The 71849-nt window shown below is 35.3% G+C and overlaps 5 protein-coding genes across 5 annotated transcripts in view; all 5 read right to left on the bottom strand.

The window, feature by feature from the left end:
* LOC134857260 (myotubularin-related protein 6-like) overlaps nucleotides 1-5157 on the bottom strand; it is a 19494-nt gene extending 14337 nt beyond the window's left edge. The window contains exons 1-7 of the mRNA XM_063873642.1: nucleotides 5070-5157; nucleotides 4945-4996; nucleotides 2916-3037; nucleotides 2416-2578; nucleotides 1955-2208; nucleotides 990-1115; nucleotides 695-844 (exon numbers count right to left, since the gene is read on the bottom strand). Of these exons, the coding sequence (XP_063729712.1) occupies nucleotides 695-844; nucleotides 990-1115; nucleotides 1955-2208; nucleotides 2416-2578; nucleotides 2916-3037; nucleotides 4945-4996; nucleotides 5070-5093 (891 nt within the window). The 5' untranslated portion in view covers nucleotides 5094-5157. The remainder of the gene's footprint in view (nucleotides 1-694; nucleotides 845-989; nucleotides 1116-1954; nucleotides 2209-2415; nucleotides 2579-2915; nucleotides 3038-4944; nucleotides 4997-5069) is intronic.
* A 26373-nt stretch (nucleotides 5158-31530) lies between these two features.
* On the bottom strand, nucleotides 31531-44925 carry LOC134857258 (dihydropyrimidinase-like). The gene is made up of 10 exons (XM_063873640.1): nucleotides 44806-44925; nucleotides 43919-44087; nucleotides 43212-43487; nucleotides 42025-42236; nucleotides 38711-38828; nucleotides 36865-37021; nucleotides 36029-36341; nucleotides 35564-35743; nucleotides 32564-32759; nucleotides 31531-32249 (listed from the first exon to the last, which is right to left on the bottom strand). The coding sequence occupies exons 1-10, from the start codon at nucleotides 44818-44820 to the stop codon at nucleotides 32161-32163; spliced, it is 1725 nt and encodes a 574-aa protein (XP_063729710.1). The 5' UTR covers nucleotides 44821-44925; the 3' UTR covers nucleotides 31531-32160.
* Nucleotides 44926-45049: 124 nt separating this feature from the next.
* Nucleotides 45050-46041, bottom strand: LOC134857259 (trafficking protein particle complex subunit 6b-like). Its single transcript, XM_063873641.1, has 2 exons — nucleotides 45742-46041; nucleotides 45050-45457 (listed from the first exon to the last, which is right to left on the bottom strand). Exons 1-2 carry the CDS (start codon nucleotides 46037-46039, stop codon nucleotides 45246-45248), a joined length of 510 nt encoding a protein of 169 aa, XP_063729711.1. The 5' UTR covers nucleotides 46040-46041; the 3' UTR covers nucleotides 45050-45245.
* Nucleotides 46042-47611: 1570 nt separating this feature from the next.
* On the bottom strand, nucleotides 47612-53351 carry LOC134857256 (venom allergen 5-like). The gene is made up of 4 exons (XM_063873639.1): nucleotides 50662-53351; nucleotides 50169-50317; nucleotides 49528-49657; nucleotides 47612-47936 (listed from the first exon to the last, which is right to left on the bottom strand). The coding sequence occupies exons 1-4, from the start codon at nucleotides 50948-50950 to the stop codon at nucleotides 47749-47751; spliced, it is 756 nt and encodes a 251-aa protein (XP_063729709.1). The 5' UTR covers nucleotides 50951-53351; the 3' UTR covers nucleotides 47612-47748.
* A 1141-nt stretch (nucleotides 53352-54492) lies between these two features.
* Nucleotides 54493-60110, bottom strand: LOC134857255 (uncharacterized). The gene is made up of 3 exons (XM_063873638.1): nucleotides 59526-60110; nucleotides 55413-55688; nucleotides 54493-55266 (listed from the first exon to the last, which is right to left on the bottom strand). The coding sequence occupies exons 1-3, from the start codon at nucleotides 59776-59778 to the stop codon at nucleotides 54617-54619; spliced, it is 1179 nt and encodes a 392-aa protein (XP_063729708.1). The 5' UTR covers nucleotides 59779-60110; the 3' UTR covers nucleotides 54493-54616.
* Between the last annotated feature and the right edge of the window lie 11739 nt (nucleotides 60111-71849).

The following is a 71849-nucleotide window of genomic DNA, read 5'->3' as shown; positions in this document are numbered from 1 at the left end:
TTTGGTTTGAACGATTTTGTTGTGCGGGATAATTCGCCACACATAAATAATTCGCCTTATGAATAAACTCTTCAAAGCGCGCATAATTTAATCCAGAAAATGGCCAATTTGGCAATTTTCAAACCCCCCAGAACTTTACAAAAAATGATCGGAGGTAAAATATACATTTTTTACATTTGAATTCACGACGTTGATATCTTCAATGGGGTTTTAAAAATCTTTGTTAAAAACTCTTTCGATCGGCGAAAATTGACTGAATAAAAAAAAACCACATCGAGCATAAATATTCCGTTTTCTTCGAAAGTCGGAACAAAAATTATATTCCAAAAAAGTAAACAAAAACTCGAACTTTTCGAGACCAGGAAACTTTCGGATCTATTTTTTGGGAATGAGTTCGTAGTCTTAGACTGATATAAAATGAAATTTAAGTTTACCATCGCGAAAAAAGATGAAATTAACTTATTTTGCTAAGTTAATTGAATAGCACAAAAATGAAGTAAAACAAGACTTAGAAAAAAGTTAGAACATCCGTCCTTGAACATCCGTGCATCATTTTCTGACTTATTATGGGTCATATTCTTAAATGCATTTTCGTAACTACACTAAGGAACAATTTCCATCTCGTTCGAAATTTACGTTCCACGGAGTTTCGTTATATCTTATGGGCAGAAAAGAGGCGGATTGACATCATTACCTTTGGCCGCGTGTCGAGTATGAACAATTGTTTGTTAGCACCGGGGGATACCTTGGCCACACTGTGACACAAGTCCTCGTCGTCCACACTCCTCGCCCCCGCCAATTTGGCCATGCCCACCAGGGGCTGGGAGGACCTGCAGATTGCAGCCTAACAACATAACACAAATAACGCAAGAAAACAATACCCTAAAAACCAGTGTAACACTTCAAGACCATTTAAAACACCGTCGATTCTACATACGAATAAAAACAATTGTTTCATTTCAAAAATAATAAAATTGAGATCTACAAACCCCATTTCGGTCCAAGTAGGTGAGTACCGGAAGTCGACCTCTACTCCTGAACTTGGCTGAACCTTCGATCGTTGACTTATTGGAATTGTAAGGAAATACTAGCACAGAAGGGTATGTGTCCGCCAACTAAAGCATAGCCAAAAGACAGATGAAAAAGAGTCAACATAGAGGCGAAGCTGCGCTTCGCAAACACTTGTGAGAACACGAACAAAAAGCAGCTCTATCAAGGGAAATAAAAAAGTAGAAATAAGCCTCGAATTAGTTAAAACTCAGCTTCGTGTAGGATTCGAATCTGCACGTATGACATTATACTGATACCGCAGCCTACCGCTTCAAAAGTGCCACCAAAAGTAGCATTTTTATTTGCGAATTAGGTTGGAAAAAGAAGAAGGTTCGTACTAATACACTCGCTTCGGAAGTGTAATTAACGCACGGAAATAAAAGAACTGAAACTTCAACTGTCGAATTTGAAAGAAGCAATAAATGGCCTTAAAGATTTTTTTTGATAAAGTTACCTCAATTTGAGAACTGGATCAAACGGCAAGTCTTTATTCCATTGAGAAATCTGAAAATTTAAATCCACTTTTGAAATTATAAGTCGATCACGTTTTTTGTGACCTTAACAAAAGAAATGAACTGAACTTAAAAAAAATCAAAAATCAAACCACGAAGCGAACAAAATTCTGACTTTTTCCTGATCATCACGTCTATCACGAACCAAAAAAATATCATCACGATCTATAAAAGAGTCTGAATTACGTTCATCGATTCTTAATTGATCATATTTTCCATATTGGGAACGATGAAAAAGAACCCAACTGCCACGCTACGATCCCCCTTTTCAATGTTGACCACTTTCATTGACTTTTATTGAAAAAACATTTTTTTCCACGGAACAAAGACATCAAAAGCCTCTTAGTGTTGCTTTTAAATGAAGAAAACTAATATAAACTTTAATGACCGACCTGATATCGCTTATTCAAGTTCGTCTCTAATTTCCAATTTTGCGATTCATGTACGCCCATTCTCTTGAACTCTGTCTCGATCGAGTAAGCTCCCCAGCTACTCTCATATCCCTCCCCCAAGGCAGAAGCACCAGCCACAATAGAGGGAAACTTGGCAGCCTGGTCCTTGTCGGGGGAAAATAGTCCGTTCCTCACATTCTTACGCAGGAGATCTTCTTGTTTGTAATGGAACGCAAACAAATCAGTCACTTTGGCTGAAACCCAATTTCTTTTTTAATACCTCGGTCAAATATGAAGACAGTATTTGGCTTACACTGCGCCTTGAAAGACTACTTGTTACTAAAAACAGACAATGAATGTAAACGTAACTAAAAATGAACAAAAACGAAGAGGCAAAGCTGATGGCTATTTGATCTGATTACCAGCATTTGAGTTTTTTCCAATAAATGCTACCGACTAACCTGGAGTTGCCAGAGATTGAAGAGAAGTCGCAACATTATAGGCGTCGCTCTCCCGCTGTATTCTAAACTCGTAGACGCGGAAGTGTTTGGTGCTAATGATGACCTTGTAGTCCTTGGGCACCGCTGTCATCCTCTCTACTTTACCAATCAAAGACACCGATATCTAAACAGAAAAGTTATCACTGTGAATATGAGACACAACCAGACTTAAACTTAAGCTACATTTATCATATTCTTGCATCAAGTAAATTGTTTCGCAAACTCGGACGCCATCCTTTCGGTCATTTAACCGCTTTTTAAAACCATTTTTCGTCGAGTTGAATGCGTTCAACTTTTTAAGATACTTCTAGCACTAAATTGCTCAATCGCTGCTTCAGATTGTTAGCGTAGTGACAATGTCTGCATAGTAGAAAAATGTTGGTCGCCATGCCATATAGCAAACAATATCCACCCAGTACAAAAGAAAACCCAAATATCAGCGCAAAAAGATAATACCTAACCATTAACTCCTTGGGAGGTTGAACTGAGCTCTTGTTCACTGAAGTATTTGTGTTGCCCGATGTTTCTGACAACTCGGGAACCTCCATGAAAATAAGGTGAGTTACTGTGATGGACAGAACGCCTAAACAACAAAAAAATATATTTAAATTAATTTAGGGCAATCCTTTTTAACGTTAGCTACCTAAAGGCAGAAAAACTATCACAAATTTTCACAATTTCAACATTCTGAGAAACTTTCTTTCAACTTCAGACATAGCGCTACTTTTTGAAAAGTTATGATCGATCAAATCACAAACAACATTTCAGGGACAAAAAGGAATTATAGAGAGTTGCAAAAAGTTCGGACAGACAGAATTAATTAAAAAGAGCAACTGTCCAGACATTAACGGAAATTAAAACTGAAATAGACATAACGTCGAAAGTTCATAAAGCAGAGTTTCGGGAACTACTTAACAACCACCACTTCAAGAAAGGGAAGATTGTTAATTAGTTTACTTGCAGCGAACTTTCGACCAATCAGAATGCAGCAAAACTCGAATTTACATACAGTGCTCTAGTGGGAATTTATTGTTTTTGTTTACAGGGCTGGAGATTCTTTAGTAGATACAATAGGGGGGAACAAGGGGGGGGGAGATTGTTAAGTAGATCCGAGTTTTGCTCGAAACCTATAACCACGGCGGGCAATTGCATCGGAAGCGTGGAAATAGTTTATAGTAAAATCTGGATGTTCATCGCGATCTTTAAAAATTAGGCTAGCATAATCATCGGAAAATCGACGATCTCGCATTTTGAGTTTGGTCTGACAAAAAACTCAAGGATTTTCGGCTTCAGATTTTGCATGCAAAAACCGTCAAAAAGCACTGATTGCTCATTTTAATTAATTCTGTCTGTCCGAACTTTTTGCAACTAATTATATTCCAGCATTTAAGCATATTAAATTCAACGTGCACTTTTTAACACAGAGGCGAAGCGGAGAAGCGCATCACTAGCGATACAACTCATGCGCAGCATTGCAAGCTAGCGAATACTGAATGGTACGAAAATAACCAGATTATAACAAAATCGAGAAAAAAATGGTACAAATATGAAAATAATTTCAGAAAAAAAACAGTCGAAAATAAAAGTACCAACATTAAATCAGTTATAATTATAAACCGAGCGGCACCTGAGTCGACAACAATTAGGTAGACGCCCATTGAGGCAAAAACAAAAAACGACACAAATTATTGTCACAAAGAACTTTAAGTTTTAAACCTTTGAAATCTTGCAAATGAAACTACCTAAATTTTTCAAAAGAAAATCAATCATTTTATGCCTTTGAAGCCACCTAACACAAAACACTTAACTAAGCCGATAAAAAGCCACAATCATTAAGGCCGAAAAAAAACTTTTAAACGAAAAAAATGAAAACCAAGAAAATATATACAACAAAGGAGTTTTAATTTTACCAATTACAAGAGTAAACCAAAAAAAGTTGTATCTACGATGAAAATAGCTGGCAGCATAAAATTTCTCCGATGTGACAACTAAGCGACAAAAGATAAGCAGCCGAACTATAATCCGACAACTCAATTTTTCCCGGAACATTTTTTGAGTTTAATACTGAAAAAAAACAAGGTCCGGTCGGGACTAGAACCCGAAAAATTAGAGTACAAAGTCATCCGCGTTACCTCTGATTCGAGTATTACAATGTCTCGGAATCGGCAGGGTACACAAATAAAGAAATTTCACAATTTCTTACAGATCTGTAAGAAAAGTTGTTGACGGGAAAAAGTCTAGTTCCCGATTGCTCTCGCAATTTTAAATAGTTTTCTTAAATAGCTACTCCACTCATTTATATTCTTATCTTTTAGAGAGTTGAAGGCCGTAAGCCCTGAAGACAGTGAGCACCAAGCCAATTTCATTTTCTTAGATCTTTAAGAACTGAGACAATCTATAGTCTCTCAGAGCCAAACACCTTTTTAAAATCTGACAAGGCAAGTCATTATCATGCAGAAACCGTTTATTGAAATGACATTATGCGATTACCTCGCATTTCCTCTCTCCCAGAAGATCGAGAACACAGAGTGACTCCATCGACCTAAATTTACATATAATAAACCAATAGATAGCAATCCGTGGTAAGATTAATCATCTTTCAAGTTAAGGCTAACCTTGGGCACTTTGATGTTGTCCATTTGGTGTAAAGGCAAGAACACCAAGATAATTCAAATAACTTACACAGATATATCACGTCATCTTTTCTGCGAAAAAAAAGATTCCATAAATTTTTTAGTTTTTCTTCTACATTTTGAAAGAATAAATTTTTAGCTGATAAAGACCAAAACCATTAAGCTTTTAAAGTAGGAAGAAAAATTATTCAATTGTAAATTCAAACGTTATGTCGTCAGGTTAAAAAAATGTTATAAAATGATTTACAGACGTTTAAACATCATAGAAGACAATTAAGTAGTTCTTAACAAAAAAAATAAAATCTTTCGCCTTAGATTGTCCACATTCTGCCACATGCTGTCCCACAGGCGAATCCCTCTTTTGATTCTCTGTTATCCATGTGGTTAGACGTCGGCAAGTTTGCCCGACATAGAAGAAACTACATCCACTACTATTTATTTCATAAACCACATGATTCTTCAGATGGCAATCAAAAGTTGACAAAATCGACAAGCGAGTTTTTATTTTGCGCGCTGTGAAAATGACCAAAACCGGGCTTGGCCTTTGAAGTTTTTGTTTCAATTTCAAAGGTTTCCTCGATATTGTAGAAAAAACATCGTTTTGTCAATTTCTTGTGACGGTTTTCAGTTTTGCTTTCTGTGAAGTTTTTGATGTTTTCCGCTTTTTGGTTTATCGCAAGTTTACAAATAATATTGAAGAAATTTTTGATAAAAGTAAATTTGCAAATTTGCTAAGGCATCTGCAAAAAAAGTAAGGCAAACCCCATGAGACAAGATCGTTGAAAAAACGAGGAAATATCTCAAAGATAATGGATTGCTGGCTGTGCCTTTTGCTAAATAGTTTCAGATAAATTGTTGATATACTGGGACAGCCGTGGTGGTCCCCTGCAATTACTTCAAATTACTTTGACTGGATTAATTTACCGTTGCTACCGCTCGTGGACACTAGTGGGTGGACACAGGTTGGTGGATCACATGATTGTAGTTGGAGCAAGCTCACTCAGAAGAACCTTTGACTACCTACCCTACGATCTAGGGGTAAAGTATCGAAGATTCACTTTTGCAAAATCGGGACTAAGCCTCAACCCAAACAATGTGAGTAAACTCAAGAAACTGCAGTGGTTACTTAGAAACGGTTCCCTAAAATCCAGAGAAATCATTCTCTGGCACGACGTGATAAACAATAGTATCACAAAGCATCCCAAAAACTTTAATACGAAGTGTTCCCCGGAGCAGTTAACTGGAATCAACACGAATTTTCAGCATCAAATAGCTGCGATTATATACATTCGTCGAAACGGTAACCCTCACATTTTTTAAAAGTTACGGAAGACGAAACCTCTCATCATCGACGCGATAAAACGACTTCTTCCTAAACAAAAACAAAACGACATTGATACAGTTGTTGCCCTCTCTAAACTACATCCCCCTCCGTCTCTTGAGCTGAAGTTGCTCAACAAAGTACTTTTGAAACGTCACAACCTCCGTTCACTAGTACTTCAGCAAAGATCAAAATTCAGAGTACGGCCCACCAAATCAAAGAGAGCAGCAGCAAAGAAAAAACAAGCAGCCCAATCCTCATCGCACTAGTTCTGGTGAGTCTGATTTTCTTGAGACTAGTCTCTCCTGAGATTTTTATACCTTGGAGTATCAGTCCAAGGGAATCAAAAAACTCAATAAGTCTTCTCTAGTCTGGTCTTCTCCTGGGGTTTTATACCTTGGAGTGTCAGTTCTGAGAAGATTTTTTGAGCAATATGGGCTCAGAAGAAAGACGCAGAAATGCTAGCGTCTCGCAAGCATCTGAGAAATCTTGTAAAACATGCAAAAAGCCGATCACAAACAAAAGTCAAATCTTTAATTGCATTGCCTGTGGCGATGTTATGCACATGACAAAAACATGCACTGGAATATCTGAAACTGCCATCCTTGGAGTTTCGGAGATCAGTCAGAACGTCCTCCTGTTCTGTAACTGTTGTGTTGGAAACAGTAGGAAAGAGTCGATGATCAATGATTTGATGCAATCCCGTCCATCCATTGCCGAAACAAAACTAAATGAAATCGCCGAACAATTCTCTACATTTAAACAAGAGACAGATTCACTAAAGCAAAAGATAGATGAAACAAACAAAAAACCACAAAACAGAAATGAGCCAAAGCAACATGCCTTAAACAAACCAGAATCAAGCTATAACGGAATCCGGATAAGAGGACTGCTTGAACTGGTCTCAAAAAATTCAAGAGATAGACACGAACACTACTTGGAAGAGGTGAACAAACTGTTTGAGTTCTTAACAGTTGAAGCAAAAATCACAGATTTAAAACGTTTAGGAAAATATGAAGAAGAAAAAAGGCCACGCACAATAGTTGTAAATGTATCAAATGAATGGCAAAAACGACTGATACTAATGTTCTTGGCAAAATTGAAAAACTACGACAAAACTCTTTTTGTGTCAAAAAAGCTCAGCCCAAGTGAATTTCTGATTGAGAACAAACTTCTGATGAAAAGACGAACAATGATAGAAACTGGCGTATCAGCTAAAAACCTAAGGCTAAGGGACCTTGTCCTTTACCAATATGACGAAGAAAGTGGAAATTGGAAAAAAATTGAAGGAAGCAATTGACTACCTACTGCTAAGTATTTAAATTTTTTTTTGCCTAAATGTCAGAAGTATTTTAGACATCAACAGAAGAACAGCTCTATCAAATGCCATTTTACAAACAAACTACGATATACTATGTCTCACAGAGACATTGCTGGTAAAGGAAATACCAGATAAAGCTCTGCATTTGGCTGGTTTTAATATAATTCGCAAAGATAGAAAAAACTCCACTTTAAAAACCAATCACGGAGGTGTACTCATGGCGATAAAAAAATGTGCATTACGAAGAAATTGATGCTCAAATAGAAAATGAAGAATGCATAGTGGCCAAACTAATAGGTGAAACTGGACATCATCAAATTCTCTGCTGTGTTTATAATCCCCCGAAAAACAGTAAATACCAATGGAAACAACAAAAACTCATCAGTTTATTCGAAAACTTAACAAAATTACAAATACAACACAACTGTAACGCAGTGTCGATTACGGGAGATATAAATTTTGAATACCCTTGTTGGAAAATGATGCACTCAAAGGACGAATATGAAAATGCAGTGTTAAAAAAGCTCATTGAACTTGACTTTGAACAATTATTGGACTCCAAAAAAAGCAGCTTGATGTTTTCTTAATAAACAACCCTGGAGTGATACTCAACTGGATCTCGGACCAAACAGCAACAAACGCACACAGCATTGACAAAGTTTCATGCTCAGATCATTATGCTTACTCTGCAACAATTAACATGGAAGCCAGTATCAAAGAAATAAACACAGGTGAAAGTCTGGCATTTAACAGAGCCGATTGGACGACAATGATTCCAGAAATAAAAGACAAACCTTTCATACCGTATTGTTACAGTAATGTAAATGAGCTCCTGCGTCAGTGGTATGCATGGTTATGGGACAAAATAAACAACAATGTACCCAAGGTTACATCACACAGATCAACTCTCCCCCCGTGGGTGATACCAAGTACGTCTCACATGCTAAAAAGAGTACAAACATTAAAACGGCGTATTGATCGGCAAAACAAACCTACTTTAAGCAAACCTGTTTTAAGCTTTATCCTAAAACACAAAAAACTGGAAAAAAATCTTCAAATAGCATTGACTGAAGATCAAGCAATTTACGAAGAAACAGTAACAAGCAGTAGACGATTCAGTGACCTACAAAAATACTTAAACAAAATAAGTAGTTCCAGGCAATATCCCCAAAAAATGTTTTTCAAGGAAAAATCCACTAGAGATGACACCCAAAAAGCTACATTTTTAATGAATTCTTCATCAGTGTATATCAAAAGGAATCAAATCCTAACCCTATCGCACGAAATACAAACTGTTCTCCTACAGAAGAAATCTGTGCACAAATACACATTGAAGAAACCAAAATCGAATTCATTCTCAAAAATTTTTTTACAAATAAAGCATCAGGTTTCGATGGTATAGGTAATATAATCCTATAAAATTTTTCTGAATTTCGGTCAAAATCGCTCTATCTTCTCTTCCGCACATTCATTAACAAGCGGCTCTTTCCGACATACTGGAAAACAAGTCAAATGGCCCCAATTTTTAAAGAAAAGACCAAGGCGTCAGTTGAGTGCTACCGCCCAATTAGCCTTTTATGCTCCGTCTCGAAGGTCTTCGAAAAAATTATCTTTGATAATATTTACCCCAAAGTTCAAGCTTTCTTGGAAAACGCACAATACGGCTTCCGGCAAAAAAAATCAGCAGTACTTCAAATGGTAAAATTTTTGAGCAAGGTATATGAACTCTACGATGACAAAAATGTTCAAACACTATCAGTCCTTTATCTAGAATTTTCTAAAGCCTTTGATAAAGTTCCTCATAGTATCCTAATCGCTAAACTACGGAACATAGGTCTAGGCATTCAGATACAAGACATAATACAAGACTATCTAACAGATAGAATGCATTTTGTGAAAATCAATAAAAGTTCATCAACTTTGAAAGAAATAACTAGCGGTGTACCACAGGGCTCAATTCTTGGCCCTCTACTTTTTATCATATTCATTAACGACTTTCCCAAATGCATTGAGAATTCGGATTGTTTTGGCTATTGTGACGATATGAAGATCTTGTCTACTGAAGAAACTCATCAGCAAAAAGACACGACAAATGTTGAAAAAAGGTGCAAAGAAAATAAAATGCCGCTGAATGAAGATAAACGTAATCTGTTAAAACTCAAAGGGAAATTGGAAGTAACACTATTTAATACAAATGTTGATACCACAAAGACCCAAAAAGAGTTAGCTATTTTAATGTGTGACAACCTTTCGTGGTCAGTAAATGCTGAAAAGCGCATATCAAAAGCAATGGGAGCTTTTTACAAAGTCCAACGGAATATCTCGAAAAAAACATCATTTATGTCAAAATTAAACGTATAATGTGGATACATTGTACCAATCATAAGCTATGCATCGCAAACATGGTATCCAAACAAAGCAGAATTCAGACAACTAGAAAGAGTACAAAAACGAGCGACTTCTTGGATTACAAATAACTTCAAAATGAATTACTGAAAGACTGAAATTTTTAAAGCTCCTTCCACTCTCAATGTACTTTGAATTACACGACATATTGTACTTAGTTTCACTACTAAAAAATAAACATGACATTGATTTGAATACAATTATTCATAAAAACGAATCACGAACGAGATAAGCAACACGTGTTGAGATTTTCTGTTCATGCAACAAGACTGAAAAAGTCAAATGAAAATTATTAAATACGTTCTAATACGCTATACAACTACTTTAGCCAAATTGTGCACATCGAAAATCAAGATTATGGCAGCCTGAAAATATCTATAACAAACACGTATTGGAAATTCTTCAACAGAAATTTTGCAGAAAACAACTTGTGTATGTGGAGAATTCTTTGCTGGTGCGGACACTGCAACCCACCGGGAAAAATTATAAACTTATAAACGAGGGTTCAAAACCCATGGAGAAATACTAAAGCCTACCCTACTACTACTACTCTTACTACTACTACTACTACTACTACTACTACTACTACTACTACTACTACTACTACTATAAGGCGGTTGGTTTTTGCATAATGAGGAAAGAAACCGGTGGTACCTGAGAAACAGCCAATGAATGACAAAAACGGTTTGTGCGGTTTGTGCATTCTAGCGGTAATTCTGACGGAAGTTCTGGCAAACCTATAGCCAAAAGAGTACGAGTTTGCTCTAAGACAAGAAATACCGGTGGGAACTGAGATACAGCCAATAAATGACAAAAACGGTTTTTGCCCATGCTGCCGCAGAAAACTAACATATAGACCAAAGAGGGTTAAATGCGACTGTTGCCGAAACTGGTATCATCTTAAAGGCGAAAAAATATCCGATGATGTGTACGCATCAAAAACCATAATTGAAATATCGATGGAGCCAAGATAGAAACCAATACTGAAGATGCCAGAGAAACAATTGAAAACATTTCTCTAGATCCGGTTGAAACCATAATATCTCTTGGTGTGGAAAGTTTGTGCACTAATGTTTCCCTGAAGGAAGAAATTGAAATTGCCTTACAGAAGCTGCACAACCAGGACTCTCCTCCTGAAATTCAAAGCGCAACCATGAAAAGGCTTTTAAAAATGGCGGTCAGCAAAGTATATTTCAAATGGAATGATTCATGGTATGTGCAGGTTGATGGTCTAGCAATTCTGGCAAACCTATGACTGAAATAGTACGAATTTGCTCTAAGACAAGAAATACCCCTTGGGAGCTGAGATACAGACAATGAATGACAAAAATGGTTTGTGTCCATGCTGCCGCAGGAAAGAAACATATAGATCAAAGGGGGTTGAATGCGAGTGTTGCCGAAACGGGTATCATCTAAAATGCAAAAAAATATCCGATGATGTGTACGCATCAATAACCGAGATAGTTTGATACTGTGAAAGCTGCTGCCCGGCTAAGAACAAGGAGAACGATACTCCACAAATAAAATTGTTCCTCAATTATGTGGATGACAATGTTAGAACAGTCAGAGCTGAGCCGAGTTCTTTCTAGAGGAAACTAATTCAGTGCAATTTGCAGTTCCTGGTTTTGAGCATAAGTGTATCGCAGGATAGAGGTGTAACCTGCAATTGGTATCAAAAACCAACAGATACTGAGACTATACTGAACTATAGAAGCTGCGCCCCAACTCAGAATAAGCGTAGTGTTATCCAAGGCACTGTACACAGTGAGTTTTGAAGCGTTCATCTAACTGGCAGCAATTTAAGGGCTATGGAAATTAATAGGGCACAATGGCTGACAAATCACAACCCTGAAAATTGTTCCGCATTTGTGACGGCAGATGAACTGTGCAAAATCATTGAGGGGTAATGGCAAACCCATGGATAGTGGGAGAAGTTCGTCAACTCAATCACCAAAGGATGTGCAGCCCCCAGTGCTGATGGTGCAATATAGAGGTACCTAAAGCCAATATTTTGCAAGCAGGTTACAAAATTTAAACTACCACTCAAGTGTTTTTTACCACAAGAAAACTAAAATAATTTTTGCCATCACTAAATTTAGCATTTTATAATGACCTCAAATCAATTGTAGTTTATAAACAGTCATGTAGTGGATGCACTTCCAATTATAACGGACAAACTGTTCGACATTTGACCACTAGAAATCAATAACATAAGAAAGCAGACTCACCGGTAGGCCTCCACCTTCAGCAATGCAGTCTTGATGGAAAAACGCATTTCTTAGTTGAGAAATTATAGATAGGTCAAGTCATCAAACAAAACTTTTAACACTAGAGGCAATACATATCAGGAAAGAGAAACCGGACTTCAACACGCGCAATGAGTTTAAGAGCAGGGAGTTAACATTGAAAATTTGGTTCAAAACTATTTTCGTTTTTTCTGTAAAACGTACTGATCAAAATAGTCTAAGACTGATCAAAAGAAGTCTAAACTGATTCAAACAAAATAATGACTCAGAAACTTCCAGACAAATCAATTAAAAACTGTTTGATTATTTTTAGAGGTTAAAATTTTTTAATCTAAATAATAATTTTAGGAGTCAACTGTGATTGGCTAATTTTTTAACATGATGGTTTAGATTCAAAATTTATGTGAATTATTGTAAATAACATTAGTAAATTGATGTTTTATCGTCATTTAGATTATTTTATCTTAAAAATCCTGACGATGCACATACTTGCGAAAACGTTTGAAACTTATTTCTATCAAAAATTGTTCTCCAAGATTCTGGGAACTGATTTTTTCTCCAAAATTCCTCGTTGGGTTTTAACGCTTTGTCGAAATTGTTCCAGTTACTGTTATAGCGAAACAACCTATGAACTGTTCCTTACAAAATGTTCTTCTTGTGCTGAAGGCGTGCGCAGCTATGAAAGCTTAAAATAGTTTCAGTATCAGTTGATTTTCGATACCATTTGCAGGTCATCTCCCTTTGATGATTTACAACAATATTCATGTCCAAGAAGCAAGTTCCCTTTTCTCGTTACCTTTTTCCATAGTAAATTGTAAATTCTTATGCAACAAGTTCACCCTATTAAGTAAAGTGTTCGGGTCCCCTTTAACTGTTCAAATTTAAACTCTTTTCCTTCATTTCTACAAAATGATATGCTGGTAAATTACGACATAATTCACATAAAACCATAGTATATCACCCAAATTTGGTATTCGTCGTTACTGATGTTTTGAAACTTTGCATGGTCGAGAGAAACTCTTCATTAATGATTGGCAATTTGATGTCATCTAACATTTTTATCGCTGTGTCAGTCTTGTATAGAGGTTTCCCCTGAAACTTTGACAATTTTAGCAAGTTAGCATTCATTTTGTTTTTGTTGGTTACAATGATTGTGCTGAGTTTTTGAAGAAAACTGACTACTACCGGTGGCAGCCACTTTTTATGAATTTTTTGGATAAAACAATAACTAATTTCATCAACATTTTTCAGTAGCTGAACCAAATTAGCTTTCGCCTTTCTCAATTCAATGTTCAGTAGTCTTTCTCTGAAAATTTAGCCCAGCTTGTTCAGAGAAAAACATTAGTTTTTGGAACACTGTTCTTGAGAAAATCGGGAATTTTATCCTTATTCCAGCATTTATCAAGAAAAAACTCGACTAATGCCATTCTCACATTTTTCTAAGTTTTCCCTATATTCCAACACAGGTCGCCAATCATCAGTTTTCTTTAATTAAGATTGGATTTTCAATGCGTTGTTTGACTGATCTATTATCTTCTAACTCAACTGTGCTGTGGCCGCCTCCTTCCTACACTGGAGTGTGTGTATGCCTACATGCGTGTCCTTTTTCTTGATTTCTTCAGTCCTTGCGGCTGAGTATCGAACAGTTTGTCCAACATAGGTGTAATTACATCCTCAACAAGACAGTTTGTAGACCATATTGGATTTCAGATCACGAGAGAATGACGACTTAAGGGAGGTAAAAACGGTTTTCAAGTTCCGGGTCGTAAACCCAATTTGTGCGTTAGTGATGCTGCGCAACTTGCCTGCAAACAATTGACTTTGATTTCCTCTATATTGAAGCATGAGAATTGGGGGTTTCTCATCTCGCTTGTCAATTGTTGCCCGAGTTTTAGTCTTGGTTGGTATTAATTCTGCCCTTAAAATTTTGCTTAGTGTTTCCGACTCATTTTCGGATGGCCAATCCTGTGTTTCTTTCCATTGCAGTCCATTGATCGTCAATGCTTCATGGTAAAGTTCCCAAGTAGATGTGCTCCTAAAAACCCTGTGCAACATACCTTCTATTACATCTCTATTGTACTGCAATGGTGCGCAATTTCTGAAGTTAAGAGGCTTGCCAGTAACCGTTGCTCCGTTGTTTTTTGGTACCATCAGCTTTCTTGTTGTTGTCTAAATTTATATTAAAGCCTTAAAAGTCAGCTCGCCGTTCTCATTAGATGTTCCAAGTGTAAACGGTAAGTTAGGTGCAATTTATTAGCAGCTTTCCGTCTTGGTTCTTGGTTGTTCGGGCTGTCTCTAACAGTCCTCAAAGTTTTGTTTACCTCAAAAATTATTCTACGAAGTGGTAACCAAGCCAAAAAACATTAACAGACAATTATTAGGCGACAATTCAATTGAAACGGAGCATTTACTCTTTGAAAAAAAAACCATTCGGTCAGATTTGCCCTCAGAAAGTTTGCCGGCACAGGCAATTTTGTTAACTGAAGACCAGGGATGCCGGAAATAAAAAGCAATATGAAAAATGAGCTGAGTCTAACTTTTCATTTTTTATTTTGACCATTCTGTGAATAAATTTGTTTACGGGAAAAAAGTCCAAACCCCAATTGCAAAACCCTTGATTATTTCTAGGATAAAAAACACAAAAAGATACTATAACTTTCTCTGACCCATCAATTTGCACCAATAAAAAATATATTCTAATTAAAAGGACTTTTCCCAAATAAATTGGTCATCTCTCCCAAACAAATGGATTTCAGAGAAAAATTTTTTCATTTAAATTTAAAGATTAGACGCTTTCAAAATCAAATTCTCTAGTTTTTTTTCTGCATTTTTGAAAGGTTAATTTTGTAGCAGCTAAATCCAAAACTATTAGGCTTTTTAAAGTAGGCTAGCAAGTAACTACCAACTTGCATCAAACAGAAAATTGAACAAGAAAGTTAATTTCGTAATTAATATATGACAAGCAGAGAAAATCAACGCAACTGCAGGACACGGGCAAAACCAAGTTTTGCAATAATTGCGATACAAAACGAAAAAGCCGCTAATTTGGAATAAAAAAGCCAAAAAAAACGCTTAATGTAAAAATCGCCTCGATCTCAAAACACAAACACACACATTAATATTGTTGGTTCGCTAAAACCTACTAAGCTAAAATAAAAACTCAAAATGTGATAATAATTCCCTCTCACCTTCAAAACGCACAGACACGCACTCGCAAATTGTTTTCGCTTGTTGAACGATGCATATAGGGCCATTCAGCCCTTTTAATACAGGCCAAAAACAATTATAAAATGAAAAGAAAAAGCCAAAAAATTATGTCAAGCGTGTAAAAAAAAAGAAATAAACAAATAAACAGAAACTGATCTGATAAAATAGAAGCTGAAATCATCTCGACAGCATAACGTTTTTAAGCAATAAAAACAAAAATCAAAGAAAATATATGAAGTAAAGGCCAGTAAAAGTAGAAACAGTATAAATTTCAAAACTCTACCAGCAACTACCATTTAACTTGCGTACAAAAAAAACTATTCTACGATGTGGCAGCTAAACCGGTCAGATTCGAAACCAGGAAAGTTGGCTTCCCAGGCGTTTTCGTTACCTGCAGACCAGCGGAGCCGGAAACGCAAAGCACATTGTATTTATCACAAACTGAGTTAAAATTTTCATTTTCTGTTTTGATCATTCTTTGAACAAACGTATTTACTGGGGAAAAGTCCAAACTGATCGCAAAACCTTTGGTTTTTGCAAAAATAAGAATATAAAAACATCCTACAGCCTTTTTTCCCCCATCAATTGGAAGAATGAAAAAGAAATTGCAACCGAAGATCCGTTTCCCAAATAAGTTGGTCATATCCCAAAATAAATGAATTTCAAGAGAAAAAAACTTAGAAATCGTTCTTTTTTTCATTTTTTCAAGTACTTTGTTTTGAAGTTTTTTTTCTGAATTTATGAAAGAATTAATTTTTAGCTGATAAGGCCAAAATTATTATGCTTATAAGGGCTAGCGCGTAACTTGCAACTTGTATAAAACAGATTGATGAACTAGAAAAAAGCTTTTATACTAATTATATGACACGCAATGAAATTCAATGCAACCGCAAGACAAGCAAAACTGAGCTTAGCGATATATGCGATAGAAAACAAAAAAACCGCTATTTCGAAATAAAAAACAACACAAGTGTCGAAAAACAATCAATTATCATTAAATCCCCCTCACTCTCAAAACACAAACCCACGCACATTAAAATTTATTGGCTCGTATTACATGGAACAAAAGAAAATTACTGTGCTGACATGAGTTAAGCCAAAAACTATTCGGCCGATTAAGAAAAAAAACCGAAATACGTTCGAAAAAATTTTTAGTTTGCCCTCACCCTCAAAACACACTCGCAGTTAAAAATTTTTTTCAGTCCTCAAAAACGCAACTGAGGGCCATTCAGCCGATTTATTATTAGCCGAAATTTAGCACGCGGAAAAAAAACAAAAAATATCTCAAGCGGGGAAAAAAGAAACGAAAAAAAAATGAAAATCAGAAAATTCTAATATTTTAAATTTTGCGCAATCTAGAGGGGCGTACTGAAAATTAGTTTCCATTGAAACCAATCAAAAGGTGAGCTTACGCTGACAAAATGTAAGCCAGAAAAATTTGGCAGAATAAAGTTTTAAGCGTTAAAAAACCAAAAAAAAAGAAAATGTTTGAAGTAAAGGCCAGTTAATTAAAAAAAGCATAAAAAATAAAATACTTAATGCTTTAACAATTAAATTTGTGTACAACAACAAAACTATTCTACTTCTACAATGTGGCAATAAAACAGACAAAACAAAATCATAAAACATGTCTACTTGCTTACTTTTACATATTTGTTCACTTAGTTACACGAAAAAAGTCCAAAACCCGATTGTATAATGTTTGCTGATCGCATGGGTAAAGAAAAACGTTTTTATCTTACAACCTATTTTAACATCATTTGCACTAATATAAAATATATTCCAATTAAAGGTCCTTTTCCAATTTTTTTGGTTGAGTCTCCAAAACAAATGTGTTTTGAGGAAAAAACATTTTGCTTATTGAAGTTTAAAAATTAGATATCATTCTTTGAGAGAAAAATTTGATTTCTCATTCCTGGAGAAAAATTCTTCTATGTATTTTTTCCATAGGTTGCCATGGTTTATATTTAGGGTAGAGCTTATGAAAAAAAAACTTGACCTTGACTTTGATTGGTTTAGTTCTTAGAGCGTTCGCATACTTTTGAATTTTTGGTAGAACGTTCGAAATAAACCGGATTGGAGATGTTTACAACGAAATGTTACTGCCCAAGTTAATTGTTTTTCTTATCAAGAAAGAAAAAAAAACATTTTTATTAATACATAGATAAAGTAGCCGAAGCTCTGAGTTGCTCAAGAGAAGGATATCCATAAGAAAATTCAGATGATTTTTGCAGAGTTTTTTTGATGGATTGTAATGTTTGTGTGCCGTTCGACCACAAAATACTCTGTTTAATTCAAACGAACAGGACATCGAAACTGATTTTAAACGACGTTATTTGCATTCTGAACCAAAAAAGGAAGGGTAGCAAGAAGTTACGAAACTGTTTTAAAACTTTTCAATAGGACGTGCATGACACGTAACAGCTGATTTTTCGCGACAACTAAAACCGCAAAAATCGGAAGGAAAATTTTCGCCGCCAGAAAGCAGATAGAAATTATAGAAAACGGCAGAAAATTACAGTTGCCGTGAAGTTGAATAAGAAAAAAAATGCACCCGGGCCAAGCAGGAATGCAGGACATAGCAGAGAAATTTTAGGAATTGTGAACGATGTCCTTACACTTTTCCGGCCTCTAAAAATTCTCTGCTATGTCCTGCATTCCTGCTTGGCCCGGGTGCATTTGTTTTCTTATTCAACTTCACGGCAACTGTAATTTTCTGCCGTTTTCTATAATCTCTATCTGCTTTCTGGCGGCGAAAAGAACAAACTGAGCACAAGAATTTGAAAGAAAACTGAAAATCATTATACCAAAAAACATCATTAAGCAACTTCCAAAACTGGATGAACGAAACGAATAGCGCCAAATTGATTTCATGGGACCGATAAGAAAAGAAAAAGGTTGGGGAATTCATATTTTATGCCCGATGGATCGGTATTCTACTATTTTTTAACTGTGAAATATTCAAAAATGTAAACGGTGGAAACGCGGTTCAAAACCTCGAGTTATATAACTGATTACACGGAGTCTTTAGGCCGATAAGAGTTGATCAGGCGACACGCCTCACTGAAGAGGTGGCAAAAACGTTTGAGGGAAATAATAATAAAAAATTATTGGTAACGCCGGTGGACAATCACCGCGCTTCAGGCTTGGTAAAACGGTTCAATTGTACACTCAAAACTCAAAAAGCTATTAGGATGTATGAACTGAGAAAAGAAAGAAAAAATTAAGTTGCATGAAAACTTCCAATTCTTCGTCGACAAAAACAATTAAGGTGCCGAGTAACAAGAAAACAGTGATTAAAAACTCGGTCTTCCAGCATTAAAGGATCTCATTGCAAAAGTTTGCGGCAATTAACGACGACTGCAGGAAAATCAGAAAACAGATGCTGTTGATCAAGGACCGTGGCGCGATATAAAAATTGAAATTAGAAGCACAACGACATAAACGTCATCTTTGGAAAACTTGAATGAGCGATGAAAATTAGAAAAAAGGAGTCAAAGAAGATTCAGTCAAAACTACCACGCCAGAGAAGTTTGCGCCAAATACGAGGGAGTAGTTTGGACAAGGGAAGCGAGGACGGAAATGGAAACGGCCCTCGATTCCAGTAAGAGAGAGAGAGAGAGAGAGAGAGAGAGAGAGAGAGAGATCTTACAACCGGACCGGATACTTTTGAGGTAGAAATCGAGGCTCTTTTACATGCTGAGGATATGCAGGACCATCAGCAAGAGTGGGAACGAGACGACAAAGGGAAAGCTACCACCAAACCATCAAGATAGCAGAAGTGCGAGGTCGGAACTATCAGTGCGTTTGGTGCGTTCGAGCATTAGAGTGAGAAAGGCGAAAATGAAAGAAGAGTTTTAGCAAAAGAAGGAATATAAAAGAAGAAATTTTCAAGGAAGGAACATATCAATGAAACCTAAAAAAATTTCGATCAAGAGAAAATTTGATTGTTTGAAACTTTTTATGAAAACGATTCAAAACATCAGTTTGTTTAAGGGGTATGTGGTGGTGGTGCTATCGTTATGTGTTACTTGGCCAAACTATGTTCGATAACACAATTTTTAGTTTTCGTTACGATCTGATCTAAAACAGCATGTTCTAAAGACTGAATTGAATTTGATAGCATGTATTTTTTATTCACTTTCAGGAATCAATATCTTATTCCAGTAAGTAAGATAATGTATTATAGACAGTTTACGCTTCGTTCAGGTAGAAAAAAAACAGCTTTTCTAATCAAAAAACACTTGGTGCTTTAATGTTATTATGGTTCTTAGACATTTACACGCCGCACAACTAGAATATTCGGTGTCTTGAAACACGCAAAAAACGAACTAAGCATTTCTTAAACATTTTGTTGTTGTTCCGAGCATTGAAAATGGGGATGAACTTTGTATTTGGGTCTGTTTTAACTTTTTTCTTCTTGTTTTACCGGCAAAGTCAGCTACCGCAAATAATCTTTGGACTGGCGTGAGTGATATATCATAATGAACCCCTACAGTCCTGATTGAAACCATGTTAAAAAATTTCAAAAAAACTTCCTAACAAATCGAGAAAAATTGGTTAGAAATCTTCGAGTTGTCGTATTATTTAGAGCGATTATAGCGAGCGAGCAGTCTTGTTTTAATTGCTTTAAAGCTTATAATAGCTTATTTTAAAACATAAAAATTTGGTTTTACTAGGGTAACGTTAGTTTACTACAAGATTTCAGAGCTTTTTAGGAATCAAATTTTTCAAAAACTCAAAATACTTTTTTTAAATCTTTTTGTCGTTTTTCTATTTTTTCTGCAAAAATTGTTTTTTTTTGTTTTGCTTATTATAGTACGGCTGTCATTCAAATCTAAACCCCAGTTTTTTTGGCTCAGCTCTTTTTATCACACCACACCGAAAAAAACGGACAATAGTTTGAAAGTTTTTGTTATATTTTTTAAGACTGTTTGTGCAAAATTAAGACTCTTCTATGCTACTTGCACAGTAACCGGAAACTTTGTTGTTGTTTTGCTTTTCCAATTATTTTTGAAGATGTATGTGGGTTTTTGCACTACTTGTAAAGCAACTAAGTGCTTCTTTGGTTTTTGGTGGCATTGATTTACAGTGCAGCCCTAATTTGCCCAAATTTTTAAGAATTCTTTCTTCGATGTTTATGTCTTGTTTGGTGGTATGCGTAGAAATTTTGGCAGGACGGTTTTCATAAAAAATTTCATAGATGGTTTCTGATTCACCTAAATTAGAATTTAAACATTTTCTTAGTCACATTTTTGTTGTTTGAGGAATTTTTAGAAGACTCGATTCAAAAACCACGTTCTTGAACCTGCATTACTCTGTTAGAAAAAGTGTTATCTTCAAAAACTATCAAATGCGCCTCTGATAAAAGTAGTTGAACATCAATCAGTCCGAAATGGATGTTGTAGAATGGTAACAAGAGGATGGAAACAGGGGTGAGCACACAAAAACTTTCAAGCAGAATTGAGGATGGGGGATATGCAGCCCCAAGACTCATAAACTCTGCAAGATTCTGCTTAGGAAAGCTTACCATTTTCGTCAAAATCTCACATAGATAGGTAAAAACTAGACATGAGACGACTCAGTAGGCTAAATCGAATCGTGAAAAAGCTAACAGGCAGATCCTTATGCAAGATATTTTTTGCAAGGTCATTTTTATGCAAGATCATCAAGCGATGAAATTTTCAAATCTTAAATTAATTCAGAGCGCGAAGCAGATAGAAAAAAAACTAAAAAAATTAATAGCAAGCTAATCAAGCAATGAAACTTTTAAAACGTCAATTTTTTTCAATAACACAAGTTCGTACGCAAAAAACAAGCGATGGAAAAAACTCGCGAGTTTTTAAATTTTTTCCAAGCAAGCTTATCAAGGGATCTTTGAAAAGTAATTTCATTGCAATATTTCGAAAGCTAACAGTTACAGTTACTAACTTCACCGAGCAATAAAAATTCATAGTTTAATTTGGTTTGTAAAACAATAAAAAAAATTAAAAATGTTAAAAATTCCAATCAACCTCATGTAGCGATGAAACTTCAAACTACTTTATTTTAGTTTGTTTCATGATTTGATTTGCAAAAACTGAAATTTTCTTAAGCCGCTTCAATAAGCGATGAAACAATTATTTATTTCAAAATTTTCATAGAATGAATCTGCTTCAAAAAGGTTATACATATTCACCAAGCGATGAAGTTGCAACAAAATTCAGTTTTTCATTGCATGAAACTTATCATAAAAAACTACATGTTTTCTTAAGCGTCCTCAACAAACGACGAAACTTTGAGTATTTTATAGCTTGAATCGATTCTCGAAGCTATTAGTCTTAAGCGCATCGGTCGGCTAAAACTTAAAATGTTCTCAATCCTTTTTTAGAGTCCATTTGCAAATTTTTGGTTTTTGAGCAACTTTATTAAAAACGAATTAATTCGCAAAAAGTTAGTTATTTTTAGAATGAATTGGTTTGGACAACTTAGTTTTTCCAACAATTTTCAATTGATGAAACTTCGCCTTGTTTTGTGGCCTGAAATCATTCATGTAGCTTTCAATGTTTTAAATTAGCTCATGGAATGACTAAACTTAAAATTTTTTCTTTTGAATTTCAAAACAAAATCGCATCGTAAAAACTAAGTTGCTTAAGCAATCTCGTTAGGCAAAAAAATTTCGTTTAGTCACAGTTCATTTCATGGCATGCACTGATTCGCAAAACAGTAGCTAGTTTAAGCAACCTCATTAGCAATGATAATTTTCAAGGTATCTTGCAGCTTGATTGGCTCAGAAAACTCAAATTTTTAGCCATATCATCAAACAATGGAACTTCGATTTAAATCAAACTAGCGTGTAATGGACCTCCGGTGTTTTTAATTTTTGACAACTCCGCATATATTGGAAACCAGACTTACAGACTTTTAGTGTACTCTGACAGCACGCAATTACATGGTTCGTAATTTCATATTTCACAATTTTTTCAAAATTCCTGTTTTCTGTCAAATCTCGAAAATGTCAAATTTCGAAAAATACAAATAGTTGAGAAGTCATATTTGAAGGCAAGATTTACTACTCCACGGAGTAACCTGGCAGCACCCAATTATAGGGTTGGGATATTTACAAATTGCGAATTTTTCTACATCTAAATTAACTGAAAATTTATAAATTATAGTAAAAACCTCATATCTCGAAAACTATAAAGATTTTAGCAATCATCTTTGGAGGCAAGATTTGCAACACTTGTGAGTACCCGGACAGCAACCAACTACACGAAAAAAAAATCACAAAAAATTTCATCTCTAAAACTACAAGAATTCGAGCAGTCATAATTGAAGGCAAGGGTCGCAACCCCCTGAGAGTACTCTGATAGCCTCCAGCTACAGGATTAGGAATTTCAAATTGAAACAATTTTCGAAGTTGATTTTTACTGAAAACTTTTAAAAAGTCACAAAAAACGTCATATGTGAAAAACTACAAGGACTTGAGTAGTCATAATTGGTTGCAAGGTTCACAACTCCTGAGTTTACTCAGATAGCCCCAACTATAAGGTTGGGAATTTCAATTTTTGTTAATTATTTTGTAATTTGAGTTTGTAATTTTGTTGAAAAAAATCAAAAATCGTGGTATCTCGTACACTAAAAAGAGTTGAGCATTCTAAATAGGAGGCCAAATTCGCAACTTCTTTGAAAACCCTGACAGCATCCCACTATTGGGCTGCTATTTTAAACTCGCTGGAATAACCACTGAATTCAAACTGGAAAATCTGAAAAAAAAATCTTAACCATTGCAATATACGATATAGCTTAAACGTGAAAAAATTCTGCCGTTAAACATGCAAAAATATTGCGTTCAAAAAGTTAAAGCGAGGCAAGATAGTAAAGAATCGAAAAAGAAGGATCGCAAATGGTAGAAAAAACTTTCAAAAAAGAAAAAGATCGAAAAAGAAGGATGCAAAAAAAGAGAAATAGAAAAGATTGAATAAGAAGGATCGGAAAAAGAAAGAAAAAAAATTGAAAAAAAAAAATTTAAAAAAATATAGAAAAAAAAGTAAAAAAGACAGATAAAGAAAAACGAAGATTGAAGACAACCGTTTGACTGTAGTACTATTCTGAATTTAATCGTCGAACCCAAATTGAAAGATAGAAAATTAGGAGACGGGTAAAAGATGGGAAAAAATAAAAAACGATGGGAAAAGAAGGATCGAAAAAAGACAAAAAAAAATTAAAAGATAAAAGATCGAAAAGAGATAGAGAAGAAGGATTGAAAAAAAAAGATTAGAAAAAAGAAAGAAAAAAGGAAAAAAAGGAAGATGGAAAAAAAGATAGCAATAGAAAGATAGAAATAGAAAGATAGATATAAAAGATAGAAAAAAAAGATAGGAAAAGAAAAAAGCAAAAGAAAGGTAGAAAAAGAAAAATAGAAAAAGAAAGATAGAAAAAGAAAGATAAAAATAAATTAGAAAAAAAGATGAAAAAAGATACTAATAAAAGATACAAAAAGAAAAGAGAAAAACTCCGGAAATTTTTTTAAGCATTGCAATATATGACATAGCTTAAACAGGAAAAAATTCTTTCGTTAATTATGCAAAATTATTATGCTTAAACATATGAGATAGCTGTCACTCGCATTTAAATATAGTATAGATAGATGATTTCATAGCATGAAACTTTGACTTAAATCACGTTTTTCATAGCATCAACCGTTTTGAAATTTTTAGAATACATTTTTTAAAAAATTATTTTACAGCGTGAATTGGTAAGGAAAGCTTCGAGAAAAATTGAGATGAAATTTAAAATTAATTGCAGCAAAAATCTGTTTGCAAAATTAAAATGTTTTTTAGCAATCTTTTTTGTAAAGCAAGGCATCAAACAAGAAAAATCGAGTCGCAAATAGAATTAAAGTTATTTTAGAGCGTCAATCGGTTTGCGCGCAAGATTTGAAGCAAAAAAAAATCAAAATCAGTTTCAATTTTTTGACGCATTCGAGAAAAACTGCTAAGTTTTCACGCAAAGTTTTGGCTTGCGTTGTTAAAAAATGAAGCTTTGGTTATTTTTGGTTAATTCGTCTTAAAAACATAAATGATCACGAAATGCCGAAGAAAAGAAAAATGGCAGGTACTTTCTATCATTTAATTTCCTTCTTGTTTAAAATTTTCTAGAAGAAGCCAGACTCAATTTTTTAGTTTTCTAGAAGTTTTTTGCTAGGCTGTGCTGAGTGGTTTCTTAAACGCTGAGCTCAATGGCCCCTCAAACATTAGACTTTATGCTGAAATAATGTCACTCATTTAATATATAGGATAAAAATCAAATCATAGGGAATTTTTTCTGGAATCGATTAGTAGCTGTTCACCGCAATGAAATTGTATTTAATAGCTGAAAAGCTATATTAAGAGTGTTTTTGGATCATATGAAGTCACAAAATGCGAAGATGTGTACAGTACTGAAGAAAATTTTGTTTCTTTGAAAAAATAAACAATATTACACAAAACGTTGAAAACTTGGCGTTGTTGCGGGTTAAATTCAATCTTATTATTATTACTATGATTATTATGATTATTATTATGATTATTATTATGATGATTATGATTATTATGATTATTATTATGATTATTATTATTATTTTTATTATGATTATGATTATTATGATTATTATGATTATTATTATCATTTTTATTATGATTATTATGATTATTATGATTATGATTACTATGATTTTTTATATTATGATTATTATGATTATTATTTATGATTATTATGATCATTATTATGATTATTATTATGATTATTAAAATTGTTATGATTATGATTATTATGATTATTATGATTTTTATTATGATTATTATTACCATTATTATAATTATTATTACTCGTATGATCAGTATGAAAACTGAAATAAATGTTTTGTTTTCTTGAATCCTGAATTTAATGGTCATTTTAAAATCGCTGCATAGATGTTTATTGTCTCTGCAACATCGAAAAGTTTAAAAATGCTTCAAGTTATAGTGAAAACTAAATCTTAAATATCATCCTAACTTCTTTTGAAACAAATTCATGACATAGTTTCATAGTTTGCTCTATTTCTATCAAGCGAACTTCAAAAAAAGTTCAAAAACTGAAGTCCAACAGCAGCAATGAGGAGACTTATTTACGACCATTTATCCAATTTGACAAAAAGTTGCAGCTAACATCGCTGATGAAGCAGATTTCTTCAATCATTATATTTGAAGTGCCTTCTACCATGGGCGGATCTGGACTTTCTTAAAGGGGGGGGGTGCAGACTTTTCAAAAATTGTCGATAAATTTTGTCGACTTTTTTTTGTTGGTCAACCAACCAAGTTGATTTTTCCCAGCTCTCCGAAAGCACTAAGAAGACAGAGTTTCGACGTGAATTTCTGCGCCGCAGGCGAAATGTTGAAAGAAAGGCGTTTTCAGGCACTTTTTAAAAAAATTTCAACAACAATTGCATTTTATCGACGCGCCCTTTCCCCCAAATTTAGTATTTAGACAAATTTATAGAAAAATTGTAGGGCCATTAGTCAAAAGGGATAACTTAAAAATGTAAAAAGGGGAGGCTCATTGGGTCGGCAGGGAGTCGAATCCCTAAATCCGCTACTGTCTTTAACGATTCTGAATTATCGGTACTTTTTTTATGAAATGGGATCTAGAAAATGATAAAGAGTCAAAATAAATTATATATTTTACCAGAAAACTAGTCCACAGTTTTCTGGGAAACGTAAGCCCTCTTCACTTTGCAAAGCGGATGAAATTGGATACTTGCTATTTAAAATGACCACAAAGAATATCTCTAAGTCGCTGTTGCCTAGTAAAAAAGCATTACAAACCTGGCTACATTTCCGACAAAACAGAAATTGATTGATCAATGGAAAAGCAGTTAGTACCGAGTTACCAACTTATTAGCCTACACTGTAATCTATCTAATGAACTTGAAAATTTCAGCAAAAACAGAGAAACAAATCCTACAGTTATGTTAAAGCGTCGTCTGGTGAGCTGAAGATCAAATTGGCTGATTTCATTTGCTAAGACATGTTGTGCTTAAAACAGCTATTATTTTTTCTCCCAAAACCAAACAATGTCAGCACAGCAAGATTCAAACTAGAGCTAAAACCTTTAGATTATCTTTTAGATTATCTATTATGAACTTTTGTTTTGAGCAATTTCAAAGTTTTTTTGTCTGAAAACCCAGTAAAACCAACGTTGAAAAAAACTTTGAAAATGCTCAAAACAAAAGTTCAAAATGGATAATCGAACTCATGCTGAAATATATTTTGAAATACTACCTCTAATTTTGTATCTTGAGTAGCACGGCAAACTTTCATCTGTCAGAAAGCATCCAAAGAACTTCAAAATCGATAAAAAGGGCCTCTCAATTAACAAGAAAGTTTTAGCACACGTACTTCCACAAGAGATATATGCACATTAATAAAAACAAAATAAGACTGCTCGTATCAGGGCGAAGCTCTGAATGTTCCGACTGCCTCTTAAGGTTTCTGGAGCAGTAATAAAATTAAATAGTTAAATGAAAAAAAGAACAAAATGAATTTTTTTAAATTTGAGTTTTTTTTTGAAAAATCATCCCCCCGACACGCCATATAAACTACAAAAGGATAGATTTCGCTCCTTGTAAGAAATCACTTATGGCAAATAAGCTTCTTTCAACCAATTTGGAACAATTTTTAAGACGAATTTACTCTTCGCTTACGCGTTAATAGCGCGAAATATATCGCGCGTTAATTGTCCCAAATTGACCAAAATGGCAATCTTTAAACCCCCATAACTTTACAAAAAATGATCACAGGTGAAATATTGTTTCAAATTTGAGCTCAGGACAACAATACTTTTCGAATGATATAATAAAAATTTGTCAAAAATGGCTAGTTAAAACGTCGAAGTTTGTTTGAAGAAAAAAAAACCCACCCCGATAACAAAAATTCCGTTACTTTCGTATCGAAAATCGCAACAAAAAAAATCCAATTGGAATACAAAGTTGGTTGCAACTGCCTGTGAAAGAACTCAGCAGGAGTCTTATGAGACTGTTGAACTCATTCGGCCGCAAATTTCAACAAAAACTATTAATGCGCTTGAAGAATCTGGGAGCAAAACAACCACTGGAACAAACCCAACCTCATTTGAAAATTTTATCAAACTGTCATTGCTGCAAGAAATTGAAAAAATTAAAGTCACTCGGGGTCTGATTTCCCCCCTGAATTCACGCTACATTTGTTAGAGTGCTGATTGAAATCAACTGGACACAACATAAAATAATGTTAAGTTCAATAGCGTTCTTCTCAAATTCGTTAAGTTTAGACAAAAAATGAAGAGAAAAAAATTTGCTTAAAATTTCACCAGATTAGTATGGTACATATTTTTTTCGAAATTCTCAGCCAAATTTTGCCCCAAAATGGGTAGTTTTGGCTTTTTTAATTATCCAAAAATTACGCCGGAACTACCAAGTTAATTGGTGAAAACTTACATAAAAAAGCCGCTTACTTAGCCCAACAATATTTTACAAGGGTAAATTTTCCAATAATACAAAAAACGTTTGAAATGATTTTCAAATAAAAAAATGACCTGTTTTGGCCATCAACCAAAGACATGTTCTCGTATACAAATTTTTGGATTTTCTATGTTTCTAGAAATTTGAAGGGCTCTTAAAGGGGCTTTTGTTATATTATTTTCTTATTATTTATTTGGTAGTTTCAGCGTACTTCCTAATTAATATAAAAAGCCAAAATGATCCTTTTTTGTGGAAACTTTTTGTTCAAGAATTTCGGAAAAATGCACCATAATGTTTCTACTGAAATTCTTAGCAACTTCCGTTCTCTTAATTTTTTGTCTAATCTTAAGCCAATTTGAGAAAAAAGCTGGTTTTAAAATTGGTTTGCTTTCTCCGGATGATTTAAATCAGCACTGTAATATTATGATTACTAATCAAGATTACAATAACTTTCTCATGGCATAAGAAAGTTAATTCAATTAGTTTTCATTCACGTTTCGGATTTTTTGGTGATAAACCCCGAGGTGATAATAACTAACAGTTTTAGCTTCGATAGAAATTATTCTACATCGTTTTTTGTTTATTGTTTAGAAAAAATAGTCAAACTTTTGATCTAACAAAAATCTTTAGTTATTCAACTTCTAAGTTAATAAATCTAGAATTCAAAAAATATGGATCGTTTTAAGTTTTTCCAATCTGATCTTCTTGATTTTCAAATTTATGGCTACATTGCAGTTAAAAATAACCCTGAGCTATATTTTTTGCTTCAATCGCCAATAAAAACCCGGGTTGAAGTCACAGAGAAAATCAATACTTCTCCAGAAATGAATTAGTAAAATATCAGTTCTGTATCAGATTCTGGCAAGTATCGATTTTAATTTGATCAGACATAAATCAGAAAAAAACCGCACTACTGTAACAGCATTGAAACAATACTGTTACAGTACTGTTTTTTTCCAATGTTTTTCTGATCGGAATAAAATCAGAGGTTTTGCTCTGATAGTTCTTTGGTCAGAATAAAAACTGAGATTTTTTCTGAATCTGCTCTGATCATAACAAAATCAGAAATTTTGTTCTGTTTTTTTTTCTCTGGTCAAAAAACATCAGAGATATTTTTTTGTTATTTATCTGATCAGAAATCAAATCAGAAAAAAAATTAGAACAGCAAAAATTGTAAGAAAACTCGAAAAAGTCTAAAAAAAACAAAATTCCGCGACTATGCACAAACATCACTTTACGCTAGCTAGCTCTTATTCAATATTTTACTTCGATCTATTTGCGAGTTATGTTTACTTCCTACTTGCTCAGTGTAGCTACGGAGTGAAAAGTCTTCCAGGTAAAGCTATGGTAGATAAACCCCGAAAATTAAATAGATTTTTGTGGATGAGGAATCAGTTAACCTCCTTAAGGTTAGGAGGTGAATTTTTATGGTACTTTCTATGCCATTTTTTGTGGATTGACCTTAAGCACAAACTTATTAGCCTACACTGTAATCTATCTAATGAACTTGAAAATTTCAGCAAAAACAGGGCAACAAATCCTACAGTTATGTTAAAGCGTCGTCTGGTGAGCTGAAGATCAAATTGGCTGATTTCATTTGCTAAGACATGGTGTGCTTAAAACAGCTATTATTTTTTCTCCCAAAACCAAACAATGTCAGCACAGCAAGATTCAAACTAGAGCTAAAACCTTTAGATTATCTTTTAGATTATCTATTATGAACTTTTGTTTTGAGCAATTTCAAAGTTTTTTTGTCTGAAAACCCAGTAAAACCAACGTTAAAAAAAAACTTTGAAAATGCTCAAAACAAAAGTTCAAAATGGATAATCGAACTCATGCTGAAATATATTTTGAAATACTACCTCTAATTTTGTATCTTGAGTAGCACGGCAAACTTTCATCTGTCAGAAAGCATCCAAAGAACTTCAAAATCGATAAAAAGGGCCTCTCAATTAACAAAAAAGTTTTAGCACACGCTAAAGAAGGTTTTGCTCTGATAGTTCTTTGGTCAGAATAAAAACTGAGATTTTTTCTGAATCTGCTCTGATCATAACAAAATCAGAAATTTTGTTCTGTTTTTTTTTCTCTGGTCAAAAAACATCAGAGATAATTTTTTTGTTATTTATCTGATCAGAAATCAAATCAGAAAAAAAATTAGAACAGCAATATTTGTAAGAAAACTCGAAAAAGTCTAAAAAAAAACAAAATTCCGCGACTATGCACAAACATCACTTTACGCTAGCTAGCTCTTATTCAATATTTTACTTCGATCTATTTGCGACTTATGTTTACTTCCTACTTGCTCAGTGTAGCTACGGAGTGAAAAGTCTTCCAGGTAAAGCTATGGTAGATAAACCCCGAAAATTAAATAAATTTTTGTGGATGAGGAATCAGTTAACCTCCTTAAGGTTAGGAGGTGAACTTTTATGGTACTTTCTATGCCATTTTTTGTGGATTGACCTTAAGCACAAATTCTTCGGACATTTTTTGGGTACAAATCGAATCAGAAAGTCAGAACAGCAATTTTTTGTATGAAAAAACGAAAAATTTTAAAAAACAGAATTGCCCGACTACGCACAAACGTGACTTCAATCACAATCAAATTATTTGGCAAATTTAGCTGTTCAAGCCTTTCAACAACTAACGCTAACCAGTTTTTTTTTTTTTTACAAAAAACTGCGTATTTAGGTTGTTTCTAGCACAATCGGTATAATTTATACTATTTTCTTGAGTTTTTCCTTTTTGTAACTACACGTAACAAAATTTAAAAATCAAATCGCAATTTCGTTAAAACTTCCATTCATGTTTCAGAATAAAAAATAAATAAAACCGCCCTGTAACAGTAGTGTTACAGTTCTAGAACAGTACTGGCTAATTTTTTCCTGTTCAATCTCTTGGTCAGCTAAAAATCAGAGTAAAATTCTAGTTTTACTGATACATGACTGAATTTTGTTTTTCCTCAGTTTTTACCTTGAACAGAACTGATAACCTTTCTGACATCAACCGGTGCATTAAAATTGGGTGTTGTTTCTAGACAAACCGTCTGATTGAATATGATATTCAACACATTCAGCCGTGCATCTAGCTGCAAAACAAACGAGATGAACTGTCTTTACGCCTGAAACAAACTGCAGCGTTTCGCAAGAGAGTGAAGTTGCCATATCTTCCTAATAAAAACCATAAAACAGAAATTAGGGTAGCACCCAAAAGAGATGTTCCCGACTTCTGGTTTTTCTGAAGTTCACTTGAGCTTGTTGGGTTCTGCAGTTTTGACACATGTCAGTCTCCAGAGGCAAATGTCTTCGAGATTACACTTATTCACAAAATAGTTTTTGTACAATTCAGGGATTATATTCTTCGGATGTTCTATTTCGTCAAGATTGAACCCAATCTTTTGTTCTATGTTCAGTCTGCTGTAAGATACAATCTTATTTCTCAGTTGAAAATTCGAAGTTCGATTTTAAATTCAAATTCACAATCAAATTAACATTTCGGCAAATAGGAAAACTCCACATAAGTAACAAATTTCCGCTCCTGCAAGCTTGGTATTATTGTAAAATCCAATAGAATCAACCAATTTTATTCCATGCCAATCAAAATGCAAAACTCACGAGTAAAAGTTTGTCTGTATAAATAATCAACATTAAAATCAACCATCGCTGCTATATACAAAGATTAAGAAAATCATTGAAATTACAACTACAAAAAGAAAGAGCAGAGATTCGATGAACATAGGTGCAAAACATGACACTTGTTCTTTCTATAAAAAGAGCAAAACATCAAGACCGACTTTTTTTGTTCAAAGGTCAATAATCGACAGTATGTAATTTCATGTAATTTTTTTTGGATACTTTCGATTTTTTAAAGTCTGTCTTTAACATTTGCAACCTTCTAAAGTTGAGACATTTCTAAGGGATGAACTAGTTAAAAGCTGGTTAAAATGAGTTCAAACTGAGAAAGTCAGTTAGATGAAGAGAGGTAACGTGTCATATGTGTGTTGCATATTATTACTGGTGCTTATTTCGTTCGCCTGAGTGGGATGCAGTTCAGTAGTGTGTTTGGCCGAAGAGTGTCATCTAGCCGAAGTTGATACTCGATCCTCCTCCGGGCTCTCGGATCACTCGGCTCGACGGTCTAATTGGCCTGTCGTCATCCGTCTGGTGTCCTAAAAGAGATTTTTTTGAATAGGTTATCAAATCGTTTGGAGCTGCATACAAACTATTTATTTACTTTTTAGGCCAAGAAAAAATTATCCCACCCTCAACTTACGTGTTGGTATTATAAAAGTCTCGAGCCACAAAAAATTCAATTTTAAGGCAGGGGCGCTCATCACTTTCCTTCAGCTCCTCTGTTATAGCTATTCATGAAAATTACTTCATCAAGTGAAAATGATGGCAAAAATTTTGGCTAATGGTGACGCTGGTTGCTAGCCAATTAGTCGTGAAAAAAAAAACAGAAATTAGTGCATTTGACACCAACCATCCAGTCTGAATCCGGATCTGTGCAAGTCGGTCTGTCCAGCAGGTGGTCCAGTCTTCCTCGCAGTAGCGTCTCCCGATTCATTTCTGGGACTGATACCTCCACTAGAGGGCGTCTTCGGTGCCGCCGGACTGGCGTTCGCATCTGCAACCTGTCCAGTGTATCCCTCGCGGTTCACGGCCGTCGGCTGATGAGCCTGACAAAAACACTTAGATGTTACAAACTCAATTGTATCTGATTAGCGGGTTGCAAACGTGAAAACTACATTCCATTCTGTATTTCGTGATAGCATATTCATGAGCTGATATGCTGAGCTGAGCTAACTAGCTCAAGTAATATATCAAGTTTCAAAAACTGCTGTGCCAAGAATCTTTATATTTGAAGTTAAGACAAAGTATGCCTATTTTAAATCTCCACTCATGTGTCAAACAATAGAAACTGTGCATAAAAACTGTCTATCTCTCTAATTTATTGCTTCATTGTCTATATAGTGTGGTCTTTTAATCTGGATCAAACTTGTTATCTTCTCACGACATATGCCTTTCGACTCAATTACAGTCATCCATCGCTGTAAAGCAAGCAAACCAAGTTGGTGGTCACCTTGGATACAAGTTTCAGTAGCATTTAGTCATTTAATTAACAAAAAAACTAAGATCAAGTTTTTTCAATTTGGGTTAATTTTAGACAAAAAGTAACGAGACAAACATAGCTGAAAATTTAATGGAAACAGCTTCCTAACAGATTTATGGTTTTTTAATGATTTTATCAAATGCTTCTTGAACAAACAAGATTCTGCAGTTTTGAGAGTTATTTAAGAGTTATTTAAGATATACTAGTTAAAGATCGGATGAAATGGGCATTTACTTTCGCACTTTGAATAAAGTAAAACACAATAACCCAGTTTTCTATATGAATCATCAATTAGCTGGTCCATTCACGTCATTAACCGATTCTTTAATAAATTTACTCTAAAAATACGTTCCAAAAATCCGTAATGGTTGAAAAGCCGGAGTAACGGGCCATTAAATATGGCCGTTAAATTGGTTTTATGTGAGTCCGAACAGATACTGAAGTTGACAATATTTAATAAATTCCAGGAATCAAGTCTTGAATGCAATAAAAAATTCAGAGCGTTTTTCTACCCCAAAACTGCAGAAACTTTTTTGTTCAAGAAGCATTTGATAAAATCATTAAAAAACCATAAATCTGTTAGGAAGCTGTTTCCATTAAATTTTCAGCTATGTTTGTCTCGTTACTTTTTGTCTAAAATAACAAAGTTACATAGCATAACAAAGTTGAAAATTGAAAGTTGACATAGCCAACAGAAAGTTGACATTTTGAACAATTTTCCTAAATCATGATTAGATTCAAGAAAAAAAATGTCTATCATAAAAGTATTGAAATTCAAAGTACTGTTACGCAATGTATTTTTTTTTTCGAAAATTGAAAAGACGAAAACTGTCACAAGAAAACTGGGTAAATAGAAATCTTTATTCCACTGGGAAATCTAAAATCTGAAGGTCGAACATAAAACCTGTAAAAAACGTCTAAGAAAACCACAAATCACTTTGTGTCCTTCCAGGGGATTAGGTTTCCCTTCAAATGACGCAAAATTAGGTCATCAATTAAAAAAAACATACGCCGCAGCATACTGCTGTTTGAAACGAAAACTTTTTTCAGTTCATTTGATGAATTAAAAATGCCTCAGCTGGGATATTTTTTTAATTATCAAATTTCAAAGCACATATGATAATATACTGCTACCGCAGCCTACCAATTCAAAAGAGCCACCAAAAGTAGCACTTTTTTTGCGACTTAAGTTAGAAAAAGGAAAGTTCGTAATAATACACTTTGCTTCGCAAGTTTAAAAATTACAGTGAATCAAAACAAAACTAAAATGAAAATGATTCAAGTGATTTTAATTAAAAAAAAAATTTTATTCTGATTTAAAAAAAATCAAACGTTAAATCTCAAAAGAAAATTTAAGACTTTCCTGAAGAAAAAAAACAATAAACCACAAGGCCTAAAAAAGTGCTTTTCATTGACACTTAAGAATTGCTGAGAATTAGGTTGGAATTAAGGTGAAAAACAATGAAAAAACTTGCTTGAAATTAATAAAAAACGATTTGTTTTGCAAAATACAAGTCCAAAGTTTTAGCCCCAAAAACGGATCATTTTTATTTTTGGCGTTTTTATTGAAAATGATCCGTTTTTGGGGTAAAACTTTGAGCCCGAATTTCGCAAAACAAATTGTATTCTATTAATTCTGCTTAAATTCTTAGCAAGTTTTATCTTCATCGTTTTAACTTAAAAACAACCCAATTTGAGAAAAACGCGTTTTAAATTTCAAGTCTTCTGCGTTTCGTCCGGATAATTTAAATCAGCACTGTAAACCTATTAGCATTCATAAATGCATTAATATGTATGAATGTACTTCTGTTGTTCCTTTCTGGGTATTTTAAGACTTTCCTGAAAAATATCATCAAGACCCATATAATAGACAGGGCTGCTCGCATATCAGAGCGAGGCCCTGAATATTCCGACAGCATTTTAAGGCCTTTTAATTTTTTGGTTGAATAATTGAAAAAGTTAAAAAAACTTTCATTTTTTTCTTCATTTTATTCTCCCACACGCTATTTAAATTGCAAAGGATGTGTTTAGCGTCTGGCATTGTTTTAATTTGATTAAATTGCTGGCCTCAATTCAATTTGGAACGCAATGATCCACCGCTTACGGTTTTATAAGAACGCAATATATCGCACGTTAACAATCCCAAACTGACCAAACTAGCAATTTTAAAACCCTCGTAACTTTACGATAAATTATCACAGATAAAATATCCTTTTAAAATCGAACTCAGGGCAACGATATCTTTCAGATGGTATAAAAAATCCGTCAAAAACACTATGTTAACAAGTCGAAAATTGACTGAACAAAAAACCACACCAAAAGTCGGAACAAAAATCATTTCGTTCTTTTACACTTAATAACAAAAATAACCTGTTCTCTCTGATGAAGGAGACTGTACACGTGACTGCAGTTGGGCTTCCTGTTCACATACTTGCCATGTCCCGCGGTTACTCGCAGAGTCCCGTCCTCCAACACCGCAGCACCCTGACTGAACACAAACACTGGCTTCCCAAATACCTCCTGGCCCTCGAAGATGTTGAAGTTCACCGCCTGCAGATGCAGCAAAAGGACAATAAAAATATGTCACCAAAATCTTTATTGGATTTGAATCACCCACGTTACTCAAAGAAATTTATATTACCGAGGTTTTTTTATATTAGCCACCAACTTCAGTTGCGCTAAACAAACCTGCTTGATTTAAAGCTTCTGCAATAATTTTTTCTAACTTTCATAACTTGTCTTCGCTTGTTATATCAGTTCACAACTCGAGCAAATTAGCACAAAGCGCAATATAAAACAATCTTTGCACTCTCAGAGATACATAAAAAGGCGGACCTGATGATGAGTGTCCTTGGAGATGGTTCGCTTCACATTCGGATCCCACACTACTACATCCGCATCTGACCCAGGTGCAATCCTTCCTTTCTTCGGGTACAGATTGAAAATCTGGGCTGCCTTGGTCGAAGTCACATCAACGAACTTACACTCGTCAATGATGCCTTCTTTGACTCCCTTGGTGTACACGATTGACATGCGATCCTCCACTCCGTTGACTCCACTGGGGATCTTAGTGAAGTCGTCTTTTCCGAGTGCCCTCTGTTCGGTGCTGAAAGTGCAGTTGTCGCTTCCTACGCAGTCCAGGGATCCACTGGAAACAAAGAAAACCACATCATTACCATCAATATCATCAAACACAGACACAACAGCACAGCTTCTGAGACTTAATCATCGTCTGTTTCTTATTATCTGTAGCCTCTGCCCACATCGATCCAAAAGTCTTTTTCAATTATCAATACGAATCATTTATATCAGGAACTGATAGGCGTTTGGTTATCTAAAAAAACTGAAAACTTTACACTGTGCTCAAACTTCGCGTGAACTCTTCCTCTATTCCTCAAACTTCGTGTGATGGTGATGCATCCTCTTCAGAATAACAAAATGTTTCCCATGTTTTAACTCATACATCCCATAACACCTCCAATTTTTCAATGAACTCAGACCATGATACTTACAAATAGCAGTTAAAGTGAAATATCTATTTTATCAACATCGAGTTTGAAACAGCAAGGAGCAATTCCTCTTTTTGAGAGACGTTTACTTAAAGGCCAAAACTTCAAAATAATTTTCAATCAACGAAGGCCTGCGACGCATTTTTGGATACTAAGTCTTACCCGGCCATTTGTTGCATCAGATACTTGGGGGTTGTGACATCGGGACGCAGAGGGGGACATGTCACGTGACCTGCGGCATGTGACCAGCTCTTGTTGAAGTAGTTGGTGCCATCTGTGCCCAAACTAGCCGCTAGGGCCTCTCCGAACACTACCTGGCCTAGAAAACACAAAGACAACTACTAGTACATATATGCATACTAATTTTTTTTGCCATTCAGACTAGTATGATAAATGAAGACTAAAATGTGATATGGTGTATACAAGGAATTCATGCTCAACACAGCAACTCCGACTAGGTTACTCTCAGAAACAAAATTAAAATCTAAAGTGATTCCATTGATGGTCGAGGTGCAAAAAAAAATTTCGGAGTCTAAAATCAGAATGTTTAGTTCAATAAGAGAAGTTTAAACTGAATCAATAGTAACTAGTGAGAAAGCATACAATTCAGTTAATGCTGATATTTCAATTTCTAGAGAGTTAAATGCTAACGGTGTTGTTTTTTAAAGACAAAGATGGCACGTGAAACGTTTAAAAAAGATCTCAGCTGGGTTAATAAAAATGACATTAATATGTTTTGGGCCAATACAAGAATTCTTGGACTACGTCCACACATTTGTTGATAGTTTAAAATCAATTTTTTTAAGAGACCAGGTGAGACATACATACATTTTGTAAATTACAACAAGATGGACATAAGGAACATCAAAAGATTATGTTCCCTACTAAAAGGACCACAAGGAACAAGTGAGGAACATAGAGCTCCTTACTAAAAACTGCAAAGTCATCTAATCTGCAAAAGCCAATAAAACAATACATAACTGAAAAAAATCTATACCAATGACACCCTTTAATCAGTACAACACATTTTGAATTGACGCCTTTAAAAAACCATTGGTTGAAGATAAAAAGCGGAATCAGAACGCAAAAACGGACCAAAAGTGGAAATAACCATCCTGATAACTTGAAGTTTTTCTGCAACTTTTTATCTTGAAAATTCTTTACTAAATAAGATTAAAACTATTACAAAACTTTCACCTAAGTCAAATCACAATCGAATATTAATCAAGGTAACTAACATCCCTTATCTTGTTAAATTGTATCGACTTTTATTCCAACAAAAAAAACATGTTTTGCACAAACAGAACACAGATGAACACTACAAGCACTCTATAACAGAAATACCGATACAAAAATCAACTATTGATACTCAAGGCCAACTGATTTCTCAAGAGACAAAACAGCGAGTGTGACAGACAAAGGTGGGACAACAGGGCACAATCAAAGGTTAGAGTGCGTCCATTTCAGACACTTGTGGATCATTTCAGGGTAGTGATGAATCATCATGCATGTTATGTTACTTCATATTATCCATTTAAAATACTTCCTGGGTCTAATCTAACTACTATCTACTACGGGGTCTGAACTCATGACAGAAGGTTCGAATGAAAAAAAATTCACCCAAAAATAGAATTGTTTAAAGTGTCCAAGTAAATTCATTAAAATATCATTTTCTTTCAAATTTTGAGAACAGTTCTGATTGAGTATAATTTCCTGTCGTTTGGTCCTTCTGCCACGTGGAATTCATTCCTATACTCCTACTTTCACAACTACAATTTCTGGTGCTAGGTAAATAAAACGACTAGAGTTTAAGATGACATGATATTAAGCCGACAAATAACACATAAAACATGAACTGCTCAAATTTAATCAAATTTCATTTTTCAGGAATACAATTGAGCAATTCGTGTATAGCGTCGTTTTAAAGGGACAAAAAAAGCGGTTGTCGTCTTAACAGCTGTCCTCTTATTTGCCTGACACCACAGTTACTATCTACATGCAACAGTACCTTCGTGGCGCGCCTTCCTAATCACGTCTGAGGCGCCCTTGCCCGATACTGGCAGGAAAATAGGCACGCTGAAAACGGTGCCCAGTGTTATAGCCCGTTGAACTGCCTCGCACTCTACCTGCAAAGCCACTACTCGTCATCATTTGTGTTCACAGGGCCAACATTACATACTTGATAGTAAATAAAAAATAGGGATCTTGCTAACTACCCCCTCCCCCTATAGATAGTACCTTGTAACAAATACACACCACTATTAAGAAATAATTGATCAGTTAAACGCATCAGTTAATTTTAGCAAAAGTTGGAAATAGTTAACAAGATCCAAACAGTAATGGAAGTAACACCTCCGGTTATAATTCATCATTTGGGGTTTTTTCGCCGAAATGATAGTAGCTTACTGTAAGTATTAAACGCTAAGATTCAGTTAGCGTTTTCATAAAATAAGTATTTTCTTATCATAAAATAAGTATTTTCTTTAGTGAAATTAATAGCTCCACATTAAACTACTGGTCAAATAAACATCTATTCTGGATTTTTTTGTTCAGAATCTCTTGAAGGCAGAAAAGATGACCTGCACCAAAAATTCTTGTTGATGTCACATTATACGCATGTAAATTCCAAACTAGCAATTTTTACTTCTGTTCATTGAATCAGATCAAATAATTTTTCGAGCACATGAAAACATTCATCAAAAATGATTGTCACATTTTGTAAAACCGTTTTGATCTTTTTAATTTAATAACAGATCAGTTCTGTTCTGACAGATTCGGTGGTTTTTTTTATCTGTCAGGTTTACATGGTCACATTCTCAATGCATGAATTCAATGAACAATTAATCAATCTCCAAAGTTTTCAATTTCAGAAATTCGCATTTATTTTTTTATGTACCTGCCGGTTCCCACGGCGCTACAACGTCTAAAAACGTATCAAAGTTAGTATCGACGCTTTACAAGCATGATAAACCAAATCAATTTCTCCACGCTTCAGTGAAATTAAGTACCGTCGGTGCCAAATTCACTCTTATGGTGCTGATTACAACATGTAAGAATTCCCATTTGTTGATAAAAAACGCTCAACTATCTAATTCCTTTTGTCTGGTAGGATTACATGAGTCACAGACAATTACTCAGAAAGATAGTACTGCAAATGACTAATTGTGGTCCAAAGCCAGAAGATATTCCCAACCACCTGCAATGGAAAGATTAACGTCCATTATAGAAAATGAAGAAAGCGATATGGTATTTATTCCTTCACTGTGAGCGCATACATGCAAAAACAATCGAAGCGCAAAAATCTGCGAACAAAAAATTTGAAGCATTAGTGATATTTGTATTTATTTAAAGCACGTTGAAAATTTTTTAAAGACTTGCAAGTTAGTTTTTTTTTCAAAAGAAAATACAAACTGCCATTCATTTTCAAGGCTACATAATGTATGCCATTCAACACAACATATAACAATTTCAAGCTGCTTTAAACTATCATTGTTCCGACCCATTGAAAATATCGAGGAACTTTGTATTAGCGAGTGTTTTAGTTATCTTTTTTTTCGTTCAAAATCGGGTACCACAAATACTCATCGGACTGGGTCGAGTGATAAATCAAATTGAAGCCCTTTCAGTCATGATTCGAACGATATTCAGTATCGAGAAAAATTGGCCTAAAATTTTTGATTTTTATTTCAATTTTGTGCGAATAAAGCAAGTGAGCAGGCTTACATCAGCCAAGAAAATAAGTTTTTTTTTGCTTCATTTTGGAAACCAAAACTTCAAAAAAAATGTATCAATTTGAATTGTATCAAAAAAATTTGATTTTTTTTTGTTCTTCTAGTCATTTTTCCACAAAATTATTTGCCTATTTAACTATGACTCGAATAAGCCTAAATTATAGTTATACGTCGGATTTTTTATCACACCACACAGAAAAAAAACGACACTAAATTGAAAAAAAAACTTTTTTTGTTTTTTTTTGAGACTATGATCATGAAATTCTGTGCTAATTGCACAGTAACCGGCTGTCCTTGCTGTTCCGGCCATTGAAAATGGAGCGGAATTTTGTATTCCGGTCTGTTTCATTTTTTTCTTTTTGTTTTCCATTTTACAAACTCAGGTAACACAAATAATCATCCGACAGGGTTGAGTGATATATCGTAAAAAAGCCCTTTCACTCGTGATTCGAACTACATTAAAAAGTTCTTGAGAACATTTTCTCAAAGTCGAGAAAAACCAGTTTGACATTTTTGATTTTGGTCTAATTTCAAGCTAATAAGGTGATGGTAAGCAGTCTTACAAAAGCATATTTAGGGTTAGATTACGCCGTGAAAACTTAGTTTTACTCAAGTAAAGGTAGTCTTTTTAGCGCCAGTTTGGGAAACAAAAACTTCAAAATTCATAAATTGCCTGCAAAAAATTGAAAGATTTTTGAATATATATTTGTTTCGTTTTTCTAGTCAATTTTCTACACAAACTAATTTCCATGTGGCCTATTTTACTATGAAGGTCGAATATGCCGTAACTTTTTTTCGTTCGGATTTTTTTATCAAACCGCGCAGAAAAAACGAAACTCATTTGAACTAATCAGAACATTCTTTAGTATTTGCACAGTAACCGGCAATCCTTGTTTCATTTGATATGTTTGGAAATTTAGAACATGTAGCTCGTGAAATAATCAAGAACGGAACACTCTCTTTAGCGTGCCCTTCGTTAACTTAAGCTTTCTGCGATTCGCGCACGAACGTAGCAAGACTAGCTGCTCGTATCAGGGCGAAGCCCTAAATATGATTCAACTGCTTTTCAATTTCTATGGAGCAATTTAAATTAAAAATAACTGATGAAATTTTCAAAAAACTGAAAAACGTCAAATTTTTTTGATGTTTTTTGAAATATATCCCCCACACGCTATGTAAAGTACAAAGTGATTTATGTATCATATAGCAAATGTAATGAATAGACCAAAGAGCATGCTTCAATCCAATTTGCAACTATTTCGAATACGGATTACAAGTGTCCGCTTACGCGTTAATAGCACGAAATATATCCCAAATCGGCAATCTTTAAGCCCCATAACTTTACAAGAAATGATCACAGGTTTGAATTTGAGCTCAAGACAACAGTACCTTTGGAATGATACAAAAATTCCGTCAAACATTGCTAGTTCAAAAGTCAAACTTTTTCGGGCGAAAAAAAACACCCGGAGCACAAATATTCCGTCACTTTCTTTGAAAGTCGGAACAAGGAATTTATTAGCAAAATTCACATCTTTGAAAAACTTAAACAGATCAAAATGTGGCAAAAAATAAAACGAGTACATGCACTTACCGCTTCAGGTCTGCTGTAGACATGTCCTTCTGGCCCCGTGATACCCAGGGACTTCATCTTCTTCTGCAGCTCAGCCACCATGTCTCCATTCTCAGCATGGACTATGGCCACAACGCCCAAATCTTTACACGTCTTGAACACCTCTATCATCTGCGCATCACTTAGCTGGAACATGTCCTTGTATGCCATGAACATCTTGAACGAGTTCACACCTGGAATATACAGCGCAGAATTGCAAGCTAGCGAATAGAAAATGGAATTGCGAGGGTACATTCACGTTGACTTGAAAAAAATCTTTGTCAAAAATTCGGTGCTAAAAAAATCAGAAACTCGATATTTTCAAGTTGCGCATATCCCCCACCGCACACACAAACCAAAAAATATTATCGACCTTCAAGTGAACGAATCTGAGGCGACTATGCCGATATAGGATTAACGGAGCAGGAGTGGCCGGGTGGTCAAGACGCGCGGCCTTTAACACAAAGGTGGTGGGTTCGAATCGCGCTCCGTTCACAGTTGGAGGGGTCCCAATGTCATCCATTAAATGGATAATATCTCTCTCCCCTACGGGAAAAATATAATAATAAAAATTGAGGATTACCCGAGACCTTTTGTTGAATAAACATTTCAAGTAAAAGACTAAATTTCAAAAATTGAGTTGGTTTACAAACAACATAAATACAAGTTCCAACACAGGAGTAGAGGAGCTTCGCATGACTTGCAATACAACGCAAGCGCGGCATTTCAAGCAAACGATTAGTAACCGATACGGATTAACAGTCGAAAAATATATGTGGTTCAAATTAAAAATTATTTAAAAAAAGTAGAAAACTCAATTTCAGAAAAACTGTCGAGAAACACAACTACCAGCATTAAGTAAACTTTTAGAATTTACTGAGCGACCATTAAACAGACAAAACGTGGGAACACGCCCATTGCGTCAGGAAAAAAAACGACAGAAATTATGTCATGAAATTTTTTGAGCAATTAAGTTTTATAACTTTAAGCGATTACCCCATTTCTAATCAAGAAGAAAGGCCAAATAAATGAAAGAAATGGACCCCTAACTTGATTCCTTGTCACAGCTTAATTGCAAAAATCATTTGAGTTTGACTTGTAGTCTGAATGGTTCTAGTATGAATGGCTTAAGAAGTTAATCCGACTAGAATAAATCTAACTCGACAAACCTTTCTCTTTGACTAATGTCTCCATGTCGTGCTTGACCTGTTCCGACCACCACGTGACTGCCACGTGAAAAGAGAAATCAACACACACTTTCGAATCCGCCCACTGTCTCCACTTCTCATAGGCACTCAGAAGCCCCTCCCCTTTTTGGGGGATGACGTAGTCTATGATCATGGTCGTGCCTCCGGCCACTGCTGCTCGGGTGCCGGAGTAGAAGTCGTCTATGGCCACTTGGCCATTTAATGGCAACTGCATGTGGGTTTGTGCATCAATGCCACCTAAACAATTTGAATTTAAACACCTTATAATCAATACGTACATTTAGCTTCAATCAAATTTTCGATTGAGTAACAATACGAGCTCAACAGTAGCATATCTTCATGCAGTATGTTAGCCCAATAAATACTAATTTTGAAGTAGGCGCGCCAAAATAAAACGCTATTTTTTGTACATTTTTTTTTTAAATTATAAAAGATCTTTGTAGTGATTTCGGAGAGGTCGGAAATCAACCTAAAAAGATCAACAAAAATACGAGAAAACCCTCGATTCGCGCCTGTCTATATGAAAACCATAAATTGAAACGATCGAAAACTTATGGCAGTAAAATATAGATGAAGATCTTTACTGTAACCTTAATTAGCTTTAATCGGCCCGTTTTTTTTTCAAAAAAATTTTTCCTTTGAAAAACGATTAACGTCATAGTATTTACCTGGAATGACAAGTTTTCCAGTGGCATCTACCACTGTGGCTCCTCCAGGTACAGACAGGTTCTCCCCCACTTGGTTGATGAGACCCCCCTCTATGTACACATCTGCCTTCTCTGCAAAGTCATGGTTGACAACTTTGCCTCCCTTGATCAGCACTCGTGATTGGTTTGCCTGAAAAGACAGAAAACATACAGAAATACATCAAAGCATCCGTGAAAACGAAATCTTTAGTCATAAAACACTTTGCACGTACACGACGTTGTTGCACCAAACCCGGATTAACATTCCGTTAGTTCAATACCCAAAAACTGAAAAATTACCTAAAAACGCAAAATTGACGGTCCATGGGCTATTTGATTTGAACTTTCATATTTTAATAAAAACCCTGACTAAATTTTTGTGAAAAAACTCCGCTTTCGAATTTCAAATAGATGCCCTCAAAGCTCATTAAATTTATACAACAATTCATGATTAGCACTTTTTTGATAAAATTAACCCACTTTGAGAAAACTTTTAAAAAATCAAAAGTCAAACCGCAAAAAAAATAAATTTGAGCCTGAACAAATTTTAAAAATTCTGAAAAAAAAACGAAAAAAAATCATCGCGACCTATAAGAGCCTGAACAATTACATCTCAAATTTCCCAGATGGCATAAATTTCCTGCAACAGTTGCATTAAAAAATCGAGAAAAAGTTTTTCGTGAACTAAGTGAGAAAATTAGTCAAACTGTCTTTCAAATGTTTGAATTACAAAAGAAACTTGAAATTTATGCCATATGGGAAAAGTTTCATTTTTATGCCATTTGGGAATTATGCCATTTGGGAAGTTACCGACTGAACTACGTTAATCGACCCTTAATTAGGCGAAAATGAAAGATATATTTACTTACCCTAGCTGGTGCCATGTTTTAAGTAGTGATTAAAAGCAACAAATTTAATCTGAAAGTAGTAAGGGCTGTTAGAAGGCAAATTAAGGTCTGTTAAAATGAAGCCACCTCGCCAACTCTGTTTAGATCTCAGACACAATTAAATGGTGCTAGTTTTGGTTTAAGTTCAGTGTAAATCAGCAGATAATAGCCCCGTCCTTTCTATCCTAGAACGCCAAGAACTTTAAACAAATTTGAGTTCACAAAAAGCTTCAACTGAATGAGTGTTAACTGAAGTTTGCTTGGCATCATAAGCAGACGGTTACTAACTTTTTTTCAAAAACTATCAAATTTAATTCCAAAAACGAGTTTAAATGCCCATTTAAATTTTTAAGTTTTCATCAAAATTCTTAAATAAATTTCAGCTACACAATCAATTAATGTATTGTTTTCAATAATTCTGGTCACGTCTTCCGATCGATCGTGACTGTGAATTTCACTTGAGGAGGTTTGACTAATTCTGTTGAGACGTTAGCGGCCACTCCAATATTGCTCAGAGCCCCCCTTACCACCCCACAGGGGATAGCTAGGAAGGGGTGACACTCGGCTGTGAACTGGTCGGTGGAAGAAATGCTTCTGAGGAATCGGAATTGGTTGTCCGTCAATACGTATACACCTTGAAGGAAAAATTAAACCTCATTCGAAACCACTGATAAAAAGAAACGCCGTTCTGTACTAAAAATTACGCAATCGAGTCAATGAAAACATTGATCTCCGTAAAAATATCTGGGTTCTCTTTTTAAAACAATGTCATTGATTCATAATCCTCAATGAAAGCTTAACTCCATTCCATTTTTCTTTATATTGCACCTACACGATGATCAATCAAACTCTAACCACCTTTTTTTGTCAACTTAGCCCAAAAAAATAATTACTTTTTGAACAATTCACTTTACTCACCTTGATGATTAGTCCTCAAATTATCAATATTCTTTCTGTAGATGTTGAACCAAAACTCCTTACAAACATACTTCATGATCTCCAATTCATCTTTCAATCGCTCTCTATCTTTCGAAAATTTTTCAATGAGCTTCTGGCCGAATCTGAACCCCATATATTCTAATTTAGCATAACAATGGTCCATTGAAGTCCCTCTCAATTTATGCTCGGCCAGGAAATTTTGCACTGTTTCCATGTGAAGGAATTCAAACATCGTCCAAATCTCGTCATTTAAAAAACCACTTTGAGAGTTTGACATTTTTACCTGAAAAAGACATTAAATCTATCAACTGAAAAAGACATTAAAGCTATCATCTATCATTAAATCTATCATTAAATCTATCAACATTAAATCTATCAACTGATTTTGTTAGGAATCAGTGCTAGTTACAGTCGCCTTTCAAGGAAGCTTTATGTTTTCGAGCAAGAATCGACTTGAAAAACATCACAAAGTCTGGTATATTTCAAGTGAAGCTATCAAATGATTCAAATGGCACGCGTTATTAAACTGCCAAATCAGCCGTTTGCAAAAGCGCCACTAAACAAAAGAAGCACTATATTTTTGACTTCGGTTGGAAAAAAATGGCCTTGCAGTTGCCAGAGTAAAAACCTTAGATCGAACCTTAGATCTAAGGTTTTTACCTTGGATTCGAACCTTAGATCTTTGCCGTCCCAGGCGTAGTCATTGCTTCTAGTAGAACAAAAGAATCTTTATTCCTATAAGATATCGCTTGCTCCTCGGAAGCGAAAAAAAAACAATCTCAAACCCCGAAAGATCAAATTTGAGCGTGAACAGGTATCAAGACTTTAAGAATTAATTTCAACCAATCAGATTCAAGCATCTTGTTTCAATTTTTAAAAAGAAAAAGATCAGTTATGGGATTAATAACAAAAAACCTTGCAAAATAATAATCCAATATTAGTTAATTTGACAACTTAGAAACTTTCAGAACGAAAAATAATCACAGTTGAAGTGTCTCTTCTGTCGAACTAATGAAATATCCTGCAAACAGAAGTTTTACACAAATATGAGCGTCTTCGGTTGGTAAAAGTTAACTCCTGATATAACAAACCTTCTCTTGCATAAAAACGGGTTATTTATTTGATTATTCAAGTTGCCTTTTCTGCAAGCAACAAGTATGGCTCGTGGTTAACCTCGAAAAAAACTGTCACTGGCAGGAACAAAAATCAGCCAATTCGGTTGCTCTTCTGTAACTGTAAGCTCTCACAATTTCAAGGAACTTCTATCACAGACAGTTTTTCCTCAAATCAAAATTGGATCAATAAGTTCTTTCATTTCACTCAGAATTCTGAAAATAAAAAGCGTCAATTCTTTGAGCTAAGACACAAAAAATTACCCACAAGGAAAGACCAAACATATCAGCTGTTCAGCTCTTCGTTGAGAGCTCCTGGTTAAGAAATACATGCACTGTTGTGATGCGAACATCCGATTTTTCGGTTAATAAGCGGAGAGTACACCAATTCACCGCCGTTCCCACGAATTTCATTCAAATTCGCGCCAGCAAGACTTCTAATCACTAAAAATATATATACATGACCTAAGAAAATGAAACAACGTTTCATTCATAACATGCAAGACTCCACAATCTGATTGAGTGAAAATTGACTTCGTTCATAAACATTTGCTATGATTCCGATATGAGAAGACCACTTCTTCATTGCAGTGTACATTTCTTTATTCCTGGAACTTCAATTGGATAAAAAAAAATTGCGATTTGTATCTTTGACGCTTTAACGCCGGCATTAGCCTTCAAAAATTTACACATATCCAAAATTTATCTGAAATGATGACTACTTTTGGCGACTGATATCGCGGTAATCAATAGATTTTTCTAAGAAAGAGATGCAATAAAACAACCGAAACCTCGTGTTTCATACATAAATTTTCTCTGATAAGTTTAAACCATTGTGACCCTTAAATAAGCCCAATCATGTCAAATCATGGATCTATTCATCTTCTGTGCATAGGAGTGTGGTCGATGCGTTCAAGTTGGTATATCCTGGATCGCAACATGCATTGAGACCGTCCTTGTAGGGCTTCGGTTTTCTCACCCACGATCCGTATTGCACGGGCGGCCAATAGTTGCATACAATTATGCACATGGGCTTACTTACATCTCGCCACAGCTGAAATCCTGAAACAGACAGCTGGAAAAGTGTCAAAGAGCAAGGAGTTAGTTTTTCTGAAATATTTTCGACGTTCGAGTTTCAAAAAGCATAAATACATATCACTTTCTGAATTTCAGGAATCTTGCATGAATGACACTTTTTTGATAAAGCAACCCGAATTGAGATACAGAGGCGAAGCTGCGCTTTCTCGCAAACAATAGCGAGAAAACGGCAAAAAGCAGCTCTAAAAAGAGATATAAGATTAAAACAGTCCTTGAAAATTAAAACTTTTGCTGTGGCCGAATCGATCGTACGGCCAGAAGATTTATAGTACCCTGTCCTCGCATCTGCGCCAAGGGCCCTTGAAAATTCTTTATCACTGGCCATAAACAAAGCAGCTACATATGTTATAAATTGCCAATGCATGGCAGCAAAATTGGCACCAAATATAAATAGTCAGAACTTTGCAGGTAATAATTTAGAATATAAAAAACTGAAAGCATCTAAACTAACTTTGCATGGAAGAAATTGGAAGGCATGAAGCCAAACTATGTATAAATTATGCATTTCAAAAAAAGGCGAGATATAGTGACTTGGAAAAGTTATGAAATCGAGATTTTTATTGTAATGTTGTTTAAAACAAATACACAAAAAGATTTTCTAGGTTCATTTGATGAATTAAAATTGCATCAATTGTGTTAACTCATTTCTTATCGAGTTTCAAAGCACATGCCATCAAAATTGGATCAATGAGTGTAAAAAATGGATCAATAGGCAATTTTTTTTTATTCCACAAGGAAAAACATTTTTCGAGAGCAGAGTTGTCTCCCATTAAGCAAATGAACTTGAGCGTGAACAAAGTTCCTCACATTACTCCTAAAACCCACCAACAAAATCCATTAACATGCAGAAAACATTATCAAATAGCTTTTTGAAATTTCGCGTTTGTCTTTGATGAATAGCTGTTAAACTGGATAACTAGCAGTAGAATTAGTTGTTATTGATTAATCATAGCTTAAAAGATTTTCAACGGATACGAAGTCAAATATCGCATAAAAAGTGAACCAAAATACACATTTCGTAAAAGGATGTTTTGAAAAAAAAACTGCAGAAAAAATTTGCCATATCCTGGATTCAAACCCACAACCTTCTGAGTCTAATTTCACCTACAGCTCCATATTCACCACAATTGACTTCAATAAACCCCCAGACATAGCATACCTAGCTGGGGTAAAAACGTGAAAGTACTAACACCTTAATTTTTTTTTAGTTTCCACTACTTGATTTAGTTAAGACGATTTATCCACAGGGTAAAGGATTAACATGCGAGCTGTTGGGCTCTTCAGGGACAATCGTTGTTGTGCCCCTGGTTAAGAGCTACATGCAACTTTTTATGTTATTTTTCTGGGCTGGATAATGTTGCCTCACCCTCAAGCAATGAGCACGGATCATGGTGGGCCTCGAACATCCGATTGAGAGGACGAGACGTAACCACTTCACCACCGCTCACCAAAGAAGATCATATCGATCGGAAAAAAAACACAGCTCTGTAAATTACATGAGTTATGCTTCATGCGTGGTTAGAACCATAAATTCTCAAGGAAGGGGGGAAATTACCAGATGCGCAGCCGACATAACTGGTGTTGGCCCACATGAGTTGCTGGAAGTGGGTGATGACCTCGAAGCTCTTGTGCGAATTCCTATAGGGACCAGCTATCTTGTACGTGTTCGTGTCGTAGTACCTCACCTGTAGAAAATTAAGAGCATGCAACTAAAAGAATAATAACTTCATGCAGAAAAATTTAATTACAAAAAAATTTAAAGAGACAAACTGACTTTAAAAACAATATACGGTTTCTGTAAAGGTTGCACACAATGCTCTGACTGACATATTTGCAATTTAAAGTTCAGCAAGAAATTATTTATGGGTTTTTGAGAAGGATGGTTGCGGCGTTAAATTTAAAATATATTAATAATGGCTCAAATCGTTAAAACTTTCTTCATACACCACATAAAAGATTTTATACCAAAAATTTTTCCAATAAAACACTGATAATTTTTGAGTTGAATTATTATAACTTGAAGCGAAAAGTTCGGACCAACAGATTTAATTAAAAACAGCCATCTGCCAATTTTCATTACATACTACATGCGAATTCGAAATCTCCTTTGTTATTCTTGCGAAAATTTTCCATTAAGACCATTAATTCTTTTACAGTAAATCTTTGTAAATTAACTCTATGAATAATGGAACACACCTCACTGTACCAACTGGCCACTGCTAGCTGACATTTTTTGTGACAGGGGATACGTCTGGAGTTCCTGTGCCACCACATGTTCTGGCCCACCTCGAAGTCCCAAGTGCTGTGGCCAAAGGCAGCCGCAACTTCAGAGAACTTCTCTTCATCTGAACAGAAAAAGATTCCAATAAATAGCTTCAAAACAAGAGAATCCGCTGGCTGTGCAAAATGCTCATAATTTCTCACAACAGCCACAAATAAAAAAAAAACGTTTTCAAAAAAATTTATCCTTTTCGTCGGAACAATGATAAATAACAACTACTTATCAAGTAGCCCAATAAAATCAACACCATTGAGTTACAATAAGTGCACTAATAAGACAGTGACAACACGCTGAAAAAGGAAAAACACTTTTTGCAAATATTGATAGTTTTTTAAAGAACTAAGATAAACACTACCAGCAAAATAAAAAAAACTGATTTTGATTCACATTAAGATATATTTGCCATACCATGGTAGTGATTGATATCATCTTTGTCCATGTGATAGTCGATCGTCTTCTGGGCCAGAGCAGTCAAGTCCTCACTCCACTTCAGCTCCTTCATGTCACACGGAATGGCCATCTCATTGCCCCAGTGGTCCGGAGATCCGGCCACTGTTTCCCGATACAGATTGTGATTAGACAGACACCAGGCTTCATCCTCAGTTGTAAACTGCGCCCTAACTGAGCCCAAAAGCAACGCCCAACCAACCAAAAACTTTTCAATTTTCATTCTATTATCCCAACTTTCTTCAAGCATTGAAAAAGGAAAATGAATTGGGGATGGACAGCCAGAACTTAAACTCTGCCAAACGTCAAGTTGTCATCTTCGCTAAATACTGTGATAACCAGTAGTTATAGCTGTTTCGGCCATCTGTTTTAACAAATTATCACAAGACTCCAGAACGCAGTCTATCGCCCGTTTTTGAATTAGTTTGCACATTTGTAATATGTGACAGTTGCACATTGTGTCACAACAGCATGACATGTTTGGATCTAGCTTATCTGACGCCAATAAGTTTCCGACTTCTTGTCACTTCACGGGTGATAAAGAGTGTCCTCAGTTAACGACTGCTCAACTTCTCTGATCCAGATATAACTATTTTCAAATATTATGAACTAAAACTGCGATATTTTACGAAATAATTCAAGATGCATATTTCAATGTGTTCAAAATATATAACCCAGCAAAATTGGTGGACATAGCTCACTACAACATTAAAAGCCCAAAATCGTCTTAAAAATCGCGTGAAAATAAGAGCATTAGAAGAAAAAACATCGAAAATGGTTCCGATGACACAAAATTGACATATTGAAAAAAATACAAACAATTATACATGCTGAAAACCATTTTTTCAAATGGAGACAAAAAATCCCAGATTTGACCTAACAAGTAATACAAGCGATACAAAAGAGGAGAAAAATTGAAGCACGGATTGCCAGTTTAACCAATCCAAGTTTAAAAACAAAAAAATAGCCAATAGAAAGATGAAACAGTGTCAATAAACTCATGAAAGCCGAAGAAATTAGATCATGTTAAACCTCTTTCGAAGAAAAAGAGAGATCGCCGGTTAGACTTTTTTGGATTGACACTTTTTCACTAAAATAGTTCAAGTTTTTTCGCGCCATTTCCACTTTTTATAGGAGAGCATAATTAGCAAGTGAATTTGAGTTGAACTTGAAAAGAAACCAAAAGACAAATCGCAAAAAATCAATTTCATGGTCGAAATAATTAGTCTGGAACAAGTTAATACCGCTCTTCTTGACAATAGAACTATAATTTCTGACCAAGAGGCGAAGCTGCACCACGCAACACAAGCAAGAAAACATGAATGCTTAATACCATGATCGACACCCTGAGCGGTTCTTATTGTTCCGACCCTTGGAAACTGGGAGGAACTTTGTATTCGTGTGTTTTAGTTTTTTCTTTTTTTTTGTTTTCCACGCAAAATCAGGTACAAATAATCATGGGAATGTGTGATATATCATATAAAAGCCAATTCAGTCGTGATTCATAAATTAAAAATTTTCAAAAATTTGTCCCAGTATTGAGAAAAACAGGTATCAAATTTGTCCAATTTGCCTTCTTTACTAAGACTGTCGAATATGCCTAAAATCTAGGTCAGATAGTTTTATCACACCTAGCAGAAAAACGTCTCTTATTTGAAAAAAAACTTTTTTTGTAGTTTTTGAGACTGGGAAAGAGACCCCCACTCTAAGGCCTAAGTTCCTTCGCAATCTTGAGGGTGACTGGATCAAAAACATTTCGAAAAAAAAACAATTTCAATTACAACCTCTGTAAACTTTAAGTTTCATAGAGGTTGCGAAACTGGCAAACATTCAGCGTGAATAATTTAAACAAACTTCTTTAACAATACTCAAAGATATATACAACAGGCTCTAAGCAAAAATCAGAAAATCAAGACAAAATTTTCTTTCCAAAAGAGAAGGTTGACGAATACCACCTCCAGTTAATTATTTTGATCTCTATATCAAGCTAAATGCTGTTACAAAATTCGCACCAAAAAATTCTTTAGCTCAAACAAACATAAAATAATTTTGATTTCCAAAGACGCAAAAAAACTTATATTTTCAAAACACAATACAAATTTCGTAGTATCATAAGGCAGTTCAGCCAATTACCGGTATTTCTAACAAAAAAAATTTGTTCAGCTTTTGCTTCTTCCGAAAACACAAGCAAAAATGATTATTTAAGTGCAAAAAAAAAACATCTATAACGCTGCTAATCGCAAGCGTAATAAGTTTCTTCAAATGAAACCTTCTTGCTCGTAAAAAATTATCGTTTTTAAGAACTCAGAACCTTTCATAGATTGATTTTATTTGTAATTCTTATAGCGTTTTTATTTAGACCCATTTTGAGGAAAATACTTGCGTATACGCGCTCTACTTGAGATACATGTAATTGCTTGAGGAAAAAAAAAGTTCGAGGCCCTAGTTCCTTCCCACCGAAATCAACAATTAGTTTACGTAGTAGAGTAAATCAAAATTTGAAAGGAGTGGAAAGGAACCATGACCTTGGCTGATTTTTCTGAGCCGAATTGGTATCAGTCGCCAAGCTAGAGGATCGGTAGCCAAGATGACCCCACACAATAAAATTATCTTAAAATTTTTCGCGTAAGCCTCATCGGCGCTTGCATCAAATGAGGTATAAATTATTTTGTAAAAAAAAATTGATAAAATACGAAAAAAATTTTAAAAAAATAAAAATACGAAAAAAAAAATACGGCGAGTAAAGCGAGCCAGCATGCTTATTTATGCTTATTTGGGCCGCTTACAAGAGCTTAATTATGCTTAACGTAAGCTTTACTGGAGTATGATCAGTTTTTTAAGGGAATCAACAACTTTGATTATTATGATATTTCTGTTTTAGTCATTTTCTTCAACAAATGTTGTCCAGTTTGCCTGTTTTCCTATGACTGTCGAATATGCCTAAGATTTAGTTTTTTGCTCATACCTTTTATCACTCCTCGCAGAAAAAAGGACACAAATTTGAATGAAAAAAAATTTGTGTTTTTAAGACTATGGGCGAAACATTCTGTGCTACTTGCACAGCAACTGGCTATCCTTGTTCTCTCGTGCTTCTGGCTCATTGACTAATTCAGTGTCCTATCTCTAACTAAAAAACGGATATTTATTTCTCAATTTTCGAGTTTCTTTTAAAATTCGGCGGTGAAAACATTGTGCTTTTTGCAAAGCAACCGACTATTCTTGATCCAATATCGAGTTGGTTATTTAACAACCAAGATACAACAAAATTTGGAATAGAACAAATGTTTAAAATGCTCAAAATATGTCTGCTGCAGTAAGCTTCCAACAGAAATTGGAGGAGGTCGGCGCTCCAGATGAGTCCTCCGAGCAAAGTCTGGCAACCGGAAAAGTCTGGCAACCGCATAAATCTTTTACGGGAAAAATCTGGCAACCGATAGCAATATACGTGCTCCCGCAAGTATAATAAAGAATATATGTTCTTCGAGTACCTGTTTTTGCGCAAAAAATATCCTACGTCATGTTCCTTCTCACCATAAGACAGGTCGAAAAGTACACACGGAGAAAATAGTATGACAATTAAGAAGAATTAAGACAATTTCAAAATCAGCAATTGATTTTTAACAAAAAGTTATCTCGTCTAGCTGTCAAACAGACATCCTTCGGTGATTTTGTGAGCCGGGTAACGATTAGCAATTCCAAATATAAAATTCTATTTCGCTTCGCTGTTATTATTAATGAAAAACAAAACTGCATTAAAAACGAACTGCCAGCTGCTCAAGAATGAAAACTAAGCAGCAGAAAATAGTGCCACCAAATGCAATTTAATTCAATTTTTAAAACCCCATTACCAAGCTCGCTTGAATTCCGCACACATTATCTACTATAGCCCAAAAACGCCAATGATTTTTCACAATACTCAATTGTGCGAATCTTTTAAACATACTCCAACGGCCACTGATTCCCAATTTCCTTGGCCATCCTTTTCCCCTTCATCCCAACAGTTTCTCAACTCCACCGATTGCCTATTCGCAAAAATATCGGAGAGTTTCACAGCGCCACAAGTACGTCTGAAGCTGCAATCCCACCAACTGAATATCTTCACATCAAACTCCAGGGTTTCTTCATTCAGAATGCATTCATCTTTCACCCAAATCCATGCCACTTTGAAACGCTGATACTTTCCGATAGTTCCCATGTAGAACATCATCTCCTGGAGAAATTGTTTATTGATCACAGGATCGAAATCTCCTTTTGACAAAAATCTTCCCCCTGCTTCTTCGCAATTAGCTTCAACAGCCCTCTTTTTGCCCCATTCCCATTTGATGCACTGGAAATATGGGGCTCCGATGAAGTACCATCCTTCGTCACAGTATTCCTCAGACAATTCTAGTGCATACTCGGTCGGATCAAAAGAGTCCTCGACACACAGCTTTGACCCCGTGTATGCAGTATAGCCGCTTGGACAGCACGAAGTCAGGCCAGTCTTGTAGGGACGTGGCTTCGAGTTTTGGAGAATCTTAACAGGCGGCCAGTAGTTGCAAACGACGACGCATTGAGACGTTCCCCCTGAAATAATATTGCTGCCTATCTTGACAGAACGCCCCTCAAAGTTTATACCTTTCAGAAGCCCTACTTTTTTCGCACTTTACGCAGCCCTCTAAAAACCACTGATGATCAACACACCACATTTAACGAACTGGTTATCAACTTACCAGTGGCGCATCCTACATAGCTGGTATTCGCCCATATCACTTGCTGCAAATGGGTGATGACCTCCAATCCATTGGTAGAACCTCTAAATGGACTCGCCACTCGGCAGGTGTTTACGTCATAGTATTGCACTTCACTGTACCAGCTCGCAAGTGCATTCAGATATCTCATCTCACATGGCTTCTGTAAATTGTTGGTCCACCAAATGTTTTGTCCCAGATCGAAATGCTTTGTCTGCAGGCCAAACAAGGAGGCACATTCTGCAAACTTATCTTCATCTGAAAAATGATTTCAAAATATTGAACGGAACTAACCCATATTTATTTATTCTCGGAATATAAAAATAACCAAGAGCAAAATGCCAGATCGAACGAGCACTAAAAAGAGCAGCTGGACGATAAGTAGGACTATAGATCTAACAATCGTGTCACCCACATTTCAAAAAGCAAATAGTCCAAAGAATTCGCCACATTACCGGGATCTTCTGCTCTTTTCCACCGGGCTTTGCATCACTTGCGATAAAAGTGATGCAAAGCCCGCAGGTTTGCAATGATTTCCATCCATTTTTTAATCGCAGGTTTGCAATGATTTCCATCCATTGCAAACCTGCGATTAAAAAATGAGATGGAAATCACCAAGTCGCAAAAAAATATTTATGGACCACTATTTATTTTTAGAAAATCAATTTCAGAAATATAGTCGAAAAGTCTATATTCCAGTTTGATAAAGCTTGCTAATCGCAAGCGTAAAAAAACACAACCAAAAGCAATAACTAAGCTTTTAGTATAAGAACAAAGAAAGAATTGATTTCTCCAATTATAAATTTGTCACTAACATAGTTAAAAATTTAACCAACTTCCGAGACTTGGAGAGGACAGACAACGGAATTACCTATTTAAAAAAATTCTTAATAGATAATTGAACCATTTTACATCAGAACTCTGAGATAAGAGGAAAGTGTGTGACATTATGGAGGTAACAAAGCGTCAGCACCTGTTTAGTGAAGAGTTAGATAAAACTGAGAAAAAAACGGCAAAAATGATTTTGCTTGCAGCTTTTTAACTACAAATCCTACAGCATAAAATTCCGAGGCTTCGAAAGAAAAACTTAATAGAACAATCCACCAAGTTACTGGCTTGCAATTTCACGTCAGGAGATCACGTTTGAGAAGCAGAAAAAGTTTTTCTTTTTGTCTTACCGAGAAAAAATATAAATTATCTAAAAATCGCAATATCTCGAAAACTACGAGGTTCTGGAGGTTCATGTCAATTGAAGAACAACCACTAAAACGACAACAACTAGGGTAAACGCCCAATGAGCCGAAAACAAAAAATGCAACGAAATTTATGTCATTAAAAAATTTTGAGCGATTAAGTATTAAGTCAAAATAAGCTGTCTAAACCAATAAAATATGAGCCGAAACCATTTTAATCGACAACATAATAGAAACAAAAGAAAAAATATCAGAGTTGGTAAACTGACAAAATAACAATAAAAGTAAATTATGGTAAACTTGCTCACAGAAAATTCCAGACACAAAATCAGAAGACAGTTGAAAGTCCGACAATTCAATTATCCGCGGAAAAAATCAATTTCGCACACACAGAGGCGAAGCGGAGCTTCGCACCACTTGCAATACAACACACTCATTAAACAGCATTAAGCAAAAAAGATGAAAAATGAGAAAAACAAGGTGAACCAAAATTTTCCTAATGTCTAGATAAAAACAACAAGGGGCCCCGCTAAAGCTGGAGGTATGAGTTTGATATTGCATGAATATACTATACTGATGCGGCACGAAAAATGTGATTTCAAAAATTGGACTGAGCCCAAAACCTTAGATGTTTCTGCTAAAATAAGTGAGAAGAGTAAAAAATTTTGATTTAATCAATTTTCCTAAGGAGATAACATTCCTTACAAAAATTATGGCGCGACGCGACTTCTGAAGGAACTATTATCTCAACCGGTTCTTTATTTGAACTTTTCATCTCAGATTTGATTGCCTGAAATTAAAAAAATCATTAAGTTTCTAAAAAAAACTGTCAGAAGGATTTCCAAAACCCATGACTTTTGCTGCAAAGAGCAGGTTGTGAGCAGATGGTGGCAGAGAATATTCCAAAACTGGGTTTCTCGATTGAACAAAACCTGAAAATTGACCCGGAATTTTTCGCGTAAAATCAAAAAGTTTGCAAAAAAAACTGTCAAAGTTTCAAAACTTCGACTTGTTAAAAGGCCATATTTTTTTCTTAAACAAACTGGGCATTGTCAGTTATCTAAGTAGGCTTTCAACAACCTGTTGTTTCGATTAGTAAGCGAGAAAAGTCCAAAAAATGGTCAACAAGTCAGAAACTTGACATATCCGAATCATAGCTTGTGTGTGAGAAAATAGGGCGCAGCCGCTTATGCAGAAGTGATTCACTCTATCTGTAATTTTGATTGGACCCAAAAGCTCGCAAATTAGGGATGGTAGATCTCAAGAAATGCCAATAACTCAAGACAAAAACGGTCAAACAATCAAAATTTTGATTTTCCCGAGAGCCATAACTTTTGGTGTCAGAAAAAATTAGGAGTAGTCGCTTATGCAGAGAGCATTTCGAAACCTATCTATTCTTGAAACCAAAAACTCAGATTTAAGAAAAGTATTTTTCGAGAAACAAAAAAAACTGAAATATGGGCTAAATATTCCCCCACATAATTTTTCGAAGGCTGTAGCCAGAGGGGTCAAGTGAAAAGAGACTAGGGGATTATACAGGCCGACAGAGGAGTCGGCGGTCTTTCAATTAATATTCCTTTTTAAAAATTTATTTGTAAATAATTATATTTTCCATGATCAAAACAAGAAAATTCAAAAAACCGATTGGTAAATATTCAAGCAACATGAAACGTGTGGAGGGGAGTGTTCAGATTGTCTTTCCCTTGAAACAACACAAAATTTTTTTAATTGAGCCAATAAAAAAATAGGCCAAAATAAGTTGCGTCGAGGAAATGCGAAGTCAAGGTAAGTAAAATTACAACCTGTAGGAGTAAATCAACCACGAAAAGCAACATCAAAGAAAAACGCGCGCGGCAAAAAATCAATTTCAAGATGCTGATAAGTTTATTTGAAACAGAATATTTCCCGTCAAAAAAAGTCCTGCTCAGATTCGAACCTAGGACCTTTGCCGTCCCAGGTACATTCGTTACCTCCAGGCTAAGTTGGCCGGAAATGCGTAGAAGTTCGAATTCAATATGAACCAAGATACAAGGGATTCTGTTAAATAAGTTGTTAACCCTAAAAAAGCCTATATTCCAATTTGATAACGCTTGCTAATCGCAAGCGTAATAATGAACAAAACAAGGTTCGAACGAAACTGGATCATTAAAACTTAGTTCAAAGGCAGTCGCGTTAAAACAAAATCTAGTTCAATCTTGAAGGAAACGTTGTTTAGAGGAAACATAGCCATCGAAGATTGGAAAAAAAGCAATGAAAGCAAGAAAACAAAAAAAAACACTGACTTTCTTGAAAAAAATGTCAACTTTCAAATTTCAAAGAAAAAAAAAGATGCTTCTAAGCTCTTTGAATTTCTAGAACAATTTAAGATTGGCGCTTTTTGATAACATGAACCCAACTTGAGAAAACTCGATCAATAGGTAAAGTTTTTATTCCGCTGGTAAATCTTAAAAATAAATTCCACTTTCGAAACTAGAAATCGTTCACGTTTTTTTTTCGCGCCATTTCCACACTCGTATTTGGATAGTGCTATTTACGTCATTTTAAGCAGAATAATTTCAATTGAACTCAAAAAGTGCATTATACCTAAGTGCATCAATATTTTAAGACGTTTTCCTGAAAAAAAAAACAAAAAAAAAATCAGCAAGACCTAAATAAGAGTCTTCACTATGTTCATTACTCTTAAAAAACTATATCTCGAGAAAAAGACAATTGCTCTTGCAAATTTGAACAAACTTCTGTATAAATTATGCATATTGAAACAACCTTAAAAAATTATACCTTTGTTGGCACATGCTCTTTAATTGATCGCAACTGATTGTTGGCAATTTGATATCATTTATCGGAGCGAAATTGCAATTTCAGAAAATCGAAAAAAGGGAAATAGTTGAACATATCCCATTACCGTGTTCGTGGTTTGTATTGCCAGCATCAGTATTGATCTGCGCCAAATCAGCCAGGCATTTACTCCAAGTCATTGCTTTCATGTCACATGGAATGTCAAGTTCATTTCCCCAATGATCAACAGCTCCAGCAATCGTTTCTCGATATGCATTGTGATACTTCAAAAAATTCAACTCGTCTTCCGGGGACAAATTTGCACCCAAAAGGCCAAAAACGGCAAAAAGTAGATGAAGAGAAAAGATTTTCTGATACATAATTATCACGTGAGCCTACTTTAATAAAATAGCAGCCTATCTCAGCGTGCTTTCCAGTATTTCCAGCTCGCGCACCATCAACACAAAGATGGTGCGCCAGAGTCTAGCTGTGAGTCAAAGATGTTCCAACATTACGCCAGTTAATTTGATATTTGCCATTTATTGAACTAAATAACTATTTTAACTTCCACGAGACTTTTAGTACCGACCGCCCATTTGGGATGAGAAAAAACTTTTGCGTAGGGTGGGTTTTTTGGACGACTTTAGGAGCCTCAAGCCACACGCTCGTACATGGTCAATTGTGTTTTCTTAGTTGAGCATATGCCATGAGTTGGATTTTAAAAAAATCAACGCAATACCCTTTGCTTACCGCAAGGGTAAATACGTACAAAATAGTGTAGGCGGGCCTGAAGTCACATTTTTTGGAAGAAAAATCACCTCATGACTTTTGTTGCTCATCCTAATTACTTTTTGTTCGTGGTAAATTTAAATTAGGTTTGAAGGGACTGAACTCAACGGGACTAATTAAGACCTGCGGACAAAGGTAATAATCTTTTGCGATCGGGGTTATCTCTGAGACTAATTGCGTTCCACCCCAGAGAAAAAAAAAATCTTTCGCTGAATAATCAAGGACAGGTATGCGGGCTAGCACATGTCTTGCACGTATGGTCCTTCAAATAATTCGTTGAACGTAAAAACAGTTTCCTAAAACCAATACAAAAACAGCGTTAGTTAAAGCAACCGGGATACTCATCCATGAGGGGTTTGTATTCCATCAAAAAAAAAAAGATTTATAAAAACAAAAATTATTTATGACCAAAAACGTCAGAGCGCCCAATTAATGAATTTCATCAGATATGTGAATTTTGAAAATAAAAAGGGCCCAAAAAGGCTGACAGCATACACCTGCATTTTTCGAAAATTCAAAAAGAAGGATTTCTTTCTCTGGAATAGATTAACAACAGATAAGTTTGGAACAACATTTATACAGCATGCACCAATGAGGATCCATGCTGCCCAAATTTTGAATAAGAAACATGGCGGATGAGATAAGTAAACTTCGATGCAATCAAAATATTTTTGATTAATTTAAGCCCAGGGTAGAAACCTCAAAAATTCTACGTTAGTTTCAGAATAATTCCTTAAAAAGGAACAGATTCCCCCACCAGAGATTCATTTGGGCTCATTTTATAAAAACATTTGTTTTATTATTGCATTACTTTTATTTTTAGGCTTCAATTCCTCGTCTCTACTTCCTCGAGATTTCAATCGGTAACCTATATTCACGTAAAGTCCGTCGTACTAAAAATCCGGGGGATTACGTCAAAAACTTTCGAACCCGTAGAGCATCCATGCAGTGGTATAAGTAAAGGGGGATTAACTATACTCATTTCCTCTAAACATTACCATTTTGTAAGAGCCACATAAAGTTGGCCGGAAATGCGTAGAAGTTCGAATTCAATATGAACCAAGATACAAGGGATTCTGTTAAATAAGTTGTTAACCCTAAAAAAGCCTATATTCCAATTTGATAACGCTTGCTAATCGCAAGCGTAACAATGAACAAAACAAGGTTCGAACGAAACTGGATCATTAAAACTTAGTTCAAAGGCAATCGCGTTAAAACAAAATCTAGTTCAATCTTGAAGGAAACGTTGTTTAGAGGAAACATAGCCATCGATGATTGGAAAAAAAGCAATGAAAGCAAGAAAACAAAAAAAAACACTGACTTTCTTGAAAAAAATGTCAACTTTCAAATTTCAAAGAAAAAAAAAGATGCTTCTAAGCTCTTTGAATTTCTAGAACAATTTAAGATTGGCGCTTTTTGATAACATGAACCCAACTTGAGAAAACTCGATCAATAGGTAAAGTTTTTATTCCGCTGGTAAATCTTAAAAATAAATTCCACTTTCGAAACTAGAAATCGTTCACGTTTTTTTTTCGCGCCATTTCCACACTCGTATTTGGATAGTGCTATTTACGTCATTTTAAGCAGAATAATTTCAATTGAACTCAAAAAGTGCATTATACCTAAGTGCATCAATATTTTAAGACGTTTTCCTGAAAAAAAAAACAAAAAAAAAATCAGCAAGACCTAAATAAGAGTCTTCACTATGTTCATTACTCTTAAAAAACTATATCTCGAGTACAAGACAATTGCTCTTGCAAATTTGAACAAACTTCTGTATAAATTATGCATATTGAAACAACCTTAAAAAATTATACCTTTGTTGGCACATGCTCTTTAATTGATCGCAACTGATTGTTGGCAATTTGATATCATTTATCGGAGCGAAATTGCAATTTCAGAAAATCGAAAAAAGGGAAATAGTTGAACATATCCCATTACCGTGTTCGTGGTTTGTATTGCCAGCATCAGTATTGATCTGCGCCAAATCAGCCAGGCATTTACTCCAAGTCATTGCTTTCATGTCACATGGAATGTCAAGTTCATTTCCCCAATGATCAACAGCTCCAGCAATCGTTTCTCGATATGCATTGTGATACTTCAAAAAATTCAACTCGTCTTCCGGGGACAAATTTGCACCCAAAAGGCCAAAAACGGCAAAAAGTAGATGAAGAGAAAAGATTTTCTGATACATAATTATCACGTGAGCCTACTTTAATAAAATAGCAGCCTATCTCAGCGTGCTTTCCAGTATTTCCAGCTCGCGCACCATCAACACAAAGATGGTGCGCCAGAGTCTAGCTGTGAGTCAAAGATGTTCCAACATTACGCCAGTTAATTTGATATTTGCCATTTATTGAACTAAATAACTATTTTAACTTCCACGAGACTTTTAGTACCGACCGCCCATTTGGGATGAGAAAAAACTTTTGCGTAGGGTGGGTTTTTTGGACGACTTTAGGAGCCTCAAGCCACACGCTCGTACATGGTCAATTGTGTTTTCTTAGTTGAGCATATGCCATGAGTTGGATTTTAAAAAAATCAACGCAATACCCTTTGCTTACCGCAAGGGTAAATACGTACAAATAGTGTAGGCGGGCCTGAAGTCACATTTTTTGGAAGAAAAATCACCTCATGACTTTTGTTGCTCATCCTAATTACTTTTTGTTCGTGGTAAATTTAAATTAGGTTTGAAGGGACTGAACTCAACGGGACTAATTACGACCTGCGGACAAAGGTAATAATCTTTTGCGATCGGGGTTATCTCTGAGACTAATTGCGTTCCACCCCAGAGAAAAAAAATCTTTCGCTGAATAATCAAGGACAGGTATGCGGGCTAGCACATGTCTTGCACGTATGGTCCTTCAAATAATTCGTTGAACGTAAAAACAGTTTCCTAAAACCAATACAAAAACAGCGTTAGTTAAAGCAACCGGGATACTCATCCATGAGGGGTTTGTATTCCATCAAAAAAAAAAGATTTATAAAAACAAAAATTATTTATGACCAAAAACGTCATAGCGCCCAATTAATGAATTTCATCAGATATGTGAATTTTGAAAATAAAAAAGGGCCCAAAAAGGCTGACAGCATACACCTGCATTTTTCGAAAATTCAAAAAGAAGGATTTCTTTCTCTGGAATAGATTAACAACAGATAAGTTTGGAACAACATTTATACAGCATGCACCAATGAGGATCCATGCTGCCCAAATTTTGAATAAGAAACATGGCGGATGAGATAAGTAAACTTCGATGCAATCAAAATATTTTTGATTAATTTAAGCCCAGGGTAGAAACCTCAAAAATTCTACGTTAGTTTCAGAATAATTCCTTAAAAAGGAACAGATTCCCCCACCAGAGATTCATTTGGGCTCATTTTATAAAAACATTTGTTTTATTATTGCATTACTTTTATTTTTAGGCTTCAATTCCTCGTCTCTACTTCCTCGAGATTTCAATCGGTAACCTATATTCACGTAAAGTCCGTCGTACTAAAAATCCGGGGGATTACGTCAAAAACTTTCGAACCCGTAGAGCATCCATGCAGTGGTATAAGTAAAGGGGGATTAACTATACTCATTTCCTCTAAACATTACCATTTTGTAAGAGCCACATAAAGTTGGCCGGAAATGCGTAGAAGTTCGAATTCAATATGAACCAAGATACAAGGGATTCTGTTAAATAAGTTGTTAACCCTAAAAAAGCCTATATTCCAATTTGATAACGCTTGCTAATCGCAAGCGTAACAATGAACAAAACAAGGTTCGAACGAAACTGGATCATTAAAACTTAGTTCAAAGGCAATCGCGTTAAAACAAAATCTAGTTCAATCTTGAAGGAAACGTTGTTTAGAGGAAACATAGCCATCGATGATTGGAAAAAAAGCAATGAAAGCAAGAAAACAAAAAAAAACACTGACTTTCTTGAAAAAAATGTCAACTTTCAAATTTCAAAGAAAAAAAAAGATGCTTCTAAGCTCTTTGAATTTCTAGAACAATTTAAGATTGGCGCTTTTTGATAACATGAACCCAACTTGAGAAAACTCGATCAATAGGTAAAGTTTTTATTCCGCTGGTAAATCTTAAAAATAAATTCCACTTTCGAAACTAGAAATCGTTCACGTTTTTTTTTCGCGCCATTTCCACACTCGTATTTGGATAGTGCTATTTACGTCATTTTAAGCAGAATAATTTCAATTGAACTCAAAAAGTTAAAAAGGACTCAATTCCTCGTCTCTACTTCCTGAGATTTCAATCGGTAACCTATATTCACGTAAAGTCCGTCGTACTAAAAATCCGGGGGATTACGTCAAAAACTTTCGAACCCGTAGAGCATCCATGCAGTGGTATAAGTAAAGGGGGATTAACTATACTCATTTCCTCTAAACATTACCATTTTGTAAGAGCCCCACTTAAAAAATACAAACAACAGACAATCCTATCAGTGCTATGATCGAGGAGGGTAGATTTTAATTGACATTTCTCTGGATGCTTTAAGACCATCTTGAATTATCCATAAAATTTTGCCGATGTATTTATAACTTCTTTTTTAATAACATTGAATCAAGTGCTGACTGCACTGAGCTCACCGCTGAAATCTTCTACAGAGCAATTGATACTTGTTATGTTCGCACAGTGCCAAACTTCGCATTTTGTACCTTCTTTCGCAAGAACAATAATTCCAGATTTGTACTCTGACTATCTACAGCACTCTCCATAGGGTTGAGAATTCCAAGTTTGGTTTTAGTTTTAGAAATATACGTTTTATAGAAAAATATTTCAGAAAAATCATTAAAAAAGCCGTATCTCAGAAACCAAAAAGATTTGAACAAGAATTTTTAGAGTCCAGATTTGCAATCCCTGAGTGAACTCTGACAGCACCCCCATCATAGGTTAGAGAATTTCAATTTTTTGAGTTTTTTTGTAAAATATTTTTGTAAAACTGTAAAATAAAAGCTCCGTATCTCGAAAACTAAAAGCATTTGTGCAGTCATATTTGCACAGTGAAACAAAAATCTTGAAAAATTGTGTCGTGAATGTAGGGAAAATTAGAGTAACAGCATTCGAGCACCACTGATTTTAAAACGTCCACTTGAGTAAGCTTTTCAAATCTTGCAATGTATTGGCCGTCTAATAAACCGACATAGCGACTACTTGAACATTTACCAGGTGAAACTCTCGTTAAATAAATCGACATAGGGACTACGTCTCTGGGATAACATAGTGATTAGCCTAATTGTTGTGACAAACTTATTAAATGATGACATAGGGATTAGCCAAATTGTTGCGATAAACTAATTAAATAGTTGTCCATTTCAAAATCAGATACCGTGTAATTTCAGATAAAATAAGCATCGAAAAAACATTATTAACAAGTCGCACGCCTCTAGCTTCAAAGGTGAAGAGTGTTGACTGTTAATGGTGTTTATAATTGGAGCCAGCTCCCTGAAAGCCTCAACCGAAGTAGCCCCAAACGATTTGAAGAGAGAGTTATCCCGCATCAGCTTTGCTGCGAAAGGTTTGAGTCTCAACCCCAACTCTATCCACAACGTCTTGAACCTTGACTTTCTCTTAGAAAAGGAAAAACTACATAAAGCAAAAGACATCATCCTTTGGCACGACATGTTAAACAACACAATTACCAGAAAGCAATTAGCACAGACTGAACGACCAGAAAGCAGAAACGGTCCCGAATCTGATCAACACGCTCAGAAAACATACCTGGCGAATTAAGGCGATTATTTATTGCCAAAGAGAAAACGCGAAACACATTTTTGCAGAATTAAGAACATTGAATACTCTAGTAATACCAGCCGGAAAGAAATTAATTTCAAGTCGCAAACAGAAAGAGTGGTGGTCAGTCAAGGGACTCAAAAGAACGTTATAATGAAGACATGTCATTAATCCAGCAACTATGCTCTAGCATAGAAATTGAACCAACTAAAGATAAAAACTGTACCTGACAAGGCAAAACCCCTGATCAAGAGAACAGAGCGAGGCCTCGCCCACTAAGAATTACACTAGACTAACCGGAGGACGCGTAACTCATGATGAAAAATTTGACAAAAGTGAATTGCCGAAGAAGAAATCAGACAACTAAGAGTCACTCCCGATAGGAGCATGAAAGAGTGCAACGGGCAAAAAACTTAACGGCAGAATAAACCGGGAATTTCATGCACATTGTCAGAGGGAACAAAATCATCAGAGTAAAGAAAAGAGAGATAGAAGTATTGCAAGAAACAACGCCGGAAACAGAGAACATTTTGAGCTCTGGTTGGGGAATGTAGACACATTAACTCCCGATAAATTCATTGAACTACAAGTACTGCTACAACAGGCAAATATGTTACCACACATCATTGCTCTAACTGAAGCGAAACTCAAGAATTCTGTAATCATGTGGAACCCAATTTGACACAAACGTGACTGCTACAATTTAAAAAAAAACATAAATCCGAACGAGAAGCGGAGATGCATGTTGTTTTATTTTCGAAAGGACATCGATTACAAGGAAAAAAACGATGACTCTCAATTTGAGGAACTGCAAGTATACAATCTACTGCTAGCAAAGGGAGAAGTTGTGATAGCTTCAACCTATCGGAGCTCATCATCAATCCCCGAAAACAACTACAACCTTAACAACTTCTCAAGAAGCATTGGATCCAACCGTTCTAGATACATAGAGTTGGGATAGAGTTGGGGTTGAGTCTCAACCCCAACCTATCCGCAACGTCTTGAACCTTGACTTTCTCTTAGAAAAGGGAAAATTACATAAAGCAAAGACATCATCCTTTGGCACGACATGTTAAGCAACACAATTACCAGAAAGCAATTACCACAGACAGAACGACCAGAAAGCAGAAAAAGTCCCGAATCCGATCAACACGCTCAGAAAACATACCTGGCGAATTAAGGCGATTATTTATTGCCAAAAAGAAAACGCAAAACACATTTTTGCAGAATTAAGAACATTGAATACTCTAGTAATACCAGCCGGAAAGAAATTAATTTCAAGTCGCAAACAGAAAGAGTGGTGGTACCAATCAAACCTCAGGAAAATACAACACTCAACAAACTTGGAAAAAAAAACTTTTTGGAATCGATTCTTCAGCGGTTCACAATCCTTGAATCATTCGTCAATAAATATCGTCCACTTTTCAGAAAAAAAATTTCAAAGAAGAGAAGCGAAAGAAAGTCCAAGAGAAGCAGGCCTCAAAAGAAGAACAAGAAGAAGAACATGAAGAAAAACAAGAAAAAGTAAGGTTAGATTATCTTTTTTTTTATAGATTTTACTCTGGTAGCTACCTGGAACTTCGTTGTTTTGTAGCGGCCTAGTTGAAATGTAAGCAAATCACGGGCTGATGATACCTGGATTTTGCGTTGATTGTGAAAAAGAATTCGGAGAACCAATGGATTAAGTAATGGAATGCGATAACTGCGCCAAACATGTATGTGCAAAATGCTTAAAAATGCCATCGGCAGTTTAGGAATTCATGTCTAAAAATGAGGGCATATGGTGTTGTGACACATGTACACCCGAAGTAAAGAGCCTAATTAAGAGTGCAACCGCTCCAAAAACGAATCCGGAGAAAACTAAAAAGAGGAAAGACCTGGTTAAGACGGTTGATTCCGTGAAGAGTCTAATGGGGGACTTCTACTACTTCATGAATGGAACAAAAGTCAAATCACAGCCAACAACGGGATCAAGCACAGTGGAAGATAATGCCTTAAAAGAAGAGCCTCAGGTCACCAAACCCCTGAAAGACATAATTCTGGAAGCTGGAGCATAACAAAAACGGGAAGAAGAAGAAGACTTAAGAAGGAAAAAGAATCTTATTATACACAAAGCCCCTGAAAGCCAGTCAAGGGACTCGAAAGAACGTTATAATGAAGACATGTCATTAATCCAGCAACTATGCTCTAGCATAGAAATTGAACCAACTAAAGATAAAAACTGTACCTGACAAGGCAAAACCCCTGATCAAGAGAACAGAGCGAGGCCTCGCCCACTGAGAATTACACTAGACTAACCGGAGGACGCGTAACTCATGATAAAAAATTTGACAAAAGTGAAGTTTGCCGAAGACGAAATCAGACAACTAAGAGTCACTCCCGATAGGAGCATGATAGAGTGCAACGGGCAAAAAACTTAACGGCAGAATAACCCGGGAATTTCATGCACATTGTCAAAGGGAGCAAAATCATCAGAGTAAAGAAAAGAGAGAAGTATTGCAGAAAAGAGAGAACATTTTGAGCTCTGGTTGGGGAATGTAGACACATTAACTCCCGATAAATTCATTGAACTACAAGTACTGCTACAACAGGCAAATATGTTACCACACATCATTGCTCTAACTGAAGCGAAACTCAAAAATTCTGTAATCATGTGGAACCCGATTTGACACAAACTTGACTGCTACAATTTAAAACAAAACATAAATCCGAACGAGAAGCGGAGATGCATGTTGTTTTATTTTCGAAAGGACATCGATTACAAGGAAAAAAACGATGACTCTGAGGAACTGCAAATATACAACCTACTGCTAGCAAAGGGAGAAGTTGGGATAGCTTCAACCTATCGGAGCTCATCATCAACCCCCGAAAACAACTACAACCTTTACAACATCTCAAGAAGCATTGGATCCAACCGTTCTAGATACATTTTACTAGGAGACATGAATTACAGAGATATATATTGGCAATATATCAGCACGAATCATGACGAGAACAGCAAGGAACACCAATTCATTGAAGCGGTAAAAGATTCTTATCTCGATCAACACATTGATAGACCAACGCGTGTGACCAAAAACAACGAACCATCACTATTAGATCTCATGCTAGCCGACAAAACCCTGGAACCAACTAGCTTAGAATATATCCCCCCGCTGGGTAAGGGTGATCAAACAATAATGCAAGCAAAATTTGATCTGTGGAAACTAAAGCGATGTAAAGAGAGACTGAATTACAAAGAGAGACCCGAAGTGAGAGATGCAGTTTGTGAAAAACAAAAAATTTGGAGAGTTGTCAGTAGAGATAAGACACAAAAAAATTATGAAAAATACTCGAAGGTTCGAAACAAAGTCAGGAAGCTGACTCTAAACTGTGTTCGAATACACGAAGAAGATATAACAAAGAGCATAAAACAGCAAAAAGTTTTGAAACTATGCAAACAAAAAAATAAAACCCACTGAGACGATACCTGCACTCAAAATTAGCGATAATAATTGGGCAAAGACCGACAAGGAGAAAGTGACTGCCCTGTCTGATTTCTTCAATTCAGTTTTCACCCTAGACCTACCTGGCAGCTTGCATTTAATAGATCTCCAAGAGCAGCAAATATCAGATGATCTATATCTCTCTAAAGAGGTAATACTAAATGGATTTGCAGCGTAAGACACCACGAAATCGATGGGAAATGACAATGTTCACTCAAAGATTTTGAGCGAATGTCGATATGAAATAGCTGAAATACTGTGTTCTTTATTGCAAAACTCCTGGGATAAAAGAGAAATACCCGAAGATTGAAAATGCGCAAATATAACAGCAATTCACAAAAAGACGCAAAAAATGACTCAAACAATTACAGACCTGTTAGCTTCATTGGCAATATATGACCTGGCAGCTTGCATTTAATGGATCTCCAAGAGCAGCAAATATCAGATGATCTATATCTCTCTAAAGAAGTATTACTAAATGGATTTGCAGCGTAAGACACCACGAAATCGATGGGAGCTGACAATGTTCACTCAAAGGTTTATCCATTGTTTTGTCCATTGTTTAGAGTTTTGTCCATTGTTTAGAGTTTTTGTAAAACAATGGAAAAAGTGATAAGAAGACACGTGTTTGACTTCTTGAGACAAAACAACATCTTAGCAGACAAACAATATGATTTCTCACCAGGTCGATCAACGACTCTCCAGTTATTAAAAGCGCTCGACGACTGGACTGCGGAACTAGACAAAGGTTATTAGGTAGACATAGTGTACATTGACTTCCAAAACGCTTTTGATAGCGTTCCGCACAAAAGACTATTGAACACAATTTCAAAATATGGGATCAAAAGGAAAACTTTAAACTGAATCACAGCTTTCTTAACGGACAGGAGGCAACGGGTAGTGGTAAACAAAAATTTTTCAGAGTGGGCACCAGTTGTCAGCGGAGTCCCACAAGGATCTGTCCTGTGACCAATACTTTTTTTTTTACTATACATCAAGTCGATGATGGTTGGCATTACATCCCTCTATGCTTCTATACGCAGAGGACGCTAAAATATTCAGATCAATTACTGATGGGACTCAAGAGAAAAAACTACAATTTGATCTGAATGAAATTTCCAAATGGGCTGAAAGCAGTTTAATGAAGTTCAATGTGACAAAATGTCAAACATCACCCTAACGGGAAGAACGAAATAATCTGAACGGAACTATACCTTAAATGGCGGAAAACAACTAAGCAAAGTTGAATCAGAGAAAAATCTGGGAGTTATCGTTGATTCAAGATTACAATACCGTGAGTAGTAAAAGAGTGAGCAAGAGTGGGAGGGGTGGCTCTGAACCCCATGTATTAACATAGGCTATAGAGTATCCTGTCAGCACACTATGTATTAACATAGGCTATAGATTTCCAATGTATTAAAATAAAGAATAGGTTTCTCAATGTAAGTTTTTTTTGAAAGTTTTTTAAGTTTTACTTGCAAATACATTTTTATCTTGAAAAAACATTTTTATACTAAAAAATCGAAAAAAAAAAACAAAAAAATGGATGGTAAGTTTGAGATGGTAATTTTTGACAAAAATTAAGCTTCGATTTAGAGTATGGGATCATAAACTAATATATCAGAATATTTTTTTTCTCGAAAGAATCTTTCAAGTTCTTATTTCATCTTATTTACATTCTCTCAGGTTATCTGGAAAAAAGTGTCAAGAGGGGATTATCTTTGACAGGTTAATTATTCCGCTCCACGGGATATCAGGAGAATCTTGACAGCTCCTCACGGTTGATTACTTTTATATCCCAATCAATCTTTTATTCCCCAGGTTATCTGGAGAACGGATGACAGGTTCATCATACTTAATAATTTTAGGACCTTTTTTATTTTTTTCACATAATTATCCCACGATTATATGACAGATGCGTATTGGCAGTTCCCCACAGAATTTATTGAAGCGTGAATTACTTTCTTGAGAGAAAAAAATCTTAAATTTTCATAAAAAATTGAAATACATCCAATCAAAATTGAACTAAGATAAAATTATGCGAAAACTTTTAAGTTTCGACCGATCAAATGTTTTTATCTAGTTCCTGTTTTTCCCTCAACTAGTTTAATTGTTCTTTCATATTTCTTGCTACAATTCATTTCAGTTCTCTTTTATCACTTTGTCTTTAATCTTTAAAAAATTCTCTGAAATTTCCAAACTTTACAAAAAATTATCATCCAAATTTGTCAATTGCTCTGCCACGGTAAAAATTTACACTGAGAAAAATGTAGTATCATAGCTTTGTTGTGTCTGATATTTTTGTATGAAAAATTTTCCATCTTTCTCAGGAGAAATTTTTAAAAAAATTATACAATGTACGAGAAGTTGCTTACAATTTTTGTAAATTTATCTACTCTATCGTTAATTCTTTTAATTGGAGGACTACAACATCCAATTTCCG

Source organism: Symsagittifera roscoffensis, chromosome 1, assembly GCF_963678635.1.
Source record: "Symsagittifera roscoffensis chromosome 1, txSymRosc1.1, whole genome shotgun sequence".
NCBI classification, from domain to species: Eukaryota; Metazoa; Xenacoelomorpha; order Acoela; family Convolutidae; genus Symsagittifera; species Symsagittifera roscoffensis.
Note: the sequence above shows the minus strand (reverse complement) of the source record. Positions and strands in the feature narration are given on the sequence as shown.

Excerpts from the sequence above, each read along its gene's own strand:
- LOC134857256 (XM_063873639.1), bottom strand. The coding sequence starts at position 50,950 with ATGCTTGAAGAAAGTTGGGATAATAGAATGAAAATTGAAAAGTTTTTG. Across the intron at positions 50,318-50,661 it reads TGATATCAATCACTACCATG|ATGAAGAGAAGTTCTCTGAA; the intron begins GTATGGCAAATA and ends TTTTCTGTTCAG. Across the intron at positions 47,937-49,527 it reads TTATGTCGGCTGCGCATCTG|GATTTCAGCTGTGGCGAGAT; the intron begins GTAATTTCCCCC and ends TGTCTGTTTCAG.
- LOC134857258 (XM_063873640.1), bottom strand. Across the intron at positions 37,022-38,710 it reads TAGGAAGGCGCGCCACGAAG|GCCAGGTAGTGTTCGGAGAG; the intron begins GTACTGTTGCAT and ends TGTGTTTTCTAG. Across the intron at positions 35,744-36,028 it reads CCAAGGACACTCATCATCAG|GCGGTGAACTTCAACATCTT; the intron begins GTCCGCCTTTTT and ends CTGCATCTGCAG.
- LOC134857259 (XM_063873641.1), bottom strand. The coding sequence starts at position 46,039 with ATGTCAAACTCTCAAAGTGGTTTTTTAAATGACGAGATTTGGACGATG. Across the intron at positions 45,458-45,741 it reads TTTGAGGACTAATCATCAAG|GTGTATACGTATTGACGGAC; the intron begins GTGAGTAAAGTG and ends TTTTCCTTCAAG.
- LOC134857255 (XM_063873638.1), bottom strand. The coding sequence starts at position 59,778 with ATGTATCAGAAAATCTTTTCTCTTCATCTACTTTTTGCCGTTTTTGGC. Across the intron at positions 55,689-59,525 it reads CAATACAAACCACGAACACG|ATGAAGATAAGTTTGCAGAA; the intron begins GTAATGGGATAT and ends ATCATTTTTCAG. Across the intron at positions 55,267-55,412 it reads CTATGTAGGATGCGCCACTG|GGGGAACGTCTCAATGCGTC; the intron begins GTAAGTTGATAA and ends ATATTATTTCAG.